This window comes from Chiloscyllium plagiosum, unplaced genomic scaffold (assembly GCF_037043375.1).
Source record: "Chiloscyllium plagiosum isolate Xiang-an unplaced genomic scaffold, Cpla_swu_hap1 HiC_scaffold_7, whole genome shotgun sequence".
Lineage (NCBI taxonomy): Eukaryota > Metazoa > Chordata > Chondrichthyes > Orectolobiformes > Hemiscylliidae > Chiloscyllium > Chiloscyllium plagiosum.
This window is the reverse complement of record NW_028270145.1, coordinates 35,530,114-35,602,202: the sequence shown is the minus strand read 5'-3', so window position 1 is coordinate 35,602,202 and position 72,089 is coordinate 35,530,114. Positions and strand designations below refer to the sequence as shown.

The 72,089-nt window shown below is 42.8% G+C and overlaps 1 pseudogene; it reads right to left on the bottom strand.

Annotated features, from left to right (window-relative positions):
* Positions 1-43,820: 43,820 nt before the first annotated feature.
* LOC148149588 (uncharacterized) lies at positions 43,821-44,759 on the bottom strand (annotated as a pseudogene).
* Positions 44,760-72,089: the final 27,330 nt, after the last annotated feature.

The following is a 72,089-nucleotide window of genomic DNA, read 5'->3' as shown; positions in this document are numbered from 1 at the left end:
TAGGCCCTTTGGCCCTCCAGGTCTGCGCTGATCCAGATAATTTATCTCAACCTGTTGCCTATTTTCCTAAGGATCTGTATCCTCCTGCTCCCTGCTATGACACTATGATCTTTTGCTATATATAAGTCCTATGATCCCAATCCACTAGCTACCTGTTGGAGGAGCAGTGCTCCGAAAGCTTGTACTTCCAAATAAACCTGTTGGATTATAACTTGGTGTTGTGTGATTTTTAATTTATGACAATAGGAACAGAAGTAATGTGCTGGTATAGCTAATGAAGAGTTTTGGTAGTCATCATTCACTTCTGTAGCAATTCTGATTACTGCTAGCCAGAACTCAATCCATTCTTGTGTCAGTTGCCAAATGCCCACTTTTGGGCCAACCTCCTGTTGCAGATCCACAAAGGATCTTTTTGGGCTAGTAAATTCAGTGATATGATCACTGAATCAGAAAGATCTACAGTAGTAAATAATACTTACAAGAATTAGTCAGACATTCAGCTAAAGAGAAATGTAGGACTTGATTTGTAACCAGGTGGGAATTCTGTCACTTGGCGACACATTACCCAGCGAGTTAATGCCCTAAGATATAGGATGGATATAAGTCAGATGTCACTATTTAAGATTATTTTAGATAAATAATGAATCAAAATGAATTGAAGGGAAATGAGGGCAGGGTGGACATATCCCATTAGTGCCATTTTTTTGACTCAGGCTAAAATACGGTGGGTCAGTTTGAACTGAATCATTTGAGTTATTTCATTTGATCTGATTAGTTTACTGTGGTCACATGTTCTGAGATAAAGTGAAAAGTATTGTTTTGCATGACAACTAGACAAATCATACCTTATATAAGTACATCAGGGTAATAGAACAGAATGCAGAATGGAGTGTTACAGCTACAGAGAAGATGCAGAGAAAGATCAAATCTAATATATGAGATTTCCATTCAGAAGTCTGAAAACAACAGGGAAGAAGCTGTTCTTGAATCTGTTGTAACATGTTTTCAAACTTTTGTATCGTCTGCCCGACAGAAGAGGATGAAAGAGAGTATAACTGGGTTGGGAGGAGTCTTTGATTATGTTGGCTCCTTTCCTGAGACAGTGGGAAGTATAGACAGAGTCAATGAACGGAGGTTTTCGTGATGAAATAGGCTGTGTTCACAACTCTCTGTAATTTCTTGTGATCTTGAGCAGAGCTGTACCCATACCAAGCTGTGATGCATTTGAATAGGATGCTTTGTATGCTGCGCCTATAAAAAAATGGTAAGAGTCATTGCGGACATGCTGAAATTCCTAAGTCTTCTGAGGAAATGTTGTGTAATTTCTTGCCTGTAGTACCAATGTGAATGGACCAGCTCCTTTGTTTTGCAGATATTGAGGGAGAGATTTTGACCTTAAACCATGCCACTAATCTGTCTATCTGTCTCACACACTCTCTCTCACAGACACTCACAATCCCCCACCCCAGACACGCACACACACTCCCACACTCAAACATGTACCCCCTCACAGACTTAAGACGCTCTACACTCACTACACACACATATACACTTTCTCACACTCACAACCCCCAACCTAGACAGACACACACACACAGACAGACAAAGACCCACATGTACACATATATTTTGTGGTGAATTTGTACTTGCAGAGTTACATTGTACTTTGCTCAAAAACTGCATGAATTTATGTAAAACTCCATTATAGAACATAGAACATAGAAGAATACAGCGCAGTACAGGCCCTTTGGCCCTCGATGTTGCGCCGATCCAAGCCCACCTAACCTATACTAACCCACTATCCTCCATATACCTATCCAATGCCCGCTTAAATGCCCATAAAGAGGGAGAGTCCACCACTGCTACTGGCAGGGCATTCCATGAACTTACGACTCGCTGAGTGAAGAACCTACCCCTAACTTCAGTCCTATATCTACCCCCCCCTTAATTTAAAGCTATGCCCCCTTGTAATACCCGACTCCATACGCGGGAAAAGGTTCACACTGTCAACCCTATCTAACCCCCTAATCATCTTGTACACCTCAATCAAGTCACCCCTAAACCTTCTTTTCTCTAATGAAAACAGCCCCAAGTGTCTCAGTCTTTCCTCATACGATCTTCGCTTATCTCACTTTTTAGATTAGAATCAATCTAAACATCATGGCATAGACAGAGAACACAGGGGGCTAACACCTTCAACATATTGTCTAGCTAATGCCCATTGTTACAGCTAACCTGAGAATGCAACTTTTAAAAAAAGGGTTTTGTGATTTACACATTAAAGAAGTAAAACTATTATGGTATTCGAATAGATGAAAAACTCAACAGACAATCAAGGTATTTTTCAATGTATAATTTCAGTTACATCACACTGTAAATTTTTGCTATAAATTCTGTGCCTTAGAATTGGGTCCTTCACTATCACCTGATGAACGAGCGGCGCTCTGAAAGCTTGTCTGCTTCCAATTAACATGTTGGACTATAACCTAGTGTTGTGTGATTTTTAACTTTGTACACCCCAGTCCAACACCGGCATCTCCAAATCATATCTCTTTCCTGTACACTATGACACAGTAGTGCCATCAACACATTTGTAAATGGAGTTAGAGCAGAATTTGGCCACAAGTCATGAGTGTACAGGGAGTATAATAAGGGGCTGAGTACACAGCCTTGTGAGCACCGCTGTTGAAAATTATCATGTTGGGGATATTATCAGCAATCCTTACTGATTGTGGTTTGCGAGTGAGGACGTCTAGGATCCAGTTGCAGAGGGGGGATGCAGAGTCCTAGGTCTCAGAGTTTGGAGATGGGTTTTGTTGGAATTATAGTGTTAAAGGTGGAGCTAAAGTCAATAAATAGTAGTCTGACATAGTTATCCATGGTGTCCAGATGTTACAAGGATGAGAGGGAGATGATGTCTGCCACAGACTTATTGTGATGGTAGGTGAACTGCTGCAGATCAAGGCAACCTTGGAGGCTGGAGTTGATGTATACCATTACTCATCTCTCAAAGCACTTTATACTGATGGAATCAAAGCTACTGGGTGATTTTTCTTTGGCTCCAGGACGATAGTGGTCTTTTTAAAACAAGTTGGGACCTCACATCATCGTAAGGAGAGGCCAAAGATGTCTGCAGAAGTACAGCTGGCCTATGCAGGATCTGAGTGCACAGCCAGGGACTCCCTCCGGGCCCGTCCCTTTCTGTGGATTCACCCTCAAGATGGCCGATTTGACATCTGTGGCATGACCATGGGTAAAGGTGGGCCTGAGGCTGTCAAGGCAAGTGACATCATTTCACTGATGATGTCAGACAGAAAAATGCTTCAACCTCTGGATTTTTTCAGTAACTTGCTTTGGAGATTCCCGTAATGGTGAATTTATACATTGGTTGCTTGGTTTGTACAAGAAAAATCAACCATGGAAGGGTCCTTAGCTGCTTTTATTCTTACTCACTCAGTAGCTTCAGAGTTAGTTGTAATAATTCCATATTTACCTCAGCCAAGATCAGCTCATACATTACTCAGACATCTGGCATCTCCAGCTTTGCATGGGAAACTCACTTACCCAAACAGCTATTGAAGTTCTCAAATAGAATGTTATTCAAAATTGCTTTTTAATTGTGTTGCCTAAATGTTGATATAAAGCAGCATTATATCTTTACAAAATATCCTGAAAAAACATTTTTTTTCAACTCTGTGCATGTATGACTCAACCATAATGGGAATGTGAAGTAGCTGAGCAGAATCTGCTGTATTAACATCCTGGCTTGGGTTAAAAAAAATCCAAATGGTACTTGTTTCTGGCTGTGATTTTCTTCTTACTGCATCAGATTTTAGTGTGACAGTTTCAGTGTGGTTTCTGTGAATTTGCGTAATGAAAAGAATTGAAGTGTTTTGCCAAAAATGCTTTATGAAGTGTTATTTTCATTAGGAGTGGAGGAGAGCAGTGGCACACTGCTGGCATGCACAAATGAGCCGATAAGAGTGTTTCCACCAAATATTCATCATTTTATTGTATACCTGGGAAAAGATGCAAGTTATTTTTTCTTGAGCTTGATCATCCTCTAAATTAGTAAATTATTTCCCCATTAACATTATTCAACAGTAAATATGTTTCCCCTCCAGAAGTGAATCAGTGGACAGTGTCATCATAAAAGAAGAGAAAGCCCAGGCAATAGGAAAAACCCCAAGAGATCTGTACAAGGTGAGAATGTTTAAAGCTTTGTTTGGGAACCATACAGACTTACAGCACAGCAGGGTTTAAATTTGTGTGCTAGCCTTTATTGAAAGGCTATCTGGAATATTATTTGTTGAGTGCACAAATTGCAAAGAAACTGTAAAGAAAATTGCTATGCATCTGCCTTGCTGTATAATTTAATCAGCTAATCCATCTAAATCTTCATATGGTCCACAGTTTAATTAAAACTCCTTTCACAATGATAAATTTGAAAAAGTTTCTATTAATTTCCAATGTATCTATTCTCTTTCTAGCCTACAGACGGAACCAATTGTAATAACTTAATCATTACCTTAGCTGAAATTGGCTTGCCCATTACAGAACGGTGATGCACATAGGGATCTCCAGCTCTACGTAGTGAACACATTTCCCACTCGAGTTATTGGAGTTTCCAAACGGAATGTTGTTCAAGGGCTGAATAGTCTCCTGTGCCATAATGACTTTATGCCTAAGATTGATTTTTAATTGAAATAGAAGACTTGCATTTATATTATGCTTTTCAAGACCAATGATGAATTCTTGAAGTGTAGTCACTGTTTGGAAACGTGGGAGCCAATTTCTGCTCAGCAGGTTTTCGTAGACACTGGTATACATTGATTTGATAATCTGTTTTATTACGTTTGTGAGTGGTAAAATACTAGCCAGGTCGCTGACATTAACCTGCCTGGTCTTCTGTGGAATAGACCTATGGAATCTTTAACATCCATGTGAGAAGACAGATGGCGGCCTCAGTTTAATGTATCAGTTGAAAGACGTACTCAAGTCTTGAATCCACAATCTTCTCGGAATCAACTGAGCCATATCTTACATGACTTAAATAGTGCCACAAAACAGCAATATATCTTCAGAAAATATGTTGTACCAACAATTTTTATAAAATCTGTAGAAAAGGGATTAATAGAGATCACAAGTGATTAATAATGAGAAATAATAAATGCCATTTTCCCAAGTTGGTAAGGATGCTCATAATTAACATATTACTTTCTGTGTGAGACGCCTTGACCTCTTTCATGTCACTTCCACTCCGCATTGCTTTTTAAACTCTGGTTCTGGCATTTTCTGAATTATCTATTCTAAGCATGTTGTTATGAAGTTATGCTATATGAGGGTTTCTGTACAGTCAGCAAGTTCAGATTCCCACCACCCTGTGAGTGAAAAAGTGTTTCCTCACATCTCCTCTAAATCTTCTGCCCATTCCTTAAATGTCTATTCCCTGGTCATTGATTCCTCCATCAAAGGGAAAAGTCTCTTCCTGTCTAACCTATCTTCGCTGCTAGCGAAGGTTAGATTTTATACATCAGAATCATGTCTCTACTCAATCTCCTTTATTGAAAGGAAAACAACTCCAGTCTGTCCAATCTCTCTTTGTAACTGAAAATGTCCAGCCCAGATAAATCTCTGTTGCACCCTCTCTATTGCAATCACATCCCTCCTATGATGTATAATCTATCCCCCTCACTTTGTAAATTATTTTCCGTGTACCTATGCATATGGGTTTTATGATATAGACGAGATTAAATACAAAAAAAAGCCTTTCCTTTTCAAAACTTGCGAAAATCTCTGTTTAAGTCTTTCAGTCACAGTATGTAAACAGTTAATCACTCACTGAAGTGGCATGCAATTTCTTTAAAAAAACTGGTGTGGTCAAAGAAGGAGTTGGAATAAAAAAGGGAAGCCGTTCCACTTCTCCTGAGCTGATTGTAGCAATGCCCTGAAGTGATAAAATGTAATGCATTGTGATGTCTTGATCAGTTTCTGAATTTGCTGTGGCAATAGTGGGATGATGGCAACAAGAGAAATAGAAGTATATTTCTTTCTTTTGATTTTCTTCTCATACTAAATTCAGGTTTTAAACTCAGTCAAATAGTTCTGTATTTCTCAAATTTTTCAATAAAATAAATTCATTGTATGTTCAGTGAAATAAATTAAACGTAAATTCCTTAGTGTCTTATCAAATTTATCCACTTCATCAGTGTAAGTCCATTTATCAGTTTGAGAAATTGCCTTCTTGATGATGGAGATCCATATTTGGATTCTACTTTTTTCTGAAGGCACTTTTTCGCACAAAGATTAGCGAAAATCTGGACCTTCCTCTGGCAAGGTACTGTTGAGGCTGAGGCCAATTGAAAATATCAAAACTGAGAATGCTGTTAGGTAAGGTATTAAGGATCGCAGCCCCAAAGTGAGTTCATGGAATTAAGATACAAATCGAGCGTGATCTCATTAAATGTCAGATAGGGTCAAAGAACCATTTCCTGTTTCTAAGTTCAGTACAGTTTCCCCATCAGTGTGACGCACTAGATAAACTGACTAAAGCATATTTGAATTGAAAAGCATTCCAGAACATTTTAAAACATTAATAAGAGTTATTCATTAGTTAAGGTTCCTAAGGGCAGTAAAAAAACGCCTTAATTTCATTCAGATTTTGTTATCTTCTGCTTTGATGGTCCCAGTTCAATTGCCTGTTTTGTGGTACCTAATAAAATCACGAGAATCATTTGCACAGAGATTTGACTATGCTTCCTGCCAGTCCATTGTGGAATGACTAAATAGCAGGCAATCAGGTTTCCTGAAATTACAAGTCATGGCTTACTTTGGAACTTTGTTTTAGATTTGTATTGTAATCAAATATTTTTGATGTATACACCCAATCATATTACTAGATAAGCATTACCTGTTTACAGGTTTAAAGGGAAAATCTTAAAATCACCAATAGAGCAAACCTGTACAATAAATATTTGAGTTTTATGCATGAATCATACTTTAATTTTCAATGCTTATGTCAGAAATGGTCTTTATTATTAATATCATGCGGTACTGTGAATAATTTACATTAGTCAGCATGGCTTCTAGCTTACAGTAATGGAATTATTTTCTAAGAATTTAAAATAATAATTTAAAATTGCATAAGGATAAATGGACTACTTAGCAATTTCACACTCATTGGTTTTAATGTAATTATAACCTACTGTTACAAATTTGAGTCTGCCACTTGTATTCAGTGGTACAGGTCATAGATTCACAGAGTCATAGGGTCGCACAACACTGAAACAGACCCTTCAGTCCAACTCATCCATGCTAACCAAGTTTATCAAACTAAACTAGTCCCATTTGCCTGCATTTGGCTCATAGCCATGTAAACCTTTCCTATTCATGTCCCTGTCCAAATGTCTTCTAACTGTAACCGTGCTGGCATCTACCACTTCCCCTAGCAGTTCATTCTACAAATGAAGCCTCTGTGTGAAAATGTTGCCTCGCAAGTCCCTTTTAAATCTTTCTCCTCTCACCTTAAAAATATGCCCACTGATTTTGAAATCCCTTACCCCAGGAAAAAAGCCATTGTTATTCATCTTATCTGTGCCTTATAAATCTCTAATAAGGCCACCCCTCAACCTCCAGTAAAAAAGGTCGCAGCCTCTCTTTATAACTCAAATTCTCCAACCCAGTATTATCCTTGTAAATCTTTTCTGCACCCTCTCCGATTTAATAACATTCTTCCTATTTAAGATAATTTGTACCTCTTATATTCAGAAGTTACCTCATACAATCCGATGTCTATGTATAAAATAACACAATTCAAGAAATGCAACAAAATGCTCCTTTTGTCATGTAAGTGGTCAAAGTCATACATGGCTGATGTGCTCTACTTCAATCTCTCAGTAAGTAGAACTGATGAGATGAGACCAACTACAAATCAGGAGGATAATTTTTCACAATTCATGTGAATGAACAAAAATAGCAATCCTAGAATTTTTTTTTCAATTTATGCAATGCTTATGGTTGTGGGAGAAAACAAAACCATGAAGTCAATGGAATATTTATTTTTCTGTTTTTACTCTCTTCTGTGTCAGCTTCTTGCTGAGAAATTGACTTGCTGTCTTAATTCCCACCTTGGACCAAAATCTGCATTCCAACAACTTTTGTTTGACTTAGAGGATTCTACCCAAATATTTTTCTCTTGTTGTTGTTCACTCAAAATCCAGAAAATTGTATCTCACCAGTTAGACTTCTCTGCTACCTCTGCTGTTCTCAAATAAATCATAGTGAAGGCCATTCAGTTCTTTGTGCTTGCACCAACAAGGTCATAATTAAAATATATAAATTTATTTTCATTGTCCTAAACATGCTGACCTTTGCAAATATTTTGATAAATTATGTCTACCGTTGTTCTGTAGCTGTAACATCTTGAAAGATACGTTTAACTTTTAACTGCAGCTTAGAAGAATCTTTAACATGTATTGCACCAAAAATCCCTAAAGGTAATGTAGTCAGAAATCCTGGAGCATGAAAGCATCCCAAGACCAATGACTTCACAACAAGATTTTAAAAGAAGTAGGTGAGTAAATCATTGGTGCTCTAACCTTGATCTTTCAAAACACTTCTAATTCAATAGTTGGCTTCTTGGATTAGAAAACAGCCAGCATTGCTCCAGCATTTAGGGAAAAAGCAGGAAAATAAAGGCTTATTAGCTTAATATTTAGCTGTGGGGAAGTTACTACAACCTGTTATTAGGGAGATTGAGAATTTAGATAAGTATAAATTGATCAGATAAATCAGCATGAATTTATAAAGGGAAACTACCTGGATTTTTAAAAGGTAACTAGCATGGTAGTGTATTTATGGACATTATTTGTCCATAACAGGAGACATGTAACAAGCTTCAATACAAGAGACTATACAATGCTGTGCATTTGGAATAGGTGACCCTAGAAATATACTGAATATACCCAGGAAGTAAGAGACTTCCTCCTGGGGAGTTGGTGGCACGGAGTTAATGTCACTGGGTTAGTAATCCAGAGCCCAGGCTAATATTCTAGGTACATTAGTTCAAAGCCCATCTGAATTCAACGCAAGTCTGGAATTTAAAAAGAAAACTGGTATAATAGTTAGACCAAGGTGGCTATACAGCAGTGCCACAAGGTCAGTGCCCTTTTACATTCTACAAGGATAAGTATCACTGACATCTCTCTGCTATCTAAAACTCGCTCTAACTCTGCCATTGGATATAAATCCCACCAATGTACCAAACTCATCATTGCTTGCAGCATCTCCACGCAATGATTCTTACCCATCACATCCCCTTAAAGCTGTGAACCCATTCTGCTCTCTGTGCTTTCTTCTCACTGACTGGTACCTCACCACCTTTCCTGCTTCTGTATCTGCACCATAACTAATAATTCTTCAAACTACTTTTATCTCATTCGTCCTTACTTTTGTTTCATTGAAAGAGAAACTGTCACATAACCAGGCAGAGAGAGTCAGTATGGGTATTGTGGTGGCCACATTTGTGCCCACATCCCGCCAATGAGAAGAAGATAATTGAAATAGCTGAATGGGACATGACTGCTCATGCAAAGATACTAAAACCTCCATGTGCAGGTAACCAGGTAAGAGTCATTGTGTTGTGCTATGCCACTTCACCATTGCCACCATTGAGGAAGCATTCTTAAGATGCTCAAGTTCTACTTCTCTTGTACAACTAATAGTCGCTTTTTTCCTATGTGTGCACCAGTAGCAACCACACAACCTGCACTGCAAAGATGCCAGTTCCTCATCCTATCATCTGTTCCTACACCTTTGAAGAGGAAGCCACAGATTCCTTAGAGATACACCCTCCACCAGCTCAAACTTGGTGTTTTCTCTTTCTAAGTTAGATTTGGGGCACAATCTATTGGGCAAATCACAGACACATCTCCATAGCTGGTAGGTGGCCATCCTATCCCAGTGGCCATTAAAGCATCAACTGTACTACATTTGTATGGAACTGTTAGATTCCAGACTTCCACTGGGAAGCTACGTGCAATCTCTCAATCCTGACCCCACAAATATACATAATTCTGTTATTGATGCAATTTGTGGCAGATCACACACAGCCTCTTATCTCTTTGCAACAAGGTCAGCTCTGCAGTCTCGGCTATAGGCTTTGCCAAAATATCTGTGCTCCCCCATCTGCAGGGCATTACAGACTGTATACATGTTGCATTGGGTATGCCTATTGTAACGCAGCTGACTTAATAAACAGAACAGAATTTAGTTTCATCATTGTTACAAATTAACTATAATTATCAGTACCACGTGTGTGTGTAAGTCGAGAGAGAGTGTGTCACATAATTGTAAACAGCTACACAACTAGACCAAGGAAAGAGAAGCATTATCTTTCAGGCAGGAAGAACATCACTTCCAGGTTGAAACTTTATTGCTGGAACAGCACAGCAGGTCAGGCAGCATCCAGGGAACAGGAGATTCGACGTTTCGGGCACAGGCCCTTCTTCAGGGCCTGTGCCCGAAACGTCGAATCTCCTGTTCCCTGGATGCTGCCTGACCTGCTGTGCTGTTCCAGCAATAAAGTTTCAACTTTGATCTCCAGCATCTGCAGACCTCACTTTCTCCTAGAACATCACTTCCAGCCTGATAGATCAGTGCAGTGTCAGTCACAAAAAGAATTTAATTGAGATCTGGTTCCATAGATGTGAGCTGGGTGCTATGATCATTCACTGATTGTAAATTTGTTGCTTCTCCAAAGGCCAGCTGTTTGTTCCCAGAAGCAAATGTACCTTTTTTTTGCATTTGCGGCTGTTTAATAAAAGTTAGCATTCCCAAATTAGTGGGCGGCACGGTGGCACAATGGTTAGCACTGCAGCCTCACAGCGCCAGAGACCCGGGTTCAATTCCCGCCTCAGGCGACTGACTGTGTGGAGTTTGCACATTCTCCCCGTGACTGCGTGGGTTTCCTCCGGGTGCTCCGGTTTCCTCCCACAATCCAAAAATGTGCAGGTTAGGTGAATTGGCCACGCTAAATTGCCCGTAGTGTTAGGTAAGTGGTAAATGTAGGAGAATGGGTCTGGGTGGGTTACGCTTCGGCGGGTCGGTGTGGACTTGTTGGGCCGAAGGGCCTGTTTCCACACTGTAGGTAATCTAATTCTAAAAATCAAACAGTTCAAGGCTTTCCCATTTGGACAAAAATAATATGTTATATGGAGAAAAGAATACATGTATGGGCAGGACAGTGGCTCAGTGGTTAGCACTGCTGCCTCACAGCACTAGGGACCCGGGTTCGACTCCAAGCTCAGGCAACTGTCTGTGTGGAGTTTGCACATTCTCTCCGTGCTTGCATGGGTTTCCTCCGGGTGCTCTGGTTTCCTGCCACAGTCCAAAAGTGTGCAGGTTAGGTGAATTGGCCATGCTCAATTGCCCATAGTGTTCACAGATGTGTAGGTTAGGTGGATTAGTCAGGGATAAATGTAGAATAATAGGATAGGGGAATGGGTCTGGGTGGATTGCTCTTTGGAGAGTCAGTGTGGACTTGTTGGGCCAAATGGCCTGTTTCCACACTGTAGGGATTCCATGCTGGACATTAGGGAAAGAGCAGCACTCCCTTGGACAAGGTCCTAACATGGTATTAATCAAAGGGACAGGTGGTCTGTCATAGCTTGATTGCGGCTGCAGTTACATTAACTGTTGACCAGACAAGTGATGATGCAAAACAACAATTCATTTACAAATATAGACTTGTATTTGCAATGAATTGTCACCCATGTGCCCTCAGAAGCGTTTCTGTTTTGTTCCTCCCCCTCCACATGGACTGTGAAGTGGAGCTTCTAGCTGGCTGTGTTGACCTGGTGAATGACTACATTTTGAATATTGCGCCAAGATGATCTCAGTAGTGGTGTGTACTTCACTGTTGATGAACACATGATAGCACATGAGGGATTCCACAGAGGTGCGGTGTATACATAACAAGGCAAGTGGAGGAGAATTGCATGTGTTAATTCATAGTGCTCACAGAAATAAATCCTTCATCAAATTGCTCAAAATTGACAGTTGGTTGACTTTTGATAAAATACAGTTCCTTGTTTGTTGCAAATGATATCAAATATATTAGTAGAAATGTTTTACGATATTTGCACCCAGCATTGGTGATACTATTTGAAATAAAGGGTCACCCATTTAAAACAGAAATTAGGTGATTTTATTTCCTGTGTCAATTATCTGAAAAGATAATGAAAGTGACATTTTGGATATGTTTAAAACAGATGTGGATAGATTCTTGGTAAGCAAGGGGGTAAAGTTTATCAGGAATATGCATGAATGTGGATTTGAGGGTACAATCAGATAAGATGTTAAATGATGTTCCTTGTTTGTCTGTTCATATGTAAATCTGAAATACTGTTTATAGGTTTCGTCTCCTCGTTCATGAAAGGATATAACTACATTAGATGCAGTTCAGAGAAGGTTCACTTGACTGATAGCTGGAATGGGTGCAATTATTTTTCTAAGGTTGAACAGGCCAGGCTTGTTCCATCCATTGGAGTTTAAGAGCTGATCTGAAAAGAAGAATTGACATGGTGGTACTAAAGGACGTTTTGCCTTGTGGGAGAGATTAGAATGAGAGAACAGATTTTAAAAATCCATTTATGGCAGAGATGAGGAAACTATTAGGGCAGCAGACTGACTCAATGGTTAGCACTGCTGTCTCACAGTGCCAGGGACCCACACTTGATTCAGCCTCAGGTGACTGTCTCTGTGGCCCTCTGGGTGCTCTGGTTTCCTTCCACAGTTGAGGGAGAAAGTGAGGACTGCAGATGCTGGAGAGTCAGAGTCGAAAAGTGTGGTGCTGGAAAAGCACAGCAGGTCAAGCAGCATCAGAGGAGCAGGAGAGTTGACATTTCAGACATAAGCCCTTCATCAGGACTGAAGGGTTTATGCCCAAAATGTCAACTCTCCTGCTCCTCATATGCTGCCTGACCTGCTATGTTTTTTGGCTCCATACTTTTCAACTCTTTCCTCCCACAGTCCAAAGACATGCAGGTTAGATGGATTGGTCATGCTAAATTGAGATGTGTAGGCTAGGTGGGTTAGCCACGTGAAATACAGGGTTATAGGGATAGTGTAGAGGGATCAGGCTGGGTCTAGGTGGAATACACTTTGGACGGTTGGTGTGGACGGGATGGGTTGAATGGCCTGTTTTTGCTCTGTGGGAATTTCAATGATTCTGCAATTTGTTCTTTCAGAATTTATGAGTCACTGCAGTAGAGACAGAGTTGTTGAAAAATTTTAAGGTTGTGGTGTATAGCTTCTTGACTAAAATGGCAATCAGAGGTTATGGGGGGAGACAGAAAATTAGAATTGAAACTACAAATCAGATCTGTCACAATCTTATTGAATGGCAGAACAGGCTAGAGCGGTCAAATGGCCTACTTAGACAGGATTAGCTACAGAGTCATAGAGAAATACAGCACGAAAACAGACCCTTCAGTTCAATTCGTCCATGCCAATCAGATGTCCCAAACTAATCAAGTCCCACTTGCCAGCACCCGGCCGATATCCCTCCAAACTCTTCCTATTAATATATCCATCCAGATTCCTTTTAAATGTTGCAATTGTATGAACAACCAACACTTCTGGCAGCCCATTCCGTACATGCACCAGCCGCTGCGTGAAAACGTTGCCCTTAGGTCTCTTTTATATCTTTCCCCTCTCATACTAAAGTTCAGGACTCCCCTACCCCAGGGAAAAGACCTTGCTTATTTACCCTGTCCACATCTTTCATGATTTTATAAACCTTTATAAGGTCACCCCTCAGCCTCCAACGCTCCAGAGAAACAACCCCAGCCTATTTAACCTCTCCCCATCACTCAAATCCTCCAATCCTAGCAACATCCTTGTAAATCTTTTCTGAACCCTTTCAAGTTTCACAACATCCTTCCAATAGGAAGGAGACCAGAATTGCATGCAATATTCCAAAAGTGGCCAAACCAAAGTCCTTACAGCTGCAACATGCCTCCCAACTCCTGTACTCAATACACTGACGAATAAAGGAAAGCATATCAAAAGCCTTCTTCACTATCCTATGTACATGTGACTCTACTTCAAGGAGCTATGATCCTGTACTCCAAGGTCTCTTTGTTCAGCAACATTCCCTTGGATCTTACTATTAAGTATATAAATCCTGCTAAAATTTGCTTTCCCAAAATGCAACACCTCACATTTATCTAAATTAAACTCCCAACTGCCACTCCTTAGCCCTTTGGCCTATCTGATCAAGATCCCATTGTAATCTTCACTGTCCACTACACCTCCAATTTGGTGTCATCTGCAAACTTACTAACTATACCTCCTATGTTCACATCCAAATCATTTACATAAATGACGAGAAGTAGTGGACCCAACACTGATCCTTGTGGCACTCCATTGGTCACAGGCCTCCAGTCTGAAAAACAACCCTCCACCACCACCCTCTGTCTTCTACCTCCGAGCCAGTTCTGTATCCAATTGGCTAGATCTCCCTGTATTCCATGAGATCTAACCTTGCTAACCAGTCTCCCATGAGGAACCTTATCGAATGCCTTACTGAGGTCCATGTAGATCACATCCACCTTTCTACCCTCATCAATCCTCTTTGTTACGTCTTCAAAAAACTCAATCAAGTTTGTGAGACATGATTTCCCACGCACAAAACCATGTCGACTATCCCTAATCAGTCCTTGCCTTTCCAAATACATATACATCCTGTCCCTCAGGATAGCCTTCAATAACTTGCCCACCACCAACATCAGGCTCACTGGTCTATAGTTGCCTGGCTTGTCCTTCCCACTTTTCTTAATTATTTCCCAAGCTTCCCACAGAGTTCTAGGGTACACCTGATCACATCTGGGGGATTTATCCACCTTTATGCGTTTCAAGACATCCAGCACTTCCTCCTCTGTAATATGGACATTTTTTAAGATGTCACCATCAATTTCCCAATATTCTATATCTTTCATGTCCGTCTCCACAGTAAACGCTGATAAAAATACTCATTTAGTATCTCCCCCATTTTCTGCGGCTCCACACAAAGGCCGCCTTGCTGATTTTTGCAGGGCCCTATTCTCTCCCTAGTTACCCTTTTATCCTTAATGTATTTGTAAAAACCCTTTGGATTCTCCTAACCCTATTTGCCAAAGCTATCTCACGTCCCCTTTTTGCCCTCCTGATTTCCTTCTTAAGTATACCCCTACTGCCTTTATACTCTTCTAAGGATCCACTCAATCTATCCTATCTATACCTGACATAAGCATCCTTCATTTTCTTAACCAATCCCTCAATTTCTCCAGTCATCTAGCATTCCCTACACCAACTAGCCTTTATTTTCCTCCTAACAACAATATACGGCACGGTGGCTCAGTGGTTAGCACTGCTGCCTCACAGCGCCAGGGACCCGGGTTCCATTCCTGTCTCGGGCCACTGTCTGTGTGGAGTTTGTGTATTCTGCGTGGGTTTGCTCCGGTTTCCTCCCACAGTCCAAAGATGTGCAGGTTAGGTGAATTGGCCATGCTAAATTGTCTATAGTACTAAGTGCATTAATCAGGGGGGAATGGGTCTGGCTGGACTGCTCTTCGGAGGGTTGGTGTGGACTTGTTGTGCCGAAGGGCCTGTTCCTAAGCTGTAGGGAATCTAATCTAATACTGTCTCTGGACTGTTGTTATCTCACTTCTGAAGGCTTCCCATTTTACAGCTATCCGTTTACTTGCGAACATCTGCCTCCAATCAGCTTTTGAAAGTTCTTGCCTAATACTGTCAAAATTAGCCTTTCTCCAATTTAGAACTTCAACTTTTAGATCATCTATCCTTTTCCATTACTATTTTAAAACTAATAAAATTATGGTTGCTGGCCCCAAAGTGCTCCCCCACTGACACCTCAGTCACCTGCCCTGCCTTATTTCCCAAGAGTAGGTCAAGTTTTGCACCTTCTCTCGTAGATACATCCACATACCAAATCAGAAAATTGTCTTGTGCACACTTATCAAATTCCTCTTCATCTAAACCCTTAACACAATGGGTAGTCCCAGTCTATGTTTGGAAAGTTAAAATCCCCTCCCATAACCATCCTATTATTCTTACCGAGATCTCCTTACAAATTTGTTTTTCAATTTCCCGCTGACTATTAGGGGTCTATAATACAATCCCAATAAGGTGATCATCTCTCTCTTATTTCTCATTTCTGTCCAAATAACTTCGCAGGAACATCCTTCCGAAATACAGCTGTAATGTTATCTTTCATCAAAATCACCATGCCCTCTCCTTTCTTGCCTCCCTTTCTAACTTCCCTATGGCATTTATATACTGGAGCATTAAGCTGCCACTCATGTCCATCCCTGAGCCATGTTTCTGTAATTGTTATGATATCCCAGTCCCAGGTTTTGTGAAGGGTAGGTCGTGCCTTACTAACCTATTCAACACTATTGAGTTCTTCGAGAAAGTGACAAAACAGGTGGATGAAGGTGTGTATGGACTTCAGAAAGGCATTTGATAAGGTTCCACACAGTAGGCTATTGCACAAAATACAGAGTTTCAGGATTGAAGGTGATTTAGTGGTTTGAATCAGAAATTGGCTAGCTGAAAGAAGACAGAGGATGGTGGTTGATGGGTAATGTTCATCCTGGAGCTCAGTTACTAGTGGTGTGCTGCAAGGATCTGTTTTGGGGCCACTGCTGTTTGTCACTTTTATAATTGATATGGAGGTGGGCATAGAAGGATGGGTTAGTAAATTTACGGATGTCACTAAGGTAGGCAGAGTTGTGGATAGTGCTGAAGGATGTTGTGGGTTACAGAAGGACATAGAGAAGATGCAGAGCTGGGCTGAGAAGTGGCAAATGGAGCTTAATGTGGAAAAGTGTGGGGTAGTTCACTTTGAAAGAAGTAACAGGAATGCAGAGAACTGGGCTATTGGTAAAATTCTTGGCAGTGTAGTTGAACAGAGATCTTCGTATCCAGTTGCATAAATCCCTGGAAGTTGCCATCTAGGTTGATAGGGTTTTTAAGTAGGCATATGGTGTGTTGGCGTTTATTGGTAATGGGGTTGAGTTTTGGAGCCACGAGGTCATGCTTCAGCTGTACAAGACACTGGTAAGGCTGCAACTGACGTATTGCATGCAGTTCTGGTCCCTGCATTATAGGAAGGATATGGAAGCTTTGGAAAGGGTTCAGAGGAGATTTACTAGAATGTTACTGGTATGGAAGGAAGGTCTTAGGAGGAAAGGCTGAGGGAATGAAGGCTGTTTTCATTGGAGAAGAGAAGGTTGAGAGGTGACTTAATTGAGACGTATAAGATAATCAGAGGGTTAGATATGGTGGATAGTGAGAGCCTTTTTCCTTGGATGGTGAAGGCTAACATGAGGGACACAGCTTTAAATTGAGGGGAAATAGATTTATGACAGATATCAAGAGTAGTTTCTTTACTCAGAAAGTAGTAGGCATGTGGAACAGACTGCCTGCAACAGTAGTAGACTTGCTGATGTAAAGGGCATTTAAATGGCATTGGACATACATTTGGATAATAATGGAACAGTGTAGGTCAGATTGGCATCAGATTAATTTCACAGGTTGGTGCAACATCGAGGGCCGAAGGGCCTGTACTGCACTGCAACGTTCTATGTTCCATGTCCCTAACCATGCCCTGAGTTAATTAGCCTTCCCTGTGAGGCCTCTTGCATTGAAATAAATGCAGTTTAATTTATCAATCTTACCTTGTTCTCTGCTTTGTCCCTGCCTGTCCTGACTGCTTGACTCACTTCTTTGCTCAACTGTACCAGTCTCAGACAGATCTCTTTCCTCACTAGCTCCCTGGAATCCCCCCACTCTCACACCACCGAACTAGTTTAAATCCTTCCGAGCAGCTCTGACAAATCTCCCTGCCAGTATATTAATCCCCTTCCAATTCAAGTGCAATCCATCCTTCTTCTACAGGCCACTTCTATCCCAGAAGACATTCTAATGATCTAAATATGTCAATCATTCACCCATATACCAGCTCCTTAGGCACACATTCATCTGCTCTATCCTCCTATTCCTGCCCTCACTTGCTCATAGCACCAGGTGTAATCTAGTTAATACTACCCTCGAGGACCTCCTTTTTAAATTCCTACCTAACTTCCTATATTCTCCCTTCAGATTCTCATTCTTTTTCCTTCCTATGTCGTTGGTTCCAATGTGTACAATGACCTCTTGCTGGCCCCTCTCCCCTGTGAGAACATTCTGCACACTCTCTGAGACATCCTTGATCCTGACACCAGGGATGCAGCACATCATTCTGATTTTTTGCTGCTGGCCACAGAAAAGTCTGTCCGTGCCTCTAAGAGTCCCCTAACACAATCAATTGCTTGGAACCCGACGTATCTCTCATTACATTAGAACCTGTCTTGATACCAGAAGCTTGGCTGTTTGTGCTGCATTCCCCTGAGAATCCATCACACCCTACATTTTCCAAACAGTATACTTGTTTGAAATGGGATAGCCACAGAAGACTCCTGCACTACCTGCCTACCTCTCTTAACTTTCCTGGAGTTAACCTATCTATGTGACTGTATCTGTGACTTTTCTCCCTTCCTAAAATTGCTATCCATTACACCCCCTTGCTCTTGTAAATTCCTCATTGCCTCTAACTGTTGTTCCAACCAATCAATTCGATCTGAAAGGATTCGCAACCAATAGAATTTATTGCAGATATAATCCTCAGTAACACATAAACTCTCCTTAAACTCCCACATCTGACCACAAGAGCATATCACCCTAAAAAGAACCATTTTTACTTCTTCCAATCTACAGACCCAGAAAATAGCACTGTCTTATTCCTCCAGACTAACTTAATACTTAAGAGGCATATCTCAAAAAACATATAATCAATAAAGAACTCACTGTACTCACTATTTTAGATTTACAGCAAGACTATACTTAAATCTATTCACTAATCTGTTTCTGTGCTGTGACCTCTCCCAAACAAGATCAGTTGTGAATAATTCATGTCTTTCAATTACCCCGTTACTTACTTTTGAAACATAACTTGCATTGCACTTATGTAGTACAAATGCTCTTGCTCAAGTGAATGTGAATGTGGTTGAGTTATCAAACAATTTTCCATATATTTTGTAGTACTGCTTCTTTGCTCTGAAGTTTGAATGAGCATCATTGCATGCCTTGTGGTGAATAGGATCACTGTTTTACGGATGTACTAGTCACTGACCTTCATTGGTCGATACATGCTTCCTTAGCTTCTTCTGCTGTAAGATCATCAAACAGTCCAAACTTATGTTTCCCTTATTTCAGTCACAAATATCAATCAATCAATAGCTCTTAATTCCTTATGGAATTAAGGAGTATGTAGACTCAAAACATCAATATACTGAAAACATCTAAGCTTAATTAAATGTACAAACTTAAATTTGTTTCATTTGAACTCATTGCTGCTGACACTGAGCTCCTATCCAGAACTATGTCTCCAGGGATATTAGGATGCAAATTGATGCCAAAAGGTTCCTGTGGTGCCACTTCGTCTTGCTGAACCCCCTCTGGAACTCCCTCTTTTTGCTGTTGCTGAACACTATCTGGGAATTTCATTTGGACCCACAAACTCACTCCATGTTTGATGGATCATGCTAAATTTATTATCCTGTTCATTATTTACTTTGCTACCAATGACTAAAAAAAAGATTATCTTGTCACAATCGCATTGCTGGTTAGGGAACCTTGTCTGCCACCATTTCCAACCTGTAGACATGGCAATACATCATAAATGCTTCGTTGTCTATAAAACATCTTGGGACATCTTGCAATACTGCAAGTTGCTGTATAAATTCAAATCTACTGTACCTCTGTTTATCTGCCTCTCTCTCTCTCTCAAATTATATTTTTCTTGATACTACTCACACACTTTGTTGCAAGTTCATTTAGCATTATGAGTGCTCTATCACCAGTACCCATGGCCAAATAGGCAATCTGTTCTGCAACTTGCATAATTGTTGGAAAAAGATTTACTCAGCACTTACTATGATAATCACACAACTGAGACAAGAGATATATTCCATTTTACAGGTTAGATCTTAGTTTCCAATTTATACCAATAACATGCTCCCAAACACAAATATTTTAGTTTGCAATCTATTATATATGGTCAGAATAGCAAAACTTACTGTTTAACCCTCTACAGGTACCATTTATCTCTGGATTTTAAACTGTTGATGCCTCATTTTGGATGTGACATGAACAGTAAAATTGGTGCCTCATTAGTGGATTATGAACAATAAGCTTAAAAGTGAATATGCAGCCATTAATGGAACTTTTTGTTGTTTTTCATGATAATAACCTTTAGCTGTTCACATCATTTCAGAGATTGTTCCCTATCAAGCAACTCAAATTCACTTGAAATGCATCAATTGAGCAAGGGAGCAGTGCTACCTCAAGTTGGTAAAGTATGCATAAGACCTGGGTGTATGTATGTCAGAATTACTGTGTTATGATACAGCATGCATATGCCTCAGTATTGGAGCATCTTCAAATTGCACATTACCCACTTTAAAATTGTAGAAATTTGATCGTAGGAATCTAAAAATGCTTGAAAGTTAGAGAATGGTCTCAAAAAGTTTCCTCTGGTCACTTTGGGATGGGCATAAATGCTGAGAGCCAACACTGTCCTCATCCTGTGAATGAATAAAAAAAACACGTTGTTGCTCATTTCCAGATATTATTTGTTAATGCTGTTATTAAGCACTTTGGGAAACTTTAATATGTTTAAGTTATAATAAAAGTTATTGTTGTTAGCAATAATACAAAAGCAGTGATTGCTGGCTATGGTTATTTTCCATGTGTTTTATTCAAATCTTTCCGGTCTTATCTTCAAGCTTGGGGAAGCCCTGGTGACTGCCAGCTGTGAGGTACAACTTAAAATGGTACTGATGGAAACCTGCCTTGTCCGAGAAGTGAACCCACCTAATGCACCAAGTTAAATGGGAAAGTTGGAGCTAGCTTCCCAATGCTGTCAATGTTTTGTTAGATTTAAACTCATCTGTACTGGAACCTACACACTCCTCAAGGTTCAGATTCTCCCTGTTAACTCTGCTTCTCATTCTACAGATGCTGCCTGATGTGCTGGGTGTTTCCTTTTCACCAGTAACGTTATTTACCGATATGTTTCCATTTAATTTTCCAACAGATACACCTTGAAAGATATGCCAGGAGCTGTCATTTGTATGACAGTATTGTAGCTTTGAGGAAGGCAGTCTGAAAGGGAACATGTGTGGGGTTAATTCTGTATTCTTTTTCTTGTGCAGCTTGTGGATTCGGAATCTCTCGGGAAAACGCATGATGAACGGTTAGCGACGTATCTCAACGAGCAGTTTCATAAGGAAGAAAGGGATTATGGAACAGTCACTACAGATAGTACAATGCTCACTGAACATCCAATACTGGTGAAATATAGGAAGCAGGCAGTAAGAACACATCAATATTTTGTTTATATAAATTGTTATTTTTGCTTTCTTCTCATGTAATTCTACCCTTCTATCCTTGGGTAGAGTGGTGCTGGAAAAGCACAGCAGTTCAGGCAGCATCCAAAGAGCGGGAAAATCCGACGTTTCGGGCAAAAGCCCTTCATCAGGAATGATGAAGGGCTTTTGCCCGAAACGTCGGATTTTTCTGCTCCTCGGATGCTGCCTGAACTGCTGTGCTTTTCCAGCACCACTCTACTCCGGAATCTGGTTTCCAGCATCTGCAGTCGTTGTTTTTACCTACCCTTCTATCCTTGTCAATGTCTTCTTATGCCATGCCTAACTGCTAAAAGTGGCTGAAGGGACAGAAAGTTTTCCTGACATTGTTCAAATGCCAATCAGCTATGAATGGACTCACTCATAGTACAGAGTGACCCTCTGCCTAATCGACTCAATTGAGAAATGTTTACCTACTCAGCACCTTCTATGCAATAGGCAAACCAAACTTATTTGAAATCACAAGTGTGAATATAAATCAATTCTTAGCAATTGATGCTATTTAGGGTGGCATGGTGATATAGTGGTTAACTTGCTACCTCATATCACCAGGGACTCAGGTTCGATTCTCGCCTTGGAGTTTGCATGTTCTCTCTGTATTGGGGTGGGTGCTCTGGATTCCTCCCACAGTCCAAAGATATACTGGGAATTAGCCATGGTTATGGGGACAGGGTGGGAAGAAGGTTTGAGTGAGCATGCTCTTCAAGATTAGTGCAGATTTGATGGGCCAAATAGCCTCTTTTCTGCACTGTAGTGATTCTATGATATGCATTTTGGCTCCATGGTAGTGCATCATTTTTATACATAATCTGATGACATATCTGAACCTTCTTCTGTGACTATTTGCTATCGGTAGAATTCCATATTACAATAAGATGCTCCAAATCTGAAATAAAACAGAAAATGCTAGAGAAACTCAGCAGGTCTGGCAGGTCTCTTTGGAGAGAGTACAACAAAATTAATGTTTGTCGTCTGATATGACCCTTCTTCATAACCAAATGTAGCTGAAAAATAAAAGGGGAGGAGTGAATGATACAGATGGTGAGGCTGCACAGAGCAAAAGACAAAAGATTGGTAATGGTGATGAAGGAGTGATAGAGATATAAAATAGGTGCAAACGGAGATGTGAAAAGAGATAAAGTGGTTCTGCTCTGCTGAGAGCAAAGCCAACAAGATACAAACAAAAGGGGGGAAGAGCAGGGGATGTATGAAAAGTGAAACACAAAGATTTCATGCAGTGAAGTTGTGGAATTCAGTATTGAGTCCATGAGGCTATAAATGCTTAAGTGGAAAACAAGGTTCTCCAGTTTGCATTGTGTTCCATTAAGTAAAATAGCAGATCTAGGAGAGAAATGTAAGCATATGACAAGGTGGCTTATTGAAATAGCAAACAACCAGGAGGTCAGGGTAATTTCTCTGGACAGGCAGGACTTGTTCTACACTCTGCTTTTAGTCTAGCCAATGTAAAGGAGACCACACTGTGAGGATCAAATACATGAAAACCATATTGAAAGAAATATAAGTGAACACTGTTTCATCTCGAAGATATGTTTGATGCCTTGGACAGTTAGGAGTGAGTAGGTGAATAGGCAAGTGTTACACTTTCTGTGATTACATAGGAAGGTGCCATGGGAGAGTAAGGAAGTATTAGATTAGTTACAGTGTGGAAACAGGCCCTTCGGCCAAACAAGTCCACACCGACCCGCCGAAGCGCAACCCACCCAGACCCATTCCACTACATTTAACCCTTCACCCAACACTACAGGCAATTAGCATAACCTGCATGTTTTTGGATTGTGGGAGGAAACCCATGCAGACACAGGAAGAATGTGCAAACTCCACACAGAGAGTCGCCTGAGGCAGGAATTGAACCCAGGTCTCTGGCGCTGTGAGGCAGCAGTGCTAACCACTGTGCCACCGTGCCGCCCACTGCCACCGTGCCGCCCACGGTGTGATGGATGTGTAGTCCTAGGTGTCACAAACAGAACAGCTCATTTGGAATGTTGACAGTGGAGGGCAAGATGGATTTGGTGGTGGTATTATGCTGGAGGTAGCAGATATGGAAGAGGATGATCCTTTAAATCCAAACCTGATTGTGTGATAAGTGATGAGAAGGGGTGAGGGCAGAAGTGCAGGAGATGCGATCAGACACGGTTGAGGGCCCTGCGAATCACAACGGATGGGGAACTCTTTGGTTGAGTTAAAAGGAAGTATTGTCAGAGGTACCCCTATGGAAGGTGGCATCATCAGAACAGATATGATCGAGACAGAGAAGCTGGAAGAATGGAATGGAATCCTGGTAGGAATCAGGGTATGAGGAGGTGTAATTGAGGTAGCTGTGGGAGTTGGTGGGTTTGCAATGGATATTGGTAAACAGTCTCTCTGCAGAAATGGCAGCAGGAAGCGAAGGAAAGGTTCTGAGATGGCCCAGGTAAATGTGAGCGAACGATGGAAATTGGAAACAAAACTGATTAATTTTTCCAATTCTTGATGAGAGCAGGGGAAGCAGTACCAATGATATCATTGATAGATCAGAGAAAGCATTGTGGGTGGGACCAGAGTAGGACTACAACAAGAAATGTTCCCCATACCCAACAAAGGAACAGGCATAACTAGGACATATATGCATATCCACAACCACAACTTTGATAAGGAGAAGTTTGTTTATTTTCATTGCGTATCCTCGTAATCTGTTGCACTCCTTCTCCTCCCCCTCTGTCAAAAGAATAAAAACCTCTTTCAATTCTGCAGAAGTGTCATTTCAGACTCAAAATGTTAATTCTATTTCTCTCTCCACAGAAGCTGCCAAAACTACTGAGTTTCTCTGGCACTTTATAGTTTTATTCTTAATTACAATAACTGGTGCTCATCTGATAACTTCACAACTGAAACAAGGTACAATTTTTTTTTAAATCATTCACTGGATTTGGACATTGGTCTTTTTATTAGACTTATTATTTATCCCTAATTGCCCAGAAGACATTTGAGAGTCAACTACATTACTGTGGATCTGGGGTTTTATGTGGGCCTGACTGGGTAAGGATGGTGGATTTCCTTCTGTAAAGTATATCAATGGACAGATGGGATTTTCCTGACAAACAATAGTTTCATGATCATATTAGACACTTAACCTCAGATTTGTATTGAATTCAAATTCCACCATCTGCCACAGCAGGATTTGAGCCTGGGTGCCCAGGATGTTACCTGGTTTTCTGGATTAATATTCTAGTGATGAATACCACTCGGCCATCATAGAGATGTACAGCATGGAAACAGACCCATTAGTCCAACCCATCCATGCCGACCAAATATCCCAACCCAATCTAATCCCACCTGCCAGCACAGTAAAACTAGCAATTTCAATAACAATTCACAATGGGACCAATGAAAAGGGTCAGAGCTACTAAGTCTTTACTGTTTAATAGCATTTTAAATTTTAGATACTTTCCTGGCCTACAGCTGCCAGGTGTAAGTGAAGCTGAAGAGGATGGCTTTGTGACTGCCCACCCTTAATACAAAAAAAATGGCTGAAACAATGAAAGGACAGATGAAGATAAACTTTGAAAAATATGAACTCCAATCTCAATTTGCTGTGAATGCCCATACCTGTGGTTTGTCCAGGATGGATATCATTCTATTGGAAGCAACCACTGGCAGTTTCAACATGTAAGTGCCTTTCCAGCACCGATTGTGAATGAGTAGTGGGAGTACTGTTTCCCAATCTCCGAGCTAATTCACAATCAGCAATAACGCCCCACCTCACAAATTGAGTCAGTCTCACTGATCTTCCCACCCACTGACTGATGACCTGAATTCTGTCTGATAATTCACAAAAACTTAATATGTTCACACAGCAAGTGACTAAAAAGGCAAATGTTTACTACAAGGAGAGTGGAATATAACACGAATGATGATTTGCGATGGTTCTATAGGGCATTGATGAGACCAGCATTATGCACAAACTCAATCTCCTTTTTCAGAATTGACATATTGGTATTCGAAGCAGTGCAGAAAAGATTTTCTCAACCAATATTTTGAATGAGGATATTATCTTAACCTGTGATGCAAAGTACATTCCCCTTTGAATCTACAAAGCACATGCTCCTTCCAATCTCCAAGTTAATCTACTATCTGAAGTTCCATCCCTCATGCCTGTCTCTTGCACCCCTCAAAATTCCCCCATGTCTTTCCTTCCTGCACTGCCCAAAATCTCCATTCTCTGGCAGGACGATTCTAGTATAGGTCCAATAACTAGTAGGCCTCACAATCTCGCTAGCTGCTGACCAGAAACTTTAAAAAAACAACTTAGATCGCCTTGTTCAATGACTAGGAGAAAGTGAGGACTGCAGATGCTGGAGGTCAGTCGAAAAGCTTGGCACTGGAAAAGCACAGCAGGTCAGACAGCATCCGAGAAGCAGGATAATTGACATTTTGGGCATAAGCCCTTAATTAGGAATTCCTGGTGCTGCCTGATCTGCTCTGCTTTTCCAGTGCCACACTTTTCAACTCTCCTTGTTCAATGCAGATTCAGAGCTACCTGCAATTCCAGGTTTCTCAGCCACTGTGACCATATTCCCATTCACCCCCCTTAACCTTTCTCCACTGCCAAGCAAGTAGGGGGACTGACATGTTTTGGAACCTGTGAGGAAACAGGAAGTGCCTCGATTTAATGACTGTTAAATTAGAATTGGTTAACTAGAGGTCAGTGAAGGGATGTCTTGCAAATGACGAACAAAAGTGCTCAATTAGATATTAAGCTTGAGAGTGATATTAATCTATTTGTTCATTTCTGGTTTAGTTGGAGATCTTCAGTGAAATTCTTCACATGCATTAGTCCCATGAGGTCAGGCTTTTATTCCACTATATTAGACTTGACAGCAGTACAATTCAGACTCAATGAATATTACATACTAATTAACAAATAATGCTCAATGTAATATCTAGGTCTGTGGAGAAATGTTCATCACTTAACTAGCAGTGTCTATGAACTGAAGAGACAAACAGTTGTTGAATCTGGGAGACACGAGAACTTGATTCACCTTGTTATAGGATCCAACAGGGATGCCTGAGACTAACTGGAACCACAAAGCATGCAGTGGTGATAGTTAATTTTATGGGGAACATTATTGCTAGACTATTCATCTAGAAACTCAGGTAATGTTCTGAGGACCCAGGCTCGAATTCTGCCATGTAAGATGGTGGAATTTCAATTCAATGAAAAGGCTGGAATTAAGAGTCTAATGATGACCATGAAACTATTCCAAATTGTTAGGAAAATCCCATCTACTTCACTAACGTTCTTTTGGGAAGGAAATTGCTGTCCTTACCTCATTTGAGCTACATGTGACTCAAGACCCTCAGTAATAAGGTTGACTATTAACTGCCATAGGGTTGTAAAGTAATACAGCATGGAAACAGACACTTCGGTCCATCTCGTCCATGCCAACCATTATCCTAAACTAAACTAGTCCCACCTGCCTGCACTTGGCCCATATCCCTCCAAGCATTTCCTAATTATGTATTTATCTAAATGTCTTTTAAATGTTTTAACTGTACTCGTACCAATCACTTTCTCTGGAAATTTATTCCACATACAGACTACTCCCTGTGTAAAAAAATTGCCCCTCATCTATTGTTTAAGTCTTTCTCCTCTCAAATTAAAAAAGGCTCCCGGACTTGAAATTTCCCACCATAGGGAAACTCAACACCTGCCATTCACCTTATCTGTGCCCAGCATGATTTTATAAACTTCTATTAAGTCTCCTCAACATCCTATATTCCAGTGAAAAAAAAACTCATTCTATCTATTTTCTCATGTCTCAAATCCCCCATTCACGGCAACATCCTGGAAAATCTCTCCTGAACTCTTTCCAGTTTAATAATTAGTAATTGCTTTGTGAGCAATTAGTGATGCACAATAAATGCTGCCTCTCGCAGCGTGCTGTGGAGGGGGTCGTTATGGCCGATTGTCTGCTCCTCTTCCGTGGTTATGTCTGTGCCTGAGTGCCTCTGGAGAAAGACCACATGGTTTTCAGGGAGAGGTGGGCACTGCAGCAAGTGGAGTTTTTATTCCCTCCTCCAACTCTATTTTGATTTAATCCCTGACCTTCCCTTTAATTGTTTTGATCACGCAGCATTGCCCTTTGATGAGAAGGGCACTGCTTGTCACTGGCCACTCTGGTATTTCCTTTCTTCCTGGTGGTGGAAAATGAATAAAGCTTAATATATCTGTTGTCTTTCATTCTGCCTCACAACTGCACACACACACACACCATGGGTACTGGGGAAAATATAAGCACTACTGCTGTTAGGCGGTAGTGTGGGGGAAAATTAAAGAAAGTACAACCAGGAGGTTTAGAGTTTTCTCGGAAAAAGAAAAAATATATATAACCGGAAGATTTAGAATCCCCTCAGTTTAGGGGACTGACTTTGTGCTGGCTGGGCCACAGTCAGTGTGTTCCTGCTGCCCTGGCCAGCAACATCCACATCTGATGAGTGAATAAAGGAAAGGAGGAATGAACAAGAAATGCTTTTCATTATTTTGAAAAGCAAAGGGAATTTGTGAATTGCAATAAAAGGACAAACCCCTTAAATGTCCAGGGTGTAGTCAATCAATATTTCAGGTTTGATTACAGTACCATTACATCGGCAGCTTGGGCTTAAGCCCTTCCGTCGATTCTCCTGCTCCTCGGATGTTGCCTGATCTGCTGTGCTTTTCCAGCACCACACTTGAATCTGATCGCCAACATCTGCAATCCTCACTTTCACCTTGCATTAAAGCCAGGCTAATGAACAAGGTTTTGAAACTGGGTCCAAGATGTACATATGAATTTGTTAAGGGCAGGGAAGGATGCTTGAAGATAGTCTTGGCTTTCCCACCAACAAATACTTGTTATTAACGGAAACCAGATAAATATTGCTGCTACAAGTGCAGGTCAGAGGCTAGGAATACTGCAGCCACTAATTCACCTGCCAACTCCCCAAATCCTATCCACCTTCTAAAGACAAAAGAATATACTCCTTTTGGCTGGATAAGTGCAACCCTAACAATGCTCAAAAAGTTTGACACCATCCAGGACAAAGCAATCGCTTGATTAGCACCACGTCTACAAACATTCACTCCCTCCACCAACGATGCTCAGTTGCAGCAATATGTACCACCAACAAGATGCACTACAGAAATCCACCAAAACTCAGACTACATCTTCCAAACCTACAACCACTTCCAGGAGAAAGTGAGACTGCAGATGCTGGAGATCAGAGTCGAGAGTGTGGTGCTGGAAAAGCACAGCAGGTCAGGCAGCATCCAAGGAGCCGGAGATTCAATGTTTCAGGCATTCCTGATGAAGGGCTTATGCCTGCAACGTCGATTTCCCCTGCTCCTTAGATGCTGCCTGACCTGCTGTGCTTTTCCAGCACCACACTCTCAATTACAACCCTTCCATCTGGAAGGACAAAGACATCAGTTACATGGGAACACCACCACTACCTGCAAGTTTCCCTCCAAGCTGCTCAATGTCCTGAAATGGAAATTTATTGATTTTCCTTCAGTGTCACTGGATCAAAATCCTAGAATTCCTTCCCTAATGGCATTGTGGATCAACCTACAGCATATGGAATGTGGCAATTTAAGAAGGCAGCTCACGACCACCTTATAAAAAGCATGGTTGGACTATAAATGCTGGCCTTGGTCAGTGATGTCTGTATCATGTGAATGAATAAAAACTGGCCTTGATGCCAAAAGCATTCATTCTTACCTCACCTCTGGAATTCAGTTCTTTTGTCCATGACTGTATTGAGGTCAACAATTGAATGGCCTTGGCAGAACCCAAACTGGGCTTCCATATCAGAGTTATTCATAGAATCATTGAAATCCTACAGTGCAGATAGAGGTAATTTGGCCCATCGGGTCTGCATCGACCCTACGAAGAACATCCCACCCTATCCTCGTAACCACACATTTACCATAGATAATCCACCCAGCTGCAATTTAGCAAGGCTAATCTTCCTAACCTGCGCATCTTTGGACTGTGGGAGGAAACCAGAGCATGCAGAGGAAACCCATGCAGCCACAAGGAGAATATGCGTTCTCCACACAGATACTCACCCGATTGTGGAATCGAACCTGGGTTCCTAGCGCTGTGAGGCAGCATCATTGATGACACTTTCCATCACTTTACTAATGATTGAGAGTAGACTAATGGGGCAGTAATTTTACAAGTGGGATTTGTCTGTCATTTTATGCACAGGACAAACCTGGTCAATGTTCCACATTGCCAGATATATGCCAGCTTTGCAGCTGCACTGGAACGGCTTGGCTAAGGGAGTGGTAGGTTCTAGAGCAATTGTCCTTAGTACCATTCATGTGATATTGCCAAGGCCCTTAACCTTTGCAATATCCAGTACCTCCAGACATTTGTTAGCAATGCTGCCTTACTGCGCCAGGCACCTGGGTTCAATTCCCACCTCGGGCAACTGTCTGTGTGGAGATTGCACATTCTCCCTGTGTCTGTGTGGGTTTCCTCTGGGTGCTCCGGTTTCCTCCCACAGTCCAAAGATGTGCAAGTCAGGTGAATTGGCTATGCTAAACTGCCCATAGTGTTAGGTGCAGGGGTAAATGTGGGGGAATTGGTCTGGGTGGGTTGTTCTTTGGAGGGTCGGTGTGGACTTGTTGGGCCGAAGGGCCTGTTTCCACACTGTAGCTGATCTAATCTAAAAAAAAAGAAACTGGCTGAAGGCTCATCTGAGGTGTTGTGAACCTCTGGAGGTGTCTGAGATGGGTCATTCGCTCAGCACGTCTGGTTGAACATTGTTGCAAATGCTTCAATCTTGTATCTTTCATTGAAGTGTTGGGCTCTACCATCAATGTGAATGTGGGTATTTGTGAAGCTCCTCCTATAGTGAATTATTTTATTGTCCACCACCATTCACAAATGGATGTGGCAGGACTGCAGAGCTTAAGTTGAATCCATGGGTTGTAGAATTGCTTACCTCAGTCTGTCACTTGCTGCTTATGCTGTTTGGCACATTAGTCTTGTATTGCAGATCCACCTAAATTTTAGATAGGCCTGGTGCTGCTCCTGGCATTCCTTCCTGCACTCTTCATTGACATTAATGGTAGAGTGAGGAATATGCTGGGCCATGAAGTTGCAGAAATATGTTGGAGTATGATTCTACTACTGTTGATGGCCCACAGTGTCTCTTGGCTGTTGGGCCTTGAGTTGCTCAATCCAGTTGTAATCTATCCCATTCAGCAGGGCTGAGTTTGACATTGTTGTTTCCAGTGCTTAAGTCGATGCTAAGTAGTCTGTCCAATTAAATTCCTTTTTAGTGATTTGGTACAACAGAATAACCTTTTGGCCATTTTAGAGGCCAGTTAAGAATTAACCATATTGCTGTGGGTCTGGAGTCACATGTAGACTATACCAGGTAAGGATAACAGTATCCTTCCTCAAAGGGCATTTGTGATCCAGAAAGGTTTTTATAACACTCATCACTAGATTCATGGTCATCATTAAACTTTGAATTCAGACTTTTTTTCTTGTGAATTCAAATTCCACCATCTGCTTTGATGGGATTCAAACTCAGATCCCGAGAGCATTATATGGCATGTTGTCCGGTGATAATAACATTGTGCCTTCACTTCCCCAAAAGCATCTCCAATTTGAGTAGCTGCCTGGACAGTAGTAACCTTCAGATATGTTCTGAGAATGAGAATAAAGTTTGTGTGGCCTTCAGCAATCTAAGTTCTAGTAGGAATTATGTGGTGCATTTCTATTCCTTTAACTACACATTGCAGTATTTTAAAAATTACTTTTCAATACTCCAGAAAAAGTATTTTGAAGTACTGCAATTCAGGCTGCATTTCTATTTCATAGAATAGCACAGCATGGGAACAGGCTCTTTGGCACACCATGCTGGTGCTAGCCATGATACCATTCTAAATTAACATGGTACACATCTCTCTATGCCCTGCCTGTTCATTGAATCATGGAACTTTTCATACAGAAGGAGGCCATTCGACCCACTGTGTCTGTACTGGCTCTCAAAAGAGCTATCCAGCTAGACCCACACTCCACCCTATTTTCATATCCCTCTAACTTCGTCATTTTCGGATATATACCAGCTCTCTTTTGAAACAAACTCACCTCCACCACTCTCACAGACAGTGCTTTCCAGATCCTAACAACTGTCTAAGTAAAGAAGATTCTCCTCATCTCACTTCTAGCTCTCTCACTGACAGTCTTGAAATTTTACCCCTAGGTACTGACACACCTGCTAGCATAGAGTCATGGAAATGTACAGCATGGAAACAGACCCTTCGATCCAACGTATCCATGTCAACCTGATATCCCAACCCAATCTAGTCCCACCTGCCAGCACATGACCCATATCCCTCCAAACCCTTCCTATTCATATACCCATCCAAATGCCTCTTAATTGTTGCAATTGTACCAGCCTCCTCCACCACTTCCTCTGACAGCTTATTCCATACATGTACCACCCAGAATATCCTTCTTTACCCTCTCAAAATTGTTTATAAACTTGAATATCTAAATAAAGTCACCCCTTAATCTTTTCTGCTCCAATGAGAATAAGCCCAATTTCTCTAAACTGTCCTTGTATCTAAAATCCTTCATTCCTGCTCGCATTCTAGTAAATCTCCTTTGAATTCTCTCCAGGGGTTTAACATCCTTCCTGAAATAAGTTGCCCAGAACTGAACACAATACTCCAAATGTGGCCTGACCAATGATTTGTAGAGGTACAACATCACTTCCTTGCTTTTATATTCTATGCCTCTATTTATAAACCCAAGAATCTTATAACCTTGTTAACAACTGTTCGACTCATTTGGCCACCTTCAGAGAATTATGCACCTGAACCCCAAAGTCCCACTGCTCCTATACTCCCTTCAAAGTTGTACCATTGGGCCTGTAAGGTCTCTCCATGTTTCCTCTACCAAAATATATTCCCTCACATTTCATTTGCCAGGTGCCTGCCAACTTGTCAATGTCCCTTTGTCAGCATCATCCTCACATTTCCATATCTAAGTGTCATCTGTAAATTTAGAGATTTTGCCCTTACTGCCCCATCTCCAAATCATTTAACGTAAATCAGAAAAAGCAAGGGTGCCTACAGCAATTCCTGGAGAATACCACTTTCAATTCATCTCTAATCTGAGAAATACTCATCTACATCTACTTCCTGTTCCCTATCTTTTAGTCATCTTCTAATCCATGCTGCCAAGGACCTGTCAGTCCCAAGCATTTCGAATTTGCGAATCAAACTGTAATGTGTCACTGTTTCAAAAGCTTTCTAAAAGTATAAATGTACAGCACCCAAAACACTCTTCTCATCCACTGCTTGTGACATCTCTTCAAAAACTCAAGTAAGTTTGTTAAAGATCATATAACACTAGGTTATAGTCCACAGTGTGGCATAATATATTGTTTCAGTTGTATGATAGTGTAATGTTTTGCTATAAATTCTGTGTCTTATGGCCCTGCTCCACAGCTACCTGATGAAGGTGCTGTGCTCCGAAAGCTAGTGCTTCCAAATAAACCTGTTGGATTATAACCTGGTGTTGTGTGATTTTTAACTTTGTCCCCACCCCAGTCCAATACCGGCATCTCCAACATGGCTAAATTTGTTAGACATGACCTGCCCTTGACAAAGCCATGTTGATTGTCTCATATTAACTTATTTTTCTCCAAGTGTGTATTTACTTCATCCCATATTATGGCTTCCATCAGTTTTCCTGCTATTGATGTCAAGCTGATAGGTTTGCAGTTACCCTTTTCCCTTTCATAAACAATGATGTCACATTTGCAATTCTCCAGCACCTCCAGAACTAAACCTATGTTCAGGGAGATCTGGAAAATTTCTGTGAGCGGCTCTGCAATTTACTCCCTTAACTCTCTCAGCAATCTAGGATGCATCCCATTTGGACCTGGTGACTTTTCTACCTGGAGTGCTGCCAGCCCTTGTAGCATCTCTTTGTTATCGGTCATTATACTGTTCAGTTGCTCAGCACACACATTTATGTGTCTCTCTAAATGCCTCTTAAACTTTGTTATCGTATCTGCTTCAATCACTTCCCCTGGCAGCGCGTTCCAGCGTTCCTCTGTATAAAATCTTAGCTCGCAGGTCTCCTTTAAGCTTTCCCCCCTCACCTTAAATCTATGCCTACTGGTATTTGACATTTCCACACTGGGAAAAATACATTGACTATCCACCCTAACCATGCCTCTCATAATTTTATACACCTCCATCAGGTGAGGACCAGGGGATTCTGTCCTTGTTGCATTTGGAAGGGTGGGGTTCAAGGGGAGAGGCACGGGAAGTGGAGGAGATGCGCTGGAGGCCACCTCACCAACCTCCGGATACATTTCATTATCCTCTGCCGTTTCCGCCACCTATAAACAGGTCCTACCACCAGGGATATATTTCCCTTCCCACCTCTACCTATGTTCCGAAGAGGCCATTCCCTCCATGACTCCCTCGTTAGGTCCACACTGCCCACCAACCCACCCTCTATGCCCAGCAACTTCCCCTTCCACCACAAAAGGTGCAAAATCTGTGCCCATGTCACCCCCCCTTACCTCCATTCAAGGCCCCAAAGGATCCTTTCACATCCAACAGAGATTTACCTGTATCTCCACACACATCACCTACTCTGACCGTTGTTCCTGATGTGGTCTCCTCTACATTGGGGAGACCGGACGGCAACTTGGGGAACATTTCAGAGAACACCTCTGAGATACACGCACTAAACAACCCCAACGCTCTGTGACCAAACACTTTAACTCCCCCTCCCATTTCGCCAAGTACATGCAAGCACTGGGCCTCCTCCACCGCCAAACCCTAACCACCCAACGCCTGGAGGAAGAACATCTCATCTTCCGCCTTGGGACTCTCCCAACCACCTTATCCCAGATCCAACCTTCCAACTTGGCATTACCCTCTTTACCTGTCCTACCTGCCCATCTTCCTTCCCATCCATCTGCTCCACCCTCCTCTCTGACCTATCACCTTCACCATCACCTTCATCTACCTGGTTCCTGCCCAGAAAAGGGATTAAGCCAAAATCGTTTTCTATCCACTGGAATGTCAAAAACTCTATAAGATGCATATTGTGATACAACATATGGTGAGGAGGATCTTAAGTTTGTGCATTAATGTAAAGCCAATAATAATAAGCTAATAGCTGGTTTTACATCTCTGTTAATCCTTATTCACATTGTCTTCAGTACAGGAATGCGTAACAGACTCATCTACCCATTTTATATTATCACAGAAAGTCATAGAATCTCTACAGTATGGAAGCAGGCCATTCTGCACATTGAGTCCACACCGACCCTCTGGAAAGCAACCCTCCCAGATACTCCCACCGAGCACCATACATTTCCACCTAATCTACACATCTATGGACACTATAGCTTGGCTAGTCCATTTACCCTGAAAATCTATGGACTATGGGAGGAAATCAGAGTATCTGGAGGAAAGCCTAACAGGCATGGGAGAATATCCAAACTTCACATAGTCAGCCACCTAAGACTGGAATTCAACTCAGGTCCCTGGAGCTATGAGGGGAACAGTGCAAACCACTGAGCCAACACGCCTCTGCAACACAGTGCAGTTGCTAAGAATATGGTTGCCATGCATGCATATTATTTTATATTACTCCTTTATATTCTGTTCTGAGCTGTCATTTAGAGTGTCAGCCTATTGAGGCAACCTGTCCAAATAGTAGTGGAACTGCAAAGATTTTACTGATTCTACAGATAGGACTGCTATTGCAACTAATTGAACATATTAATTCTTTAGTTATATGACAAGTCAGTACCAACACAGTTACTGTGCTGTTCTAATAATTGCAGTTTGCTCTCACAGCATATGGCCAGACTGATGCGATACTCTGACATTTGCATTAAGAATCTAGATATATTGGTTTTCAAGCTTAAAGCAGTATTTTGTTCTCTAGCTATATATATCCACTATTTTGCATGATTATTAGTCATGCCAGGACACCTCACAGTGGCAGTATATCACAAGAAGAGGTTCAATTCATCTGATTCCATTAAAGAAGTGAGCACTCAAGTGCTCATCATTTTGGTGCAACGTTTACAGCAGGCAGGTCCAATTCTAAAGCAGCACAAAAGAATTGTAGGGTAGTGCAGGAATCCTTTGTTCCATTATGTTACATTGTTCTCCAAGGTGGAACAGCAAAACAGATTCCTGTCAAAAGTAAACAATGGCTTTGATTGACCTAATTGCTCAGAGGTTAAACCACCAACCTAGAGTTTCTGATTAGATGTATGCTTAACTGGCAGCTACAGTGGTAATGACAAAAAGCAGAAAATGTTTTTCCCAATATTCTATTACTCATTCTTGGTAAAAGTGAGTCATTCACAAAATTAACATATATTGCTCATACAAAGTTTCCCAAGATATGTGTTAGTGAATTCCCATTGCAGTGTTTGTTTTATTGACTTGTGTGACATGGGACATGTGCATCGCTGACTGGGCTCGCATTTATTGTTGCCCTGGAGAAGGTGGTGGTGAGCTGCTTGAACTGCTGCAGTCCATGTGCTATAGATAGACCCACAATCCCATTAGGGAGGGAATTACAGGATTTTGACCAAGTAATACTGAGGGAATGTCAATATAAATCTCGCTAATGTGGCTCAGTTGATGACATTAGCAGGTAACCCGCTACTACAGCCACATTGGCTTCCTCAGTACCTGCCTCCGTAATCAACTCATCCCACACGGACTCCGGACCACCTTTAAACCAGCAGAGTTCGGACCCCAACAGGACATACAGTACAGACTACAGATTCAAAAACACCAGCAACAGTTCTCCTTCAAGATCCTCCGCTCCATGCTCGCAGCAATGCGCCGGCACCTAACCTCTCTACAGTCATCCCTGCCTCAGCTGAGGGCCACACTCTCTCAGAATTGCAAAGGATCCACTCTGTACTACATCCTCAGGAGAATCCATACTCTCAACAAACAGTATTTCAATTCCATCTCAAACATCAAAAACTGTAAGTACAACAAACTTTTATCTACCCACATCCATAACCAGAGCTCCTCAAACATTCCAGAAGATTCCCCTGGCCTCGGAAACACCATTAGCCATGCAGCTGATGCAGCTACCACCCCCACGCTGATTGATGATGTCACTTCTGCCCCCATCATGGCCACTCCCACAGCCACTTCCGCCCCTCACATCATCGCCGATGCCACACGCTCGGTGACTTCCGCCACCCCTACTGCCGTGTCTGCCACCAGTTCCGCCCCCACCAGCGCCACTCACCTGCATTCTGCTGACATGCCCCCCACAGACCCCACTGTCACTATCCCCACCCCCCAGAACCCCGAGGGGAACACTACCACTGCTCATGACTCTACCCCCATTCCCCCACCATCACACCCACTCCAGGTACTGGCTCCAACCCCACTCCCAGCTCCACATCCACACCCACACCAGCTCCCAGCCCTGCCGAGTTTTCACCATCCCTCCAGACCTCCCCCTCACTGAGGACGAACGATCAGTCCTCAGCAAAGGACTCACCTTCGTCCCCCTCCGTCCACGCATCAATGGATTTAATACATGCCGTGACATCGAACAATCCTTCTGTTGCCTCCGCCTCCGAGCTTACTTTCACAATCAGGACTCCCGCCCATCTTCCGAGGACCCCTTCGCCCACCTCCAACACACTGCATCCACCTGGACACCCCGCGCTGGCCTAATACCTGCCCTCGACCTCTTCATTTCCAACTGCCACCAGGACATTAACCGCCTCAACCTGTCGACCCCCCTCCCCCACTCCAACCTCTCACCCTCACAACGCGCAGCCCTCCAATCCCTCTGCTCCAATCCTGACCTCACCATCAAGCCAGCGGATAAAGGGGGCGCAGTGGTAGTCTGGCGCACTGACCTCTACATCGCTGAGCCAAACGCCAACTCGAGGACACCTCTTCCTACTGCCCCCTTGACCATGATCCCACCCCCCATCACCAAACCATCATCTCCCAGACCATATAGAACCTCATCACCTCAGGAGATCTCCCATCCACAGCTTCCAACCTCATAGTCCGGGAACCCCGCACTGCCCGGTTCTACCTCCTTCCAAAGATCCACAAGTCTGACCACCCTGGCCGACCCATTGTCTCAGCATGCTCCTGCCCCACTGAACTCATCTCTACCTACCTCGACACTGTCCTATCCCCCCTAGTTCGGAAACTCCCCACATACGTTCGAGACACCAACCATGCCCTCTACCTCCTCCAAGACTTCCGTTTCCCCGGCCCCCAATGCCTCATCTTCACAATGGATATCCAATCCCTCTACACCTCCATCCGCCATGACCAGGGCCTCCAAGCCCTCGGTTTTTTCCTCTCCAGACGTTCCCATCAGTACCCTTCCACCGACACTCTCATTCGTTTGGCCGAACTGGTCCTCACCCTTAACAATTTCTCCTTTGAATCCTCCCACTTCCTCCAGACCAAAGGGGTAGCCATGGGCCCCAGCTATGCCTGTCTCTTTGTTGGCTACGTAGAGCAGTTGATCTTCCGTAATTACACAGGCACCACTCCCCACCTCTTCCTCCGCTATATTGATGACTGCATTAGCGCCACCTCGTGCTCCCGCGAGGAGGTTGAGCAATTCATCAACTTCACCAACACATTCCACCCTGACCTTAAATTTACCTGGACCATCTCTGACACCTCCCTCCCCTTCCTGGACCTCTCCATCTCCATCAGTGACGACCGATTTGACACTGACATTTTCTACAAACCCACCGACTCCCACAGCTACCTGGATTACACCTCTTCCCACCCTATCTCTTGCAAAAATGCCATCCCGTATTCCCAATTCCTCCGCCTCCACCGTATCTGCTCCCAGGAGGACCAGTTCCACCATAGAACACACCAGATGGCCTCCTTCTTTAGAGACCGCAATTTCCCTTCCCATGTGGTTAAAGATGCCCTCCAATGCATCTCGTCCACATCCCGCACCTCTGCCCTCAGACCCAACCCCTCCAACTGCAACAAGGACAGAACGCCCCTGGTGCTCACCTTCCACCCTACCAACCTTCGCATAAACCAAATCATCCGCCGACATTTCCGCCACCTCTAAACAGACCCCACCACCAGGGATATATTTCCCTCCCCACCCCTCTCCGCCTTCCACAAAGACCGTTCCCTCCGTGACTACCTGGTCTGGTCCACGCCCCCCTACGGCCCACCCTCCCATCCTGGCACTTTCCCCTGCCACCGCAGGAACTGTAAAACCTGTGCCCACACCTCCTCCCTCACCTCCATCCAAGGCCCTAAACGAGCCTTCCACATCCATCAAAGTTTTACCTGCACATCCACTAATATCATTTATTGTATCCGTTGCCCCCGATGCGGTCTCCTCTACATCGGGGAGACTGGGCGCCTCCTAGCAGAGCGCTTTAGGGAACATCTCCGGGACACCCACACCAATCAACCAAACCGCCCCGTGGCCCAACATTTCAACTCCCCCTCCCACTCTGCCGAGAACATGGAGGTCCTGGGCCTCCTCCACCGCCGCTCCCTCACCACCAGACGCATGGAAGAAGAACGCCTCATCTTCCGCCTCGGAACACTTCAACCCCAGGGCATCAATATGGACTTCAACAGCTTCCTCATTTCCCCTTCCCCCACCTCATCCTAGTTTCTAACCTCCAGCTCAACACTGTCCCCTTGTCTTGTCCGGACTTGTCCGACCTGCCCAGCTCCTTTTCCACCTATCCACTCCACCCTCTCCTCCCTGATCTATCACCTTCATCTCCTCCCCCACTGACCTATTGTACTCTATGCTACTCTATCCCCACCCCCACCCTCCTCTAGCTTATCTCTCCACGCTTCAGGCTCTCTGCCTTTATTCCTGATGAAGGGTTTTTGCCCGAAATGTCGATTTGGCCTGTCCTCGGATGCTGCCTGAATTGCTGTGCTCTTCCAGCACCACTAATCCAGAATCTGGTTTCCAGCATCTGCAGTCATTGTTTTTACCTACATTAGCAGGTAAGGCATCCCACGCCCTTACCACTCTCTGCGTAAATATTCTGCCTCTGACATCTATCTTAAATCTATCACCCCTCAATTTGTAGTTATGTACAAGCTTGTACAAGCTGACGTCATCACCTTAGGAAAAGGTCTTTCACTGTCTACCCTATATAATCCTCTGATCATCTTGTATGTCTCTATCAAATCCCCCCTTAGCCTTCTTCTTTCCAATGAGAACAGACCCAAGTTTCCTCAAGACCTTCCCTCCAGACCAGGCAACATCCTGGTAAATCTCCTCTGCACCTTTTCCAATGCTTCCACATCCTTCCTGTAATGGGGCGACCAGAACTGTACACAATATTCCAAGTGTGGCCACGCCAGCGTTTTGTATAGTTGCAGCATGATATTGCGGTTCCGGAACTTAATCCCTCTACCAATGAAACCTAACACACCGTATGGTGGCAACTTTCAGGGATCTATGCACATGGACTCCAAGATCCCTCTGCACATCCACACTACCAAGAATCTTTCCATTGACTCAGTACTCTGCCTTCCTGTTATTCTTCCCAAAGTGCATCAACTCACATTTAGCTGCATTGAACTCCATTTGCCACATCTCAGCCCAATTCTGCAGTTTATCCAAGTCCCCCTGCAACCTGTAACATTTTTCCAAACTGTCCACTACTCCACTAACTTTAGTGTCATCTGCAAATTTACTACTCCATCCACCTATGCCTGCGTCTAACTCATTTATAAAAATAACAAACAGCAGTGGTCCCAAAACAGATCCTTGTGGCACACCACTAGTAACTGGACTCCAGACTGAATATTTTCCATCAACCACACTTGCTGCCTTCTTTCAGAAAGCCAGTTTCTAATCCAAACTGCTAAATCACCCTCAATTCCATGCCTAAACATTTTCTCCATCAGCCTACCATGTGGAACCTTATCAAAGGCTTTATTGAAGTACATGTATACCACGTCAACTACACTACCCTCATCTACATGCTTGGTCACCTTCTCAAAAAACTCAATGAGGTTTGTGAGACATGACCTGCCCTTGACGAAACCATGTTGACTATCTGAAATCAAATTGTTGCTTGCTAGATGATTATAAATCTTATCTCTTATAATCCTTTCCAAAACCCTTCCGACAACAGAAGTAAGGCACAACACTTGCAATCCTCCAGTCCTCAGGTAATAAACCTGGAGACAATGGCGACTCAAATATCAAAGCCAAAGGCTCTGCTACCTCCTCCCCAGCTTCCCAGAGAATCCTGGGATAAATCCCATCCGGCCCAGGGGACTTGTCTACTTTCAATCCTTCTAGAATTGATAACACCTGTGCGTAACTAGCTTCGATCCTTTCTAGTCTAATATCTTGTACCTCATTCTTCTCCTCTACAATATTCTCCTTTTCCTGAGTGAACACCGATGAGAAATGTTCATTTAGCACCTCTTCGATCTCTACAGGGTCCACACTCAACTTCCCACTTCTATCTTTGACTGGCCCTATTCCTACCCGAATCGTCCTTTTATTCCTCACATACCTATAGAAAGCTTTAGGGTTCTCCTTTATTCTATTTGCTAAAGACTGCTCGTGTCCTCTCTTTGTTCTTCTTAACTCTCTCTTTAAATCCTTCATAGCTGATCTGTAACTCTCCATCGCCTCATCTGTATCATCTTGCCTCATTAACACATAAGCCTCCTTCTTCTTCTTAACAAGAGATGTAATTTCTGTAGTAAACCACGGTTCCCTTACCTTATGACTTCCTCCCTGCCTGACAGGGACATAACTATCAAGGACACGCGATATCTGTTCCTTAAACCAGCTCCACATTTCCATTGTCTGCATCCCCTGCATTTTACTACCCATTCTATACTTCCTAATTCTTGCCTAATCGCGTTATAATTGCCCTTGCCCCATCGATAATGGCATGTACCTATCCCTTTCCATCGCTAAACTAAACTAAACGTAACTGAATTATGGTCACTCTCTCCAAAGTGCTCATATACAACTACATCAAACACCTGGCCTGGTTCATTCCCAAGCACCAGATCCAGTGTGGCCTCCCCTATTGTCGGCCATTCGACAGACTGTGTCAGAAAACCCTCCTGCACACATTGGACAAAAACTGATCCATCCGACGTACTAGAGCTATAACATTTCCAGTCAATGCTGGGGAAGTTAAAGACCCCATAATGACCACCCTGTTCCTTTCACTCCTACTCCGAATAATTTTGCTAATCCTCTCTTTCACCTCCCTGGAACTCTGTGGAGGCCTATAAAAAGCTCCAAGCAGTGTGACCTCTCCTCTCCTGTTTATAACCTCAGCCCACACTACCTCAGTAGACGAGTCCTCATCAAAATGTTTTTCAGCCACCATTATACTACCTTTGACTAACAAGGCCACGTCTCCCCCTCTTTTACCGCCTTGCCTGTTTTTAATGAAAGATCTAAACCCTGGAACCTGCAACATCCATTCCTCACCCTGTTCACAACATCGAAGTCCCAGATACCTATCCATGCTGCAAGCTCACCTACCTTATTTCAGATACTTCTGGCGTTGAAGTTGACATACTTCAAACCAGTTTGCTGTCTGCCAGCACATTCCTGTGACCCTGAAATCCTGTCCCTGTCCTTCCTATTCTCATCCTCCTGTGCATTGCAACTACACCTCCGGTTCTCATTCCCCTGCTGAGCTAGTTTAAACCCAACCGAATAACACCAGCAAATTTCCCACCCAGGATATTAGTACCCCTCTGGTTCAAGTGAAGACCATCCTGTTTGCACAAGTCCCACCTTCCCCAGAATGAGCCCCAAAAACCTGAAACCCTCCCTCCTGCACCATCCCTGCAGCCACGTGTTCAGCTGATATCTATCTCTATTCCATGCCTCGCTATCATGTGGCATGGATAACAAACCAGATATAACAACTCTGTTTGTTCTAGCTCTCAGCTTCCACCCTAGCTCCCTGAAATCCTGCCTTACATCCCTATCCCTCTTTCAACCTATGTTGTTGGTACCGACATGGACAACAACTTGAGGCTAGTCACCCTCTCCCTTCAGGACCCCAAAGATATGATCCAAGACATCACGGACCCTGGCACATGGGAGGCAACATACCAACCGCGAGTCTCGTTCATTCCCAACAAACCTTCTATCTGAGCCTCTAACTATTGAGTCCCCAGTGACTAACACTCTCCTCCTTTCCCTCCTTTTCTGTGCAACAGGGACAGGCTCTGTGCCAGAGACCTGGGCCCCACTGCTTGCCCCTGGTACGTCGTCCCCCTCAACAGTATCCAAAACGGTATACAAGTTTTTCAGGGGAACAGCCACAGGCGATCCCTCCACTGACTGTTTTTTCCCCCTTCGAACAGTCACCCAGCTTTCTTCTTGCCTAGGAGTGACAACTTCCCTGTAACTCCTATCTATCACAGCCTTTGCCTCCTGAATGATCCGAAGTTCATCCAGCTCCTGCCCCAGTTCCCTAACACGGTCTTGGAGGAGCGAGAGTTGGGTGCACTTCCTGTAGATGTACTTGGATGGGACATTAATAGTGTCCCTGACCTCAAACATCATGCAGGAGGAACATTGCTCTCCCTGCACTGCCATCCCTGCTAGTCCCCTAGTCACAAAGTGAAAAAGAAATGCTTACCTGATATGTCCCTGGTCTTTAAGGTTAGAGGATGTGGTTGGGTGGGACGCCCTACAAAGATAGGATCTCAGGTTGAGAATACACTGACTTATATAGCAGAGTGTTGCCCCTTCATCACCTGATAAAGGGGCAATGCTCCAAAAGCTTTGGTTTCAAATAAATCTGTTGGACTATAACCTGGTGCTATCTGACTTTGTCCACCTCAGTCCAACAACAGCACCTCCACATCATAGCTGAAGATGGTTGGTCCTAGGACACTACCCTGAGGAACACCTGCAGAGATGTCCTGGAGCTGAGATGACTGACGTACAACAACCACAACCATTTTCCTATTTGCGATGATTGACTCCAACAAGGGAGAGACTTCCCTCTAATCCCCTTTTTTTTATTTCAAAAATATACTTTACTCATAAAATTATTTGGATCTCTTTACAATTGGTCATGCCATTACATTGTTTTACATACAGACATCGAAATTTATTTTTCCTGTATACAAGTGTGTACATTTACTATCCTGCTCTTCTGCTGAGGCGTCAGCGGAGACCAAATGACTGGGTGGGCCCCCTGTTCTTCTTAGGCAGGCAGATGTTACACGGTGGTCTTTCTCCACCACGCCTTGGCGGCAGCTGCCCCAAGCTTCAGCACGTCCCTCAACACGTAGTCCTGGACTTTGGAATGTGCCAGTCTGCAACACTCAGTCGGGGTCAACTCCTTCAGCTGGAAGATCAGCAGGTTTTGGACCACCCAAAGAGCTTCTTTCGCCGAGTTGATGATCCTCCAGGCACAGTTGATGTTTGTCTCGGTGTGCGTCCCAGGGAACAGACCGTAGAGCACGGACTCCCACGTCATGGCACTGGTCGGGACGAACCTCGACAAACACCACTGCATTCCTCTCCAGACTTCCTTTGCCTAGGCACATTCCAGAAGGAGGTGTGTGACAGTCTCGTCCCTCCCGCAGCCGCTTCAAGGGCAACGTGCGGTGCGGCAGAGAGTCCGGGGGTGCATAAAGGATCTCACAGGCAGAGCCCTTCTCACCATCAGCCAAACCATGTCTTGGTGCTTGTTGGAAAGTTCTGGCGATGAGGCATTCTGCCAAATGGCTTTGACAGTCTGCTCAGAGAACTGCTCGATAGGATCCGCCCTCTCCTTTTCCCGAAGGGTCTCGAGGACACTACATGCTGACCACTTGCTGATGGACTTGTGGTCAAAGGTGTTTTTCTTCATAAACTTCTCCACGAAGGACAGGTGATATGGAACAGTCCAACTACTTGGACCATTCCGCGGCGGCGAGGCCAGGCCCATCCTTTGCAACACCGCGGACAGGTAGAACCTCAGTACGTAGTGACACTTGGTGTTTGCGTACCAGAGATCCACGCACAGTTTGATGCAGCTACACACAAAGGTGGTCATCACAGTGAGGGTGGCATTGGGTGTGTTTTTTCCCCCGTTGTCCAGATCTTTTTCCATCGAGTCCCTTCGGACCCGATCCATCTTTGATCTCCATATAAAATGGAAGATGGCCCAGGTGACTGCAGCGGCACAGGTTCTGGGAATAGGCCAGACCTGTGCCATGTATAACAGCAATGACAGTGCCTCACACCTGATGACCAGGCCCTCTAATCCCCATTACAATAAATATTATAATATTCGTCTTGAATTAAATTATCTAATCAGACTGGACCCTGAATACTGTGAACAGTTTTGGTCCTCTTATATAAAGGCAGTCCAGGAAAGGCTCACCAGCTTGATCTCAGGCTTAGAGGGACTATCTTATGAGGAGATGATGAATGATTGGGCCTTTAGTCTTTGGAATTTAGAAGAATGAGAGGCAACCTTATTAAAACATATAAGATTCTTTCTGCATCTGACAGGGCAGATGCAGAAAGGAGAGTCTAGGAGACAACCAAGAGGTACCCCACTTCAGACAAAGATAAGGAGGAATTTCTTTACTTAGAGAGTAGTGAATTTGCAGAATTCTTTACCATATGGGGCTATAGAGGTTGGGTCATTAAATATATTCAAGGCTGGGTTAGACAGATTTTTACTCAGTAAAGGAATCAAGCATTATGGGATAAAGGCAGGAAAGTGGAATGGTGGGTTATCAGATCAACCATGATTTCATTGAATGGCAGAGCAGACTCAACAGGTTGAATGGCCTACTTCTGCTCCTACGTCTTATTTTCTTTTAAGAACAGAAAGGGTCAATGCGGATAATGCTGTCAATATTGTAAAACATGGATTTTCAGAAGGCATCTAATAGAATACCAACAAACTTCTGAGAAACGTTATAGGTCATGGTATAAAAGGAACAATAACAACATGGAGATCAAATTGGCTGACTGAAAGGAAATAGAGTAATTGTTGATGGGTATGTTTCAGGCTGGAAGAAGGTTTAAAGTAGAATTCTCCAGGAGTCTATATTGGGATTCTTGGGATTTGATTGGGATCTTATTGTGCAGAGCATAGTTTCAAAATTAATGGATGACACAAAATCTGGAAGCACTGTAAACTATGAGGAGGACAGTCTAGAACTTCAACAGAATATGGACAAGTTGACGGAGTGGACACAGAGATGACAGATAAAGTTCAATGCTGAGAGATTGGTGATGATGCAATCTTGAAGTATATGAGAGTTAATAGAAAGTAGAGAGTAGAAATCTTATGATCATGTAATAAATCCTTCGAACATAAAATTGTTACCAAACATTGTTGTCACAAAATGAGATTTATTGGTTTTTTTGATTTGTTATGACAACACCAATTTGTTAAAATCTGTAGCTGATCTCAGCTGAGCCAGCCATAAAGGTGCAACCATGAACCTCTAAGAGACCCCTTTCATCCATTTGTAAGTTTGTCAATAAAAAAAAGTCCTCCGCTCCATGAGTGCTAACTTTATATGTGACCACTGATGCTAGTTTTTGGAGGTCTGTGACAGATATTTTGGGAGCTGTCATGATACTTAAATAGCAGAGAACTCAGAGATTTCTGTCTCCTTGCAAGGTCTTTGGGCATACAAGGATAGCTGCTGGACGATAAGGGCTACCCCATACAAACATGGGTGATGATACCTTTATAAATCCCTTTGACTGATGTAAAACCAGATTAATGAGGGACAGTACATGGCCTATTTTACAATAAGGTGCCAGTGTCTGAACCACTCCTGCAGGGCCTTGCAGTATAACTCAGAAAGGATGTGCTACACCATTGCATCATTTAGAGCCCATTACCACTGTAGCCGATAAAGGCCGGATATCTTGGATGGAGAGGAAATAAGGAATTGACAGCAAACCTCTCAGGATAGAAATGAGGATGAGGATTGAGACATTAACTGGAGATGCATTCAAGAACAGCTAATAGACTATGCATCATCGAGTGCAAGAATATAAAGAGAATCTCATTGAAATCTGATTCCAGTTTGTACGAGCTGGGTTTAGATTTCTTTTCATTGTGTAATTTTCTATTCATAATATGGTAATCATTCACTGCTTAGTACAGCATACCTGGGCACCTGGGGGTTAATTTTGCATATCTTGACCTTTTTTCTGTTTGCTTAATAAATGTTTTCTTTTCTATTTATTTTATGTTTGATGTATTTGGGTGATTACCATATCCAAATATCTGCACATTACAGATTGTACTCAGTGTTAGGGAGAAAGCAACAGTCACTGAAACAGGTCGCTGACTTCACATGGCTCTGTGATCAGTTTTTAAGGCTTTAGTCAGCATTTGAAATCCAAGTGTTGCGCAGTGAAGTTTCTCATATTAAGCAGCAGGTTCCGAGGGATCCCAAGGTACCTCCTTTTGACCTTTTCATTGTCAGTTAGATTGCAGCATTTTTGAGTGCACGATGACTGCCAAATTGCCATGAAATGTTTGAACATCCTGTAAGACGATGTTTAACCTGAGAGAGGTACGCACTCTGTGCAGCTTTTCTCAGTGGACCATTGCACTATGGGGGAGAGTGGAAATGTAAGCTGCCCTTTGTACACATTCTCGTCTTGAATGGCAGTGCACTCCCTTGTAAAGCTGGTAGATACATTGAAGCTTAGCCCTCAGGAATGTAAGGAGTCATTGCTGATTGGTTGTAAATGTGGATGAACTGTGCATGGGTCAGGCATCAGCAAAATCCCTGCAAGTTGCTTTTTGCCTCTGTGTGACCTACATTAAAGTGCAACGCCCGGTGGCAATCATGAATGTCTCAGTTCAAGGATCCATTGTGTCTGATGGTATCTGCAATCAAGAAACTGCTTGTGAAAGATGAGCAATACTTGGTCATTACCATTCTTTTCATCCCTAGAATGTGTCAAGAGGCTGCTCATTTCTTACATAGGTGCAACTTAACCAGATCTACAAAGACATAGAAGCAAATATCAGTAGGCCTGGCAGCATCTGAGGAGAAAGAGAGAGAGAGAGAGAGAGAGAGACAGAGTTGATGTTTCGAGTTGATATGATTCTTCTTCAAAGCTTCGTTCTTCTTAATAGACTTCAAACATTAACTCTACTTTCTCTTCACAAATGCTGCCAGACCTGCTGATGTTTTTCAGTATTCTCTGTGTTTGTTTCCAAGTTCCAGCATCTGTAGTATTTTGCCTTTATGATGCTACTGACAAATGTTTGCAAACTCCTCTATCCTTTGGTCCAGTTTACCACTGTCTCCTTCAAATATGCCTGTTGTTCCTGTGCCTGGTTGTGCATTTTGTAAAGTCATTATGACTGAGAACATGGGACTGTGTTCAGACTGGGGCTGAGCAGGTGTCTGGACTCAGCAATCCTCTGAGCGACAAAGATCCAGGATGCCTCTCCTTCAACCAGTTGTGGAGACATGTCAGTGACGTGCTCACCACATTGTGCTCCTGACTCTAATCTAAATACAGAATCCACCTACGTGAAAGTTTCTGAGCTGGTGTATGGAGCAGGTGAAAGCCGTATTGGTATATTTGCTGAAGGTTCGGTATTATTGACCTCAGAGGTGGAGATGGAACTGCGGCTTACCTTTTCCTGGCAGAAGCTCATGGGTGTCAATAATACTTGAACAAGAGAAATAATTGTAGAACTGCAATAAAAGTTTGGGCAGGTTTAGAATGAGTTCACATTGGTGTTAATGGGAGAACAGTGCAGCATAGCACAATGAAGCTTTGTGTTGTTGGTTGCGTAAGGTCGTCTTGGCATCCCCATATAAATGTTTGCCCTCTTCTCCAGCCAAATCCAGGACATTGTCCTAAATTACCCGAGGAACCTTATGTCTGATATTTCTGCTTTAGTTTGAGCCCTGTTGACCCAGTTGTGAGCCATTTTACTTTTTCAATGAGACACAAAGAGATACTGAAAATTGGAAGTCAGTGGAAGAGCAGTTAGTGGGGATGCAGGAGCAGGAGAGGTGATTAGGTATATTCAGTGTGAAACCTAATAAGCTATTTCTCAGAAGAGCGATAAAAAGACAAGAGACTTGAACACAAACTACAAACCCAACTTTTGCATTAAAGGTCAGTAGTACTGACCAATCCTCCTGGTGGAGGAAAAGAGGGATCTTGGGGTCTATGTTCATAGGTCTTTGAAAGTTGCCACTCAGGTGGATAGAGCTTGTAAGAAGGCCTATGGTGTATTAGCGTTCATTAGCAGAGGGATTGAATTCAAGAGTCGTGAAGTGATGTTGCAACTGTACAGGACTTTGATTAGGCCACATTTGGAGTACTATGTGCAGTTCTGGTCGCCTCACTTCAGGAAAGATGTGGAAGCTTTGGAGAGGGTGCAGAGAAGATTTACCAGGATGTTGCCTGGAATGGAGAATAGGTCGTACGAGGATAGATTGAGAGTGCTAGGCCTTTTCTCAATGCAACGGCGAAGGATGAGGGGTGACTTGATAGAGGTGTATCAGATGATCAGAGGACTAGATAGAGTAGACAGTCAGAAACTTTTTCCCCGGGTACAAGAGAGTGTTACAAGGGGACATAAATTTAATGTGAAGGGTGGAAGGTATAGGGGAGATGTCAGGGGTGGGTTCTTTACCCAGAGAGTGGTGGGGGCATGGAATGCGCTGCCTGTGGGAGTGGTAGAGTCAGAATCTTTGGTGACCTTTAAGCGGCAATTGGATAGGTACATGGATGGGTGCTTAAGCTAGGACAAATGTTTGGCACAACATCGTGGGCCGAAGGGCCTGTTCTGTGCTGTATTGTTCTATGTTCTATGTTCTATGTTCAATCAGGTGCTTTCCCTGCCGTTGTGACATCACACTGCCATTGGTCTCATATGCAGGTTAGCCTCTGGATCCAGGCCTTATTTCTTTTCCCACTCACCCCTTGCTCTGACTTCATTTCTTACAATAAACCTTAATTAAAACTCTGCTTTCCCCTTCTGCCCAAAATTCCTACTTTGATCCAAATTCCTAGAAATTCACACTGTCTCAATTTCACTCAATTTGACCATGGGGCTTACTCTAGCCTTACTCTGATATTCCAATGTCTTTTAAGGTGCAAGGTTATACCACTGAGCCTGTATTGTCTTTCTGGTGTTTCTTCTACCAAAATGCAATACCCATATTTCTCTGCATTGAAATTCATCTGCGAGGTATCTGTCTATTTAGCCAATTTGTCAATGTACCTCTGAAGTCTCTCAGCATCATCCTCATAATTCATTATTCTCGCTAGCTTAGCACCACTGCAAATTGTGCTCAACACCCATCTCCAAATCATTTATATAAATCAGAAAGAGCAAGAGTCTCAAAACTTATCTCTGGGGAACACCATTCATCTCCAATCTGAGAAATGCTGATCGATACCTATCTCCTGTTTCCTATATATTAGCCAACTTCTAATTGATGAAGCCAAGAACCCATCAATCCCAAACATTTCTAATTTGTGGACCAACTTTCCATGTAACACCATACCAAATGCTTTCTGAAAGTCCAAAGAAACAACATCCATGGTCACAATCTTTTAATTTGGTAAAGCAAAATATTCATTTAGTAACTCTGCCATATCCTTTGCTTCAACAAGCAGCTTATCCTGAATGTTCCTTATGGGCCCCACTGTATTCTTCACTAATCTGTTACTATTAGTACATTTGAAGAACATTTGATTACTTCTTTTAGTGTAGCCTGACATCCTTTCCTCATGCTTCCTCTTAGCCTTGCTTATTCCCGCATTAGTCTCTCTCCTACATTTGAGACGCTCTTCCTGATTTCTATTGCTATTATTATTCTAGCGTGCATCATATGCCTCCCTTATTTTTTCATCAGTATTCTTAGTCATCCAAGGTACTCTAGCTTTGGGCACCCTATATTTATTTCTCATGGGCATGTACCTAGCTTGAACATTATTCATCTCTCCTTTGACATTCTCCCATTTTTCATTCTCTGTTTTATCTACCGAAAAGCATTTCCAATCAATGTGGCCCAGTTCAACTTTTAGACCCCTAAAATGTACTCTTTTCTCATCTGGGATCTTAATCATTGACTGATATTTATCCTTTTCCAATTTAATATTGAACATTCTGTCATTCTCCACTCTCCTACCTCATTTCCTAGGACCAGATCCACCACAGTTCCCTCCCTAGTAGTACTGGAAATACATTGTTTCAGAAAGTTCTCCTGCACACATTCCTCTTCCGTGCTCTACCTTATAACATTGTCGCAGTCTACACGAGAATAATTGAAATCACCAACTATCACAACCCCACTTGTCATGCAAATTTCCACAGTCTGCCTACAAATGCTCTTTTCTACTTCCTCCCACTATATGGAGGAATATAATAAATATCCAATAAGCTCAGTGCCCCATTCCTGTTTCTCACCTCCAACCATCTAAATTCTAATTCAGGAACTGCATGTGAACAAGAGTGCTACATGCTCTCCCTTCTTACCGACGCTTTTCTACTAAAAGTTTATAACTCAGGATGGTATGTATCCATCCCTGTATGGCTTGAGGCATGTTTCTGTCAGTGCTACAACATCATATCCCCAACAACAATTTCTGCTTCAAGTTCCCCAGTTTTGTTCATTATACTTTGTGCATTTACATACTTACAATTTAACCTGCCCTCATCTCTTTCTTGGAAGACAATCATTCTTTTGTTCACTGTCATCACTCAAGCCTTCTCTCACTTCCTTTTCCCTGTACCCCGTCTTCTCTCTTTTGCCAGGTCAGGTACTTCAAAAACTAGGTCTGTTAGTCAATCCACCTCTCTGCCTTGCAAGTTGAAATCGACCTCCACTACACTATTTATTCTCTCAGCCAGGAGATTAGTTCCTTTTGTGCTCAGATGTAGCCCATCTCTTCTGGACAGCTTTCTCCTTTCCCCAAAGTGATCCCAATAATCCAAAGATTTTAACCTTTCCCTTTACCCCATTCCTGAAGCCATAGATTTACTTCCCTGATCCCCCTGTACCTAAATGGTAAAGTCGTGGCACGGGTAGTATTTCTAAGATTACTACCCTGTTGGTCCTACTGCCTAACTCCTGAAACTGATCCTATAAGTCTTCCAAGGTGTCTCTTCCGATGTTGCTGGTTCCCACATAAACCACAACCAATGGTTGTTCACCCTCCTTTTCCAGAAGTTTATCCAACCATTTCATTATGACTCACACCTTGCACCAGGGAGGCAATAGGCCATACAGGAATTTGGATCTCGGCTGCAAATTAGAGAGTCTATCCCTTGAACTATTAAGTCACCCACTATTACCATCTTCCTAAACTGCCGACCAATCTCCCTTTGTTTTGACCCAGGCACCATGATACTGCAGTTTTTCCTTGAGTCATCCACTCCCAACTCAGTTGTGTTACTCACTAAACAGGTATGTAAACTTTCATACCTATCCAGAGGCCAAGCACCAGTGAAGAACTCAGTTTTTTTTTGTTGTTATTGGAGCACAGAATGTCAGCAACCAGAGGGCCAACCTATCCCTGAAAGATGCTAAGAGGACTCTGTGTTTATTTACTTCATCTCAAGGCTCCAGGCCCCATGCTTAATAGACAGCAGCAATAACTAGCCCAGGAACAGCCAGAGAGATTTTCTTAATAACTGTGCAGCAGTTGTAATTTTTACTTCATAGTTCATCACACTTTTGTCCCTGTCTGCAGACAGATTGATTTCCAAAGTCTTCTCTCTTCTCTCCTCTTTTGCAGGTCTGAAGGACTAAGGTCCTGAACTCAGCAGCTAGCAACAGTAGTAGTAAGCCAAATCAGCAGTCAGTAAGCACTAGCAGATAATAGGCATTGACCAGTGGAAGGTCAATATCCATAGTACACTCCTAGACCCTATTCCTAAACCAGAAGCCAAACGCCGTGCTGGGACAGAATACCAGATTAAAGAAGTGTGCATGTTTAAAACTTCAGGTACTAATACAAAATTATGAGGGGCATGGATAGGGTAAATTGACAAAGTCTTTTCCCTGGGGTTGGGGAGTCCAGAGCTAAAGATATAAAAGGGACCTAAGAGGCAACTTTTTCATGAAGAGGGTGGTGGAGGCTGGTAGAATTGCAGCATTTAAGAGGCATTTGGATGGGTATATGAATAGGAAGGGTTTGGAGGGATATGGGCCGGGTGCTGGCAGGTGAGACTAGATTGGGTTGGGATATCTGGTCGGCATGGAAGGGTTGGACCGAAGGGTCTGTTTCCATGCTGTACATCTCTATGATTCTAATAGTATAATTGCCCCAATTGAATGACAGTTTTATAAGGTTGTAGGATCAATAACATTTTTTCAAAGAATATTTAGTTTTACTCAGCATTCCAAAACTTGCCGTGATTATTATATGGTTTTTATTGATTCTATCCGTATTGCATTCTGGCTGAATGGTCATGGAAGGGCCATGGAGGTGGCATGAAGCTAGCATGGAGGAGATGTACCAAAAAGAGAAATTGCTGTCAAATCTCAACAGGCCTGACAGCAACAGTGGGAAGAAAGCAGAGTCCAGTGACTCCTCATCACAACTGGCTGGACTCAAAGCATTAACTCTGCTTTCTTCCTGCAGATGCTGCCAGACCTGCTGAATTTTGCCAATAATTTCTGTTTTGTTTCAGAACTCCAGCAACATCAAGTCTTTGTTTTATTTTAATGGAGAGGACGGAGGTATAACAGAGGACATGAAGGCCAAGGAAAGAAAAATGAAAGGTTGGAGGTAGTATGAACAGTGAGTTAGGGTAAGGGGGTTTGAGGTGTGAGTCCTGGAGGGCTGCTCTACATCAGGGAAACGAAGCATAGACTGGGTGACCGCTTCGCAGAATACCTACTTTCTGTCCACAACAAAGACCCTGAGCTTCTGGTCGCCTGCCAGTTTAGCACATCACCCTGTTCCCTGGGCAACATCTCTGTCTCAGGCTTGCTGCAATGCTCCAGTGAAGCTCAGCACAAGCTGGAAGAACAACACCCAATTTTCCGCTTGGGGAGCTGCAGCTCTCTGGACTCAATGTCAAGTTCAATAATTTAGGACCTGAATTCTCCCATGTCCTAGCTCCCTACTTACACACCAGGCTTTGTTATCACATTGTCTGCCAGTATTCACTACCTTTTGTTGGTCACTAACTGTCTCCAATAACAGCTATTCACCCTCCTAGCCAGATTGTTATTCACTCCTTTGTCTGTCCAACTGTTCTTCTCTCACTCTCCCCCCACCTATCGTTTACTCATTTTTCCCTCCCCCCACCCTAACTTCTGCATAACAATTGACATTTTCCTAGCTACCATCAGTCCTGATGGGCACTGGACTCATAACATTAACTCTTTTCACAGGTAATGCTAAACTTGCTGAGCTTTTTTGTTTCTGATTAACAGCATCTGCACTTCTTTCGGTTTTTTAAAGAGACGTTGGAATGCAGGTTCATAGTTCCTGCATAGTGGAGTTGCAGGTAGACAAAATAGTGAAGAAGGTATTTGGTATGCTTGCCTTTATTGATCAGAGAGCAGCTGTACAGGACATTGATTAGGTCGCTTTTGGAAAACGGCGTGCAATTCTGATCTCCCTGCTATGGGAAGGATGTTGTGAAACTTGAAAGGGTTCAGAAAAGATTTACAAGAATGGTGTCAAGGTTGGAGGATTTGAGCTACAGGGAGAGGCTGAATAGGCTGGGGCTATTTTCTCTGGAGCGTTATAAGCTGAGATGTGACCTTGTAAAGGTTTATTAAATCATGAGGGCCATGGTTAGAATAAATACACAAGGTCTTTTACCTGGGTGGGTGAGGGCATAGGTTTAGGGTGAGAAGGGAAAGATTTAAAAGGGACTTAAATGGGCAACCTTTTCACACAGAGGGTGGCGCGTGTATGGAATGAGCTGCCAGAGGAAGTGGTGGAGGCTGGAACAATTACAACATTTAAAAGGCGTCTGGATGGGTATATGAATAGGAAGGGATTTGAGGGTATGGGCCAAATGCTGGCAAATGGGACTAGATTGATTTAGGATATCTGGTTGGCATGGACGAGTTGAACCAAAAGGTCTGTTTCCATGCTGTATATCTTTGTGACTCTAAGTTAAAAGTTGAGCAGTCTTTGATCAGTCCTCTATTTATCTTACTCACTGGGAGTCCTCAGCTATCAGTTACTGATGCCATGACCGCAGATACTATTGCTGCTGCTGAAACTGCTGCCTCTCCAATCTCCCTTGGTGCCTCGGGAACATGGTTGGGCAGGATCCACTTGCGCACCAAGCCCAGGCACTGTCATTGAGCCACCAAGGGATTGGCCCACAAGAACCCAAACTGAGACCTGCTGAGAGACCAGGCTGAGACCCACCACAAGATGCTGAGAAACCAGGCTGAGATCGACCACAAGTTGCTGAGAGACCAGGCTGAGACCCACCACAAGTTGCTGAGAGACTAGGCTGAGATCCACAATGAGCTGCCAAGAGACCAGGCTGAGATCCACCACAAGTTGCTGAGAGACCAGGCTGAGACCCACCACAAGCTGCCAAGAGACCAGGCTGAGATCCACCACAAGTTGCTGAGAGACCAGGCTGAGACCCACCACGAGCTGCCGAGAGACCAGGCTGAGATCCACCACAAGTTGCTGAGAGACTAGGCTGAGACCCACCACGAGCTGCTGAGAGACCAGGCTGAGATCCACCACGAGCTGCTGAGAAACCAGGCTGAGACCCACCACGAGCTGCTGAGAGACCAGGCTGAGACCCACCACAAGCTGCCGAGAGACCAGGCTGAGACCCACTACAAACTGCCAGGAGACCAGGCTGAGACCCACCAGGAGCTGCCGAGAGATCAGGCTGAGACCCACCATGAGCTGCCGAGAGACTAGGCTGAGACCCACCACAAGCTGCTGGGAGACCAGGCTGAGACCTACCATAAGATGCCGAGAAACCAGACTGCGACCTGAGGTGAACAACAACAATGGGAAAACACCAAAAAGGGTGAAGAAAAGAGAAAAAGAAAGAGAATAAAGGGATGAAAAGAGAGGGAAATGAGAAATAAACAGAAGGAGTGGAGGAGCTCCAGTTGGAACATCCTACTCTGCTGAAAGTGGAAAAGCTATCTGTCCTCAAATTTTAATTGTGAACTCCATTATGTTTGTGTCACTATGATATCAAATGTAATTGTTTTAAGATTTGTTACATTGGGAACATGTGACACCAGTAAAGCTCTGAGATGGAATTGTAATAGATTGTCACTGCTGGAGGTAACTAACATGAGAAAATACTTCCTCACATGCTGCAGCTCTATCAGTAATTACATTTTAAATACACCACTAAGGTGAATTTGTGGTGAAGATTATCAGTGGGAACTTCCACTGAGTTAGCAGACAAAGGGAAGTTATGTAAAAAAAAGCCTCTCATTTCATCTAGGGAATAACAAGATTAATCTTATATGCAGAGTACAAAGCACATTGGTACAGAGAAAGTGTATAGCAACTTCCTTTTGCATAGTACCTTCCAAATAATACTTTGAAGCACTTTACAAAATACTGAAGGATATCTAATAGAAAAACGAATGACTACTTATGGGAGGTGATCATGATCATACTCAAAGGAGCCATTTTATAAATACAAAAAACAATTGTGTAAATACCTATTGCTAAACAGTGAAGTAAAATAAGGTGACAAGTAGACTACAGAATTAAAACAAGTATATTTGAATGGACAAAAATCCCAGAATTGTATTTGTTCTTACTGTTAACCATGGTTGAATGGGTAGTAGTCTTGCTCCTGACCCAAACAATTATGGACTCAAGTCTCACTCCAGAGATCTGAGCAAATATCTGACATATATCTGTCAAAATACCCTAATGCAATATTGGACCATGGCTGCACTGTCAGAGTGTGATCTTCCAGATACAGTGGTAAACTGAGATTCTAAGTGTTGCCCTAAGTGAATATGATAAATTCCCTGGAAGCATTTTGAAGAAAAGTCAGAGAATTGTCCCTGATATCATGACTAATATGCACATATTATCATTGCCACAATGATGGCTTGTGGAGAGTGGTTATGCACAAATTGGTTGCTTCATTTCCTACTTTACAACAGTAACTACAGTTCCAAAGTGCTACATTGGCTGTAAAATGCTTTGGGTTGTTCTGAGATTTCCAAAGTAGTGAGAAAATGCAAATTGTTATGCTTTCTATAAAAGGAAGAGGATGGACATAGCCCATTTTTCAAAGAAATAGTGGATTTGAGATATATGGATAAATTCAAATAAAAGTGTAATGAACTAGAAGAGTTCACCACAGTTTTTGGATCAGCAGAACAGTTCACTACAAATTGTGTCAGGTTGAATTGTATCATCTCAAATTTGTTAAAAATCATCTTTGTTCATGCCCCGTTATATTCAAATGAGAGTAAGGTGATATACTTATTCAGAATTCCAGTAAGATGGTGGGTGGAGTAGGGCTTCTGAGCCTGAGGCTCGTCCGCTCTTTCCGCTTTTCTCGCTCTTTCCGCTTTTCTTTTCATTTCACCTTTAGTTCTCTCTTCTCTCGAATTTTCTCTCATCTATTTTATCTTCCTTACCTCTTCGTGAAGAGCTTGGTCATGGCGCTGGCGTCGGCAGCAGCAAGTGGGTCCAATAGTGGGACTGAAGTTAAGCTCAGCAGCGCTGACTTATAGCGGCATCTGTCAGAAGCGAGGTTGGGTTTCTGGTGGCTTCTCAGTCCTGTCATGGAGCGACGGCCGAGGCGAGTTTTAGCCCAGTACCGGACCCGGTGGCATCAGCAGCGGCTGCATCAATGAGCTGGGCCTGAAGCGGACACTTGGCAGCCGCGGCGGAATCGAGTTTGGGCCGGTGTGGAGCCTGGCAACATGAGTGGCATCTACATTGGTGAGGTCCATCAAGGGCTCATAGTGGTGACAGCGTGGATGGAGGCGAGATAACACCAAAGAGCGGTGACTTCCATTCCAGCAGTGAGGATACGGCGAAGGGGACTCATGGCTCATTCTGGAGCACTTAACAGGGAGTTAAATACTCTCCTTATTTCTTCAATTTTCTGCCTTTATACTCCATGTTTTGGTTTATTTCTCTGTTTTTAAGATAGCGCCAGAGAGGGGCAGCACTATAAAACACTTTTGGAGCAACATACACGTAACAATAAACAAATCAAATAAACAAATCAAATAAATTGATGGCCATGCTTATGCCCTAATCCAGAGCAGTCGCTATGAGAGGATGATCACTTGTAATTTATACATTTTTATTTGGATGTGAGGATTCCTTTTGTACCTTAAACAGAAACCTGTTTCCTGACCTTGTTTCACAGGTTTCCAATTCACTTGCATGTTGAAAACTGACACTTGTTTCTTTGGCCTCGGAGTAATGCTGTCACAGGTAATGCACAGGAAGAAGTGATCATCGCCAATGCAAGTCAGTCTCAAAACTGAATGAGAAGAATATGCAGTATTACTGCAGAATTAAACATGAACTGTTATCTCTGAGGTGGACTATTTCCCAGCGGTTCAGTGACATCTGATTGTCGATAAACACTTCAAACTCAACACCAGCCGCTCACGCAGCTGCATTGAAAGTCCGTCAAACTGGGAGCAACAAAGGCACAAAGGGCTAATGAACTTGTGCAGTTTCAATTCCAGACCTGGTACAGGTCAGGCAAAATCAATGTAAATGATCTAAGTTGAAAGACTGACCATGGGAGGGAATCCACTGGAATACATAAACTCCATATGCAAACTTATTCAACGTCATAGACAGTAAAGTCATTTGTGCCATTAATTTTCAACTAGTGTGCAACCATGTATTAGTAATCAGGGCTATTCCCCTTCAGTCATGGTTTATGATTTTAATGAGGCTTTCACATATACAGCACAATATTATACAAAATGAGACCATACAATTACAAGGAGTGACTCCAATCAGTTACTTAGATGTATATTGGAAATTATTGCATTGACGAAAGTTTTCCAAAGCTGAAAGCAATGGCGAAGAAAAGAGGGTAGAAAGGTCTTCTTCCCAACAACTTGAGGAGGACAAATGGACAAGGAGATTTGTAGATAACTAAGGACACGAGTGGCAAAGTGTTTCCAAAGAATAGAAGTTGGAACACAATTAAATAAACTGCTGTTCTCCTCCACAGCCTCACAACTTTATTGTCAAAGATTCCAATTTATTCCTGACATAAGAAGATATTGTAACTTTGCTATGATTTTATCAAAGCCTGAACATAAGCAAGCATACATGGAAATGAACTTCAAACTCTATATGGAGGTCAAGCAAGGCTTTTACAGAATGTTCTTGATAAAAAATGTTCCCTACCTAACTACTTCTTACTCCTAGATTCCCCTTTGTCCCATTTCACCATATTTCTTTCTAATTTACTCTCTTCATAAGTAAATGATCTCTCTGGAATCTTAAAAGCCTAAGTTAAGTCATCTCTGTGAAGTTGCTACCTCAAAGGAATCCTCTCTGGTGCCTTTCTTTTATGACTGCAAAGGGGTGCCAATTTGATTTCTGAAGCTTCTATATGCAGACATTCTCTGGGGCGTTAAAGAAGCAGCCCTAATACTATGCTGAAGAGAAATAGCATCATTTACCATCACTTCTTACAACCACTACTGCTGAACATAGGCTCTGGGATTCTACATTTCAGTGTTTTTTTTTAATCGTTAACAGGATGGGACCTTTGCAGGCTAGGCAAACATTTATTGGCATCAAATGTTATTATTACACTGGAGGGGGTCTAATGTTGTGCCTTTATTTAAGAAAGGCTGCAAAGAGAAGCCAGGGAAATATAGACCAGTGAGTCTGACATCAGTGGTGGGTAAGTTGTGGGAGGAGATTCTGAGAAACAGGATTTACATGCATATGGAGAGGCAAGAACTGATTAGGGAAAGCCATCATGGCGTAGTGCATGGGAAATCATGCCTCACAAACTTGATTGAAGTTTTTTGAGGTCGTGACCAAGAAAATATATGAGGCAAAGCGGTAGTCATTGACTACATCGACTTTACTAAGGCCTTTGACAAGGTTCCATATGATAAACTGGTGGGTAAAGTTAGATCACATGACATTCAGGGAGACCTTGCCGATTGGATGCAAATTTGGATTGACAATTTGAGACAGCAGGTGGTGGTTTCCGCCGTTTTACTGACTGGAGGCCTGTGACCAGTGGTGTTCCACAGACATCAGTGCTAGGTCCATTGTTGTTTGTCATTTATATAAATGATTTGGCTGAGAATGTAGGAAGCATGGTTGGTATGCTTGTGGATGACAAGCATACCATAAGAAGAAGCTGCATAGGCTGGGACCTTTTTCTCTGGAATGTAAGAGGTTATCAACTACCCTTATTGAAGTTTATAAAATTATGAGGGGCATAGATCAGGTGAATAGCAAAGATCTTTTCCCCAGGGTGAGGGAGTTCAAAGCGAGAGGGCATTATTTTAAGGTAAAAGCAGAAAGACTTAAAAGGGACCTGAGGGGCAATGTTTTCATACAGAGGGTGGTTTGTATGTGGAATTAACTGCCAGAGGAAGGGTAGCAAGTACAGTTACAACATTTAAGTGACATTTGGATAGGTACATGAATTGGAAAGCTTTAGAAGGATATGAATCAAGTGCAGGCAAATGGGATTAATTTAGTTTGGGAAACATGGTTGGCACTGACGAGTTGGACTGAAGGGTCTGTTTCCATGCCATATGATTCTGTAACTCTATGGCACAGACTGAATAGTCGTATTTGGGCCTTAGAAAGCCTATTAACTGCCTTTAAAATAACTTTCTGATGTCTTGGTGCCTCAGGCATATTATGATTGGCACTGATTCTCAGCATCTCTCAGGTGAAACAAAACATTTTAAAATGCTTTGCAGTGTGCATGGTGACTCACCGAGCCATCAGTCCAACCATCTATATTGCAGACAGCAACAGAGTGCATTGTCCTGCGAGATAATACCTCTTACCGAATTTATCTTCTCATATCTTGACACAGTTTCTCTTGGTCCAGGAACTCCCACATACATTTGGGACACCACCCACGCCCTCCATCTCCTTTATAACTTTCATTTCCCCAGGCCCTAATGCCTCATCTTCACCATGGACATCCAGTCCCTGTACATGTCCATCCACCACGGCAAAGGCCTCCAAACCTTCCGTTTCTTTCTCTCCCGCTGACCTAACCAGTCCCCCTCCACCAACACACTCATTCGACTGGCCGTACTGGTCCTCACCCTCAACAACTTCTCCTTAGAATCCTCAAACCAAAGGGGTAACCATGGGCGCCCGCAGGGACCCCAGCTATGCCTGCCTCTTCATGGATATGTGGAACCATCTATTTTCCGCTGTTACACTAGCACCATTCTTCACCTTTTCCTCCACTACATTGATGACTGTATCAGTGCCACCTCATGCTCCCACGAGGAGGTTGAAAAGTTCATCAAATTCATGAATACCTTCCAACATTCCACCCTGACCTCAAGTTCACCTGGACCATCTCGGGCACCTCCGTCCCCTTCCTGGACCCGTCTGTCTCCATCTCCGGTGACCGAGTCAACATGGACTTCTACTTCAAACCACCCACTCCCACAGCTACCTGGACTGCACCTCCTCCCACCCCATCTCCTGTAAAAACATTATCCCTTACTCCCAATTCGTCCGTCTCCACCATATGTCTTCCGAGGAGTAGCAATTCCACTCCAGGACATTCCAGATAGCCTACTATTTCAAGGACCATAATTTCCCCTCCCACATAACCAACGATGCCCTTCAGCGCATCTCTACTTCCAGCACCTCTGCCCTTGAACCCCACCTCTCCAACCGCAACAAGGATAGAACCCTCCGGTCCTCACCTTCCATCCCAACAATCTCTGGATACATTGCATCATCCTCCGCCATTTCCACCACCTACAGTTAGACCCCACCACCATTTCCCTCCACACCCCTTTCAGCATTCTGCAGAGACCATTCCCTCCACAACTCCCTTGTTAGGTCTATGACCCCACCAACTCACCCTCCACGCCTGTCACCTTCCCTTGCCATGCAAGAGGTGTAAAACAGGCACCCATATCTCCCCCATCACCTTCGTCCAAGGCCCCAAAGGATCCTTCCACATCTGGCAGAGATTTTCCTGCACATCCAAACAGCTTACCTATTGCTCTTGATGTGGTCTCCTCTACATTGGGGAGACAGGACGCCAACTCCCAGAATGTTTCAGACAACATCTCTGGGGGACACGCACTAAATAACCCTACTTTCCTGTGGCTGACCACTTCAACTCCCCCTCCCACTCTGCCAAGAACTTGTAAATCCTGGGCCTCCTCCATCGTCAAACCCTAACCACCCGACCAAAGAGCAGGAGCAAAAGGTAGTTGGTCAAGCCTCTGGTTTCCATTCTGATACAACTAAGTAGGGAGGGGGAAATTGGCTTCCCTCTTATTGACTCCCTCTCAGTTGGTCACAACAATAATATTTGACTTTCATTTCTGGGTAAAAGTGAAAGAGCCACACGATTAGGTTTTCTTGAGTGGGAAACATTTTTTTTAAAAATAAACCTTTTTACTACCTTGTAACCCCAGTAATACGTTTAAATAGGAACAGAATTGTGATGATGGTCTATTACAGACAAGAAGAAAAAGGCAATTAAAGTTTAAATGCTTAGAGTCCTTGAGTTGGGAGAATGACCTGAATCTTAATTGTTTAGCTGTTGCCTTGTTTCTTAACAGTGGCAATGTTTGCAAATATCCTTGAGTCCTTGGTAAATGAGTGTTGATTTGCATTTCCGGCATGCATTGACTTTGAGGTTAAAAGAGACATGGGAGGGAGACAGAGAATCATCCAGTTCTGGCTTACAAATCCATTTTCCTTTGGCTCTACTCTGCTGCTCAAAATTAGATGTTAAAATGTAGTGGATTACATATTCAGGAGTGTTGTCCCATTGAGCAGAATGTTTTAAGTTCTGGAATAATGTGTGTTGTGGTAAGAAATCTGGAAGAATTGCATAAGAGGGCAAGCGAGTACCAAGTGTAAAAAGTACTAAGTCACATTTTCCAATACAGTTCTGGGTGTCAAAACCAAAGTCTCATGAAAGACCAGTGAAATGCCAATTAACAGTGATTATTGTTCATTATCAGCCTCACTTATACCAAATCTCACTCACTAATATCTAGGTTCATATTCTACCAACTACTGAAACTAGATGCCAAACATTTCTGGCACAAATGTCAAAGTGGGTCCTTTGCAACTCCAGAACTCCAGTTCACTGCTTGCTCCTCTGGACTTCCATCTTGAGCACCCAGCACTAATGTCTCAGGGCATACTCCATAGTCTTTGGTCACAAGTCTGTGGTTCCTGGCACTCAACACATGCCACTCCACTGCACACCATTGTATCATTCTAGTACAGTTTTGCACTTTAATGCTGCACTTTGGAATGCACCAGCACCTCTCGTTACAAGGTTGCTGCAAGGACACTCTGCGTGTCTGGACAGGCACCAACTCACAGATTAGACCAGGCTACATCATAGGGTACTCTCTTGCTCTGCTAGGAGCTGGTCATTTTGATCTATTTGGTGGTGAAAGCAGCTCATCCTTGCCTTGCCTTGTTAGCCCAGACAAAGTCAGGCAGCTTATCTGGTCATCAGCTGTCACCAGTCAAGAGGATAGACATGTTGCTGCACCTCACCATGCTATGTCAGCGTTATACTTTCACCTTGTGCTGGCTCAGATATGGCAGACACACTGCACGCATTTCAATGAAATGACCAAGTTTCAAATTCACATCAAGGGAGACACCCTTCAGTCAGGGGGTCCTGGCTCAGTAAGTGAATGCAATTGCCATTATCAGTATAAGGCCTTGGGCATGGTCAGGCAGTCTCTTGTGTGATCAGGGTCAACTCTCTCAGCTAGTAGGGTTGAGAATCCAAGTTTCAGGTACCCCATGACCCACTTTCTGCCCTATTATGCCCTATTCTTCTGGGCTGAGAGAAAGGGAGCAAATGATTTAAATGGAAGTGGGTGACACAGTTGATAGTGGTACAGGTTGGTTAAACGTGGTGATTTGTCCTGATTGAGTGAATAAGTGTGGAGGCCATACAGGGTTAGTGATGTGAGAAGTTGGATGGGTGAGAGTAAAGGAGAAGACGTTGTATGCAATAGTGAGATGGTAGAGCATGAACCTTTGTGGGAGATGGATGCAGTAGCAGAGTGAGACAGATTGAGTATGAAGTAGCACAGAAAAGATGGTGGCACTTACACTAGCAGATCAGATAAGATCTTTGACCTTCTTCCTGCATTGCTGGATCTTCCTCCAAATGGCTGCACTGGTCTGAGTGGCTGTCTCAGCGCAGGTTTATAGGACTGTAATGTCTGCAAGATCTCCTATCCCACAAAGTAGAACCCTGATATTTTCGTCTCTGCCAAGTCCAGCACAAATGTCCCAAACCTTGCACGGTGACTCTGGATTGCCTGCATGTTTCTGTGTATGCAATGACCTTTTAAAGATGGTGATAACACCAGAGATGATGGTCTATTTCAAGATATTAGCAGTGATGAGCAATCCCATTTATGAGTGTTTGAATTGGGCTTGCATCGACGAGGGGGTGCCACAGGGACAGGGTAGGTAGTTAATGAAACTAGTTAGGGATGATGAGCAGGAAATCATGCTAGACCTTGCAGAGAGAAGATAGTGCCATTCTGGTCAATGAACATCTTTTTCTCGATCTACACTGCCCTGGAATCTGAAAATTACTTATTCTCTGACCATCTAGCTTTTTGCTTACAACTAGCTTCACTGAGCTGAAACTATTCTTGGATATTTTCCTGAGCATCTAATCTTGCTCAGTTACATCAAGCAAATACAACTTGTGGGCTTTTCATAACGACCTTCCCCACTCCCCCATCCCCATCACCCCACTCTCAGCTGTACCAAACTATTAGTGTCAGACAGCTTTATCAGAAACCCCACTGCTCCCTTGGCTTTTCTGGATCCCTGACTCCAAAACTTAACTACCTAGTAACTCCAAGAACTTCTGCCTGATTTCAATCAGCACAACGCTCTTGACTTCTCACTGAGTCCCCTGTGCAGAACCCATGTAGTTTAGTTGCCTTCTCAGTTAAAAGTAGCAAGACCTAATGTGGAGTCTATTTATGTCTGTCATGTGCATGCTGACTTTTCCAATCACTTGTGACCTTTGATCTCCACGTCAGTCACCCTTGAACTTTCCTCAGTGACGTATTGAAAATTTTGTAACCATTTCCTCCCCTATCTCTAGTTAGACTGCGTGTAACTGCATGTTTTGGAACTGTCAAACATAGCACCCCTTGGAACTGAGTGTGGCCCTCCAGATTACATTGTCACAGAATGATGGCTCCTGCAGCATGAAAATTGCTCACAAAAAGACAGATTCATCCGAAATATTACTGTCTTATCAGGAACACGAATCTCTGAAGTGTTGCTGTGTCTAACACTGGCTGGCAGACTCAGCAGCTTCAAGGGGACAGAGACATCACTGTACCAGGAAGCAAAATTCCCTTTATTAGGCTTTAGGCACGTGGTAAATGGAGGCAGCATGTGGTTCAGAGACAGGTTTTAGTATACACAGCACTTGGGGGCAATTTATGATTGAATTACAGCCAGCCAGTCAGTGGACAAACAGTGCTAAACTGAGCATAGAAGGGGTTGTGATGCTGTCAGTCTGGGAGTGGCGATGGCAAGAGAATTGTCACAGAGATGGTGCTGCAGTCAGATAGTTGATGATATTCTGAGCCACCATTCCATTAAAAAGAAATTTGATTAGGGAAAACACACAGGAAGAACACTGCCCAGGTCTGTGAGATGCTAATGATAAAATTTCTGTGACTCTGCCCCAAATCCCCCTAAAGTCCTGTAGAACATTAGGATCTTACATTGTACCATTGTAAGTGGCTGAACTTCTAAGTATCATGAGGGCACAAAAACAAACACTTACCCACCACTCCTCAAGGAATGGTGAGAGTCACCCCTCAGTGATCCATTTCCTATCTGATATTCTGAGAATGTCTAGCCTGGTAAAGACCTTTCACCTCTGCAACTCTCTTGTACTCGTTACCTTCCAACATAAATTCATGAATTGTCTCTGCAGGGTCCACATAGTGTCTGTTCCACACTCAACATCCTGCCATTGAACTGCTAAGGTGAATTGTAAGCCCCTGAATGCCACCTCTGCAGTTTTGACTACACTATCTAAATGTTGCAGCTGTATAGAACTTTAGTAAGGCCATAATTGGAACATTGCATATATTTCTTGTCGCCGCACTACCAGGAGGATGCGGAGGCTTTGGAGAGGGTACAGAAAAGGTTTACCAAGATGTTGCCTTTTCTTGTCTTAGTCTTAGCTATGAGGGTAGATTGGACAGACTTGGTTTGTTTTCATTTGAATTTGGGAGGCTGAGGAGCGACTTGATTGAGGTTTACAAAATTAGGAGAGGCATAGATAGAATAGATAGTTGGGTACTATTTTTCTCAGAGTAGAAATCTCAGTGATCGAGGAAATAGTTTTATGGTAAAAAGGGGAAAGTTTCAAGGAGATGTAAGAGGCAAGTTTTTACACAGAGTGTGTTAGGTGAAAGTGAGGACTGCAGATGCTGGAGATCAGAGCTGAAAAATGTGTTGCTGGAAAAGCGCAGCAGGTCAGGCAGCATCCAAGGAGCAGGAGAATCGACGTTTCGGGCATAAGCCTGAAGAAGGGCTTATTCCCAAAATGTCGATTCTCCTGCTCCTTGGATGCTGCCTGACCTGCTGCACTTTTCTAGCAACACATTTTTCAGAGTGTGTTAGGTGCCTGGAATGCACTGCCAGAGAATGTAGTAGAAGCAGATTCTATAGCAATTGTCAAGGGACAGTATTATACACAGAGGGTGGTATGCATATGGAATGAGTTGCCAGCGGAAGTGGTTGAGGCGGGTACGTTAACCACATTTAAAAGATATCTGGACAAATGCATGGATAGAGAAGATTTAGAAGGATATAGGCCAAGTGCAGGGATATGGGGTTAGCCTGGATGGATATTTTGGTCGGCATGGGACCAGTTGGACCAAAGGGCCTGTCTTGTACTGTAGGACTGTCTGACTCTGTGACTCACCAATGTCTTGTACAACCTCAATATAATGTTCCAACTCGTGTACTCAGAGGTATGAGCAATGAAGGCAAACATGCTAAAAGCCTATCTATATGTGATGCAAACTTCAAAGAATTATGTACCTGAACCCCTAGGACTCTCTGTTCTACAACACCACCCTATTTTTAATTATATGAGTCCTGCCCTTGTTTGTTTTACCAAAAAATAGTACCTCATATTTATCCAAATTAAACTCCATCAACCATTCTTCAGCCCATTGACCCAAGTGGTCAAAATTTCGTTGTAATCTTAGATAACCTTCTTCACTATCCACTATCCCATCAATTTTGGTGTCATCTTTTAAATTACTAACCATGCCTTCATATTCTCATCTAAATCATTTATGTAAATGACAAACAAAGATGAACCCAGCATCAGTAACATGTGGAACACTTTTGGTCACAGGCCTCCAATCGAATTGTCTCCTGCCGTTAAGCCAATTTTGTATTCAATTGGGCAAGCTCAGCCTGAATCCCATCTGATGTAACTTTACTAATTAGTCTACCATTCATAACCTTGTCAAAGGCTTTACTAATGTCCCAGTAAACAATACCTACTGCTCTGCCCTCAACAATCTTCTTGGTTACTTCCTTTAAAAACTCAATCAAGTTTATGGTTGACATGATTTCCCTCACACAAAACCATGTTAACCATCCCTAATCATTCCTTGCCTCTCTAAATGCACATAAATCCTATCTTTCAGAATCACTTCACAACAACTTACCCATGACTGAAGTAGGACTCACAGATCTATAGTTCCCAGGCTGCTTCTTATATTCTTTCTTAACAAAGGCTTAGCATTAGCCACTTTCCAGTCTTCTGGCACCTCGCTCATAATAATAGATGATACAGATATTTCTGTAAGAGGCCCTACAGTTTTCTCCTTAACTTCCCACGATGTCGTGGAGATTTATCCACCTTTATATTTTCTGAGACCTGCAGCAATTTTTCTGTAATGTGAACTGTTTTCAAAACAACAGTATTTATTTCCCTGAGTTTGCTTGCTTCCATTTCTTTCTCCACTGATGTGAAATATTTATTTAATATCTCTCCTATCTCCAGAGGTTCAACACAAAGATGGCCTCTTTGATCTTTATGGGACCCTACTCTCTCTCTAGTTGGACTTGGTCTTAATATATTTGTAGGATCTCTGGATTATCCTTAACCTTATTTGCCAAGGTATCTGATATGTTCTCTTTGCCTTCTTGATTTCATTCTTAAGAATGCCCCTAACACACTTGATACTGTTTGAGAGATTCATTTGAACCCAATTGTCTATGACTAATATACAATTCTTTTTTATTCTTAACTAGAACCTCAATATCTTTATTCATCCATTGTTCTCTAATCCAACCAGTTTTACCTTTCACCCTAACAGGAACATAATGACTCTGAACTCTTGTTATCACACTTTTGAAAGTCTCCCACTTATCAGATATCCCTTTACCTGTGAACAGTCTAATCCAATCAATGTTTGAATGTTCTTGTCTCATACCATTAAAGTTTACTTTACTCCAATTAAAAACTTATTTTTTATGGAAGGCTTATCATTTTCCATAACTATTTTAAAACAAATAGAATTGTGATCACTAAACCCAAACTGTTCCCCTATAATCACTTCAGTCATTTGCCTTGTCCTATTACCCAAGGGAAGGTCAAATTTTGCTCCTTCTCTTGTAGGAACATCTCCATATTGATAAAAAAAATTTTCTTGAACACATGTAACAAATTCTTCACCATTCAAACCTTCAACACTATGGCAGGTCAAGACAATGTTTGGAACATTACATAAGATCACCTACTATTACAAACTTATTATTCTCTACATTTATCTGTGATCTCTCTGCATATTTGGTCCTCAATTTCCCTCCGACTACGGGGGGGCGGGGGGGGAAATTCTAAAATACCATTCCATCAATGTGATCATTCCTTTAGTATTTCTCATTTCAACTCATGTTTTCACTGGATGATTTTTTTTAGAAATATCTTTTGTAGTTTTTCTTAATCAAGAACACCTCCTCTTTTGCCTCTCAATTTATCCTTGTGCTAGTACCTGAAACTGGAAACATTGAGCTGCCAGTCATATTGGCCCATCAACCAAGTTTCTGTACTAGCTATAACTTCCCAATCTCATGTTCCAAACATGCCCTGAGTTCATCAGCCTTACCTCTAAGACCCTTGCATTGAAATAAATGCAATTTCATTCTTCAGAGTTACTTTGCTCTTGTCTATCATTTATAATTACCTTGTTCTTTTCAGATTGAAAACCATCCTCATCTATCTTTCTACTTATTCTGCTATTGAGGATCCCTTTGCTTTACCTCTCTAATAGTTTACAGTCTCCTTTAATAGAATTGGCAATTTTTCCTAATAGGATATTGATCCTTTTCCAGTACAGGTGAAACCCATCTTTTTAGAAAAGGTCTTTTCTGCCTCAGAAGAGATCCCAAATGATCCAAAAACCTGAATCCCGGAACATTACATCACCTCCTCAGCCATTGATTTATCTCCTTTTCCCTTGTATTCTCTGTGCCTTGATCTCCTGGAGGCAATGAGGTCAATAGCAGAGGGTCAGGGCAGTTCTGCAGTAACCTGAGATGAAGCTCCCAGAATGCCTGCCTATAGTTCCTCCTCTCTGAGACTGTCTACTGGCACTATCCTGACTCTGTGACCAGAAGGGTCACGTAGTGAAGATAAAATACCTTGCAATCCTCTTACCCTGTCATTGATGCTAAAAACCCAAAACACAAGCAATTGAGTCAAGATTAGCACATATATTTTGCAGTGACTAAGTGTTCTTTTTTGGACCTGGGATTCCATCCATTTCATGGGTTCACATGAGCAATAGAAAGTTGGAGTCACCGCAGTAGATAGAAGATGGATAGACACCTCTAGTCTAATTAGGGTGCTGCTAGAGTATGACACGTTGGCCATGATGGTCAAGAAAGCATAACAATGCCTCTACTTGCTCAGGAGGCTAAGGAAATTCAGCATGTCTATAAAGACTCTTACTGTTTTTTACAGATGCGCCATAGAAAGCATCCTATCTGGGTGCATTGTAGTTTGACATGGAAACTTCTCTTCCTAAGACAGCAAGAAATGACACAGATTCATGAACACAGCCTAGTCTATCACACAAACCAGCCTTCCATCCATTGACTCTACCTATACTTCCCACTGCCTCAGGAAAGCAACTGGCATAATCAAAAACCAACTCCCCCCCCATCCCCATTTTATTTTCTTCCACCCTCTTCAATTGAGCAGAAGATATGAAGAATCATAGAATCCCTATAGTGTGGAAATAGGTTCTTTGGCCCAACAAGTCCACACTGACCCTCCAAAGAGTGACCCACCCAGACACATTACCCTACATTTACCCCAGACTAATACGCCCAACGTACACATCCCTGAACATGATAGACAATTGAGCATGACCAATTCATCTAACCTGCACATCTTTGGACTGTGGGAGGACACCCAGAGCACCAGACACAGGAAGAATGTGCAAACTCAACACAGACAGTCGCCCAAGGCTGGAATTGAACTCAGGTCCCTGACGCTGTGAGACAGCAATGCTGCCCCAAAAGCCACGGACTTGCCTTCTCTGAGGAAGTTTAAATATACGTATGAATAGATTGAAGAATAGCTTTTTCTCTACTGGTATCAGACTTTTGAACAGACCTCTCAAATGTTAATGTTGGTCTCACTCTCTGCACCTTCTCTGCAGCTGTAACATTGTATTTTGCACTCTGTTCTGCAATCCTAATGCACTTTGTATCGTATGATCAGCCTGTAGAGCATGCAAAGCAACACTTTTCACTGTATCTCAGAACATGTGACATTGATAAATCAAATCAAATCAAATCAATGGTATGTTTTATAATGTTTCTTGCAGTACTAAGGCTTTCATTGTATGCTGCTGAATGCAAGTGCTTGGGATCATAGTTATGAACTATGGCAAGAGAGAATAGCTTTTGTAGACTAATAGCCGGCTTTTAAAGTGCTTTGAAGGGCTTATGCCTGAAATGTCGATTCTCCTGCTCCTCGGATGCTGCCTGACTTGCTGTGCTTTTCCAGCACCATACTTTTCAACTCTGATCTCCAGTATCTGCAGTCCTCACTTTCTCCTAGCCTATGAAGTGCCCTGGTGGGTGAAATGCAGCTGGCATGGAGGACTGTTGATTGAAGGAATCGTGACTACTGTCAGGAAAATGACTGTTCTTAACAACAAGGCCATATTTAACTGAGTGTGGCATCAAGGGGCCTGAGCAAAACTGGTGTCAATAGGAATCAGGGGGATCTCTTTCCCTTGGTTGGAGTTATACTTGGTGCATAGGAAGATGATTGCAGTTATTGGATGTCAGTAATCTAAGTTCCAGGACATCTCTACAGGAGTTCCCCAGGATAGAGATTTTTTTTTAATCAGCTTGCTAAAAGATGTTAATATACATCTTATTTGGCGACAGCTCAAAACTGCATAAAATCGCACCAGCAGCCAGGAGAAATAATCCAGAAGGGTCAAGGATTTTTCATGCCAATGAGCGTATATTCAGCTATGAAAGGGCATAAGAGGGCATGGGATAGCGTTCAAAATTGGCCACACTGTATCATAACAGCTTTGCTCACTGACAACAATATCTACTGTCCTGCATTTTGCTGGCATTCATTAAGATTGAGAAAGGTCTTCTCCCTGGGGTGGGGGAGTCCAGAGCTATAGGGCATAGGCTTAGGGTGAGAGGGGAAAGATATAAAAGAGACCTAAGGGGCAACGTTTTCACACAGAGGGTGGTATGGGTATGGAATAAGCTGCCAGAGGAAATGGTGGAGGCTGGTACAATTGCAACATTTAAGAGGCATTTGGATGGGTATATGAATAGGAAGGGTTTGGAGGGATATGGGGGCTGGGTGCTGGCAGGTGGGACTAGATTGGGTTGGGATATCTGGTCGGCATGGATAGGTTGGACCGAAGGGTCTGTTTCCATGCTGTACATCTCTATGACTCTATGCAAAACTATCGATGGTGTCAGGCACCTTTCCCATCAGAAGCTTGTGCACACATTCTGGACCAATGTTTGACTTTTAGGAGACTGATTAGTACTTTAAAAAGCTGAATTCCTCCTCAACAAGAAAAGCAAAATACAAAAGAAATAATAAGTGTTGGAAAGACTCAGCAGGTTTGGCAGCATCTCTGGAGAGAGAAACAGAGATTAAATCTCAAGTCCAAAAAGACCATAAGATGTAGGAGCAGCATTTTAGCATTTGACCCATCAAATCTGTTTCACCATTTGATCATGGCTGACATGTTTCTCAACCTCATTCCCCTGTCTTTTCCCC